Source organism: Papaver somniferum, chromosome 3 (assembly GCF_003573695.1).
Source record: "Papaver somniferum cultivar HN1 chromosome 3, ASM357369v1, whole genome shotgun sequence".
Taxonomy (NCBI): domain Eukaryota; kingdom Viridiplantae; phylum Streptophyta; class Magnoliopsida; order Ranunculales; family Papaveraceae; genus Papaver; species Papaver somniferum.
The window spans coordinates 97,639,040-97,711,128 of NC_039360.1; the positions used below are offsets into that span (position 1 = coordinate 97,639,040).

At 36.3% G+C, this 72,089-nt stretch overlaps 3 protein-coding genes and 1 long non-coding RNA gene across 5 annotated transcripts; 1 reads left to right on the plus strand and 3 right to left on the minus strand.

Moving 5' to 3' along the window:
- Nucleotides 1-8,005: 8,005 nt before the first annotated feature.
- LOC113356918 lies at nt 8,006-10,510 on the plus strand. Its single transcript, XR_003363301.1, has 2 exons — nt 8,006-8,049; nt 9,063-10,510. It is a non-coding gene; the product is annotated as an uncharacterized LOC113356918 (long non-coding RNA).
- A 1,018-nt stretch (nt 10,511-11,528) lies between these two features.
- Nucleotides 11,529-13,108, minus strand: LOC113361504. The gene is made up of 2 exons (XM_026604736.1): nt 12,981-13,108; nt 11,529-12,352 (listed from the first exon to the last, which is right to left on the minus strand). The coding sequence occupies exons 1-2, from the start codon at nt 13,058-13,060 to the stop codon at nt 11,863-11,865; spliced, it is 570 nt and encodes a 189-aa protein (XP_026460521.1). The 5' UTR covers nt 13,061-13,108; the 3' UTR covers nt 11,529-11,862.
- Nucleotides 13,109-28,381: 15,273 nt separating this feature from the next.
- On the minus strand, nt 28,382-34,995 carry LOC113356919 (probable cadmium/zinc-transporting ATPase HMA1, chloroplastic). Its single transcript, XM_026600156.1, has 13 exons — nt 34,249-34,995; nt 33,961-34,111; nt 33,673-33,857; nt 32,531-32,677; nt 32,176-32,371; nt 31,801-31,913; nt 31,224-31,459; nt 30,573-30,678; nt 30,124-30,288; nt 29,717-29,933; nt 29,142-29,329; nt 28,968-29,054; nt 28,382-28,803 (listed from the first exon to the last, which is right to left on the minus strand). The coding sequence occupies exons 1-13, from the start codon at nt 34,810-34,812 to the stop codon at nt 28,624-28,626; spliced, it is 2,535 nt and encodes an 844-aa protein (XP_026455941.1). The 5' UTR covers nt 34,813-34,995; the 3' UTR covers nt 28,382-28,623.
- Nucleotides 34,996-35,305: 310 nt separating this feature from the next.
- LOC113356920 (protein MRG1-like) lies at nt 35,306-41,083 on the minus strand. Of its 2 annotated transcripts, XM_026600157.1 has the most exons (11): nt 40,705-41,083; nt 39,977-40,042; nt 39,815-39,828; nt 39,236-39,384; nt 38,678-38,713; nt 38,277-38,317; nt 36,651-36,755; nt 36,411-36,490; nt 36,108-36,277; nt 35,893-35,977; nt 35,306-35,745 (listed from the first exon to the last, which is right to left on the minus strand). In XM_026600157.1, the coding sequence occupies exons 1-11, from the start codon at nt 40,879-40,881 to the stop codon at nt 35,637-35,639; spliced, it is 1,032 nt and encodes a 343-aa protein (XP_026455942.1). In that variant the 5' UTR covers nt 40,882-41,083; the 3' UTR covers nt 35,306-35,636. The 2 variants fall into 2 exon arrangements, with proteins under 2 accessions (XP_026455942.1, XP_026455943.1); XM_026600158.1 differs by lacking the exon at nt 38,678-38,713 and having other exon boundaries at nt 35,423-35,745; nt 40,705-41,082.
- Nucleotides 41,084-72,089: the final 31,006 nt, after the last annotated feature.

The window sequence follows — 72,089 nt, forward strand, 5'->3', positions numbered from 1 at the left end:
CAGGATCTCTACGCGGAGGGGATCTTGGCGGACTAGACGGCGGATTTTGGTAAGGAGCCCGCGGACGATCAGACATATCTACAAGGAAACACAAAAACAGTTTAGAGAAGAATACGAGGAGATCACTAAAGATCAAAAAACCCATAATTGATGGTTCATCGGATAAACATGAAAAACCCTAAGAAACTAAAAAACTCCATCCAGGGATAATACTCATACACAGACTCACAGACGCTTAAACAAAGAACAGGGGCAAGCATATATGCTTCGACATATATCTTCATCACAAAACCAAGAACAGCAGCAGGAGACAAACGATAAAATACAGATAAAACAATGGTGAACAACCGATAAGAAAATCCCATACCTGTATAAAAGAGGACGACAAGCACTAACTGCAGTAGAAGAAAGGAGGAGGAGATATCGATATCGACAGATACAGGGGCAGCAACAATCAAGAACAAAAAGCAGAAGAAAGAAACAGAAAATTGAATGTTATTCCTCACAAGGACGGTGATAGTAAATGACTAAAGAACAAGAACAAGAAAACAAGAAGAGAATGAACACTGACAAGAAGAGGATAAAAGTTTTTTTCACATTCTCTTTCCTATTTATGAAGCTAGAGAAGACAATAACTGCTCCTCGTACCAAGGAGCAGTTACGGGAGAAGTTAATGCAAAGTGGGAAACGTGTAGGACTACCATTCTTCTTCAAAATTGCAAATACGCCCAAGTTAGAAGAAGAGGGGCAAATTGTATGTACACTCTCATCATCCTCCACGTGTATAGAAAGAGACACGTGGAAGGCATGTGAAGCGAGACATCAAACATGATAAGCATTTCATCAGAAGATGCCATCGGTCAGCAGATCTGACGGTCAGGGACAGAGGACCACAGAGGTATGATGGCAGAGGAGCACCAGATAATACCCCTTGGGTATTAACGCACCCAATCCCGAGGAAGATCCCAGATCAACGGCCGAGAGGAAGTTTGGCTGACACAGATGTGACCAGACAAAGAGACACTTGTCTGACACGAGCAGACATCCATCTGCCCGCATTAAATACCAAAGAGATATACACGTGTCGATCAGATCGTGGAAGAAGCGAGGATAACCCTTCGTGTTCAAGCTCAGGCCGCGGCATATACCGAAGACCTTTGCGTAATAGGCACAAAGCACAAGAAGATAAGATTACAACGTCACTTCAGAGATGGGACCCACGTTCTCTCCCTATAAATACCCCCTCTCCAATAAGAGAGAAGGGGCAGACCATTTTGGAGGGAAATTAGAGGAGAATATAGGAGAGAGAAATAGGAAGAGTAAGTAATCCATTTACTTCCGCAGACCCATGTATATTCTAAAGTCATTCGACTATCTTTGTAACCATTCATTAAATAGTGAAACACCAAACTCCGTGGACGTAGGCCTTAGTGCCGAACCACGTAAATCTGTCTCATTTACATTTATGCATCTTACGTTCTGCATTAAACTTCATGTGCTTTATATTTATACTCATTTCATGATTTATTTCCTTACACGAGCATTATTTATGATAATATTCGACTAGACAATGACAAGCCCGAAGGCTTTGAGTCGATGAGTCGATATAATCATCCTATCACGTATACGATGTACGATTCTAGAATTAGGACGTATGTGAATATTGTTTGTGAACACTTGGATGGCCTCGTGATTTATGTGTTCACACTAATTCAGAATCATCACATATTTTACAATTTTACTCGGAGCCTTGCTAGACATGTCAAATCCCATTCAACATACTACTTGATTGATTGGTATGCTTCTCTAAGATTTTCACACTTCTGACATTATAATTTTGAGCACGTTTACTTATAAAAATAATCACATGAACAGTGGAAATTTAGTGATAATATGAGCAGTACCACCAGAAATAAAATAAAATAAAGAAAGAAACAAATAGACTCCATAAGAATATGGGAATCACTACATAGACCATGAAATAAATTGCTTTAAATAAAAATAAAAATCAACATTTAATGTTGTATTTCCATGTATATATGGATGTGGAAGCTGAAACTACCATGACTACTAATGTTGGGTACCAAAATCCAAATAAGAGAAAGCATCTGCGAGCATTAGACTTATATTTCCAAGGAAAAATAGTACCCCATTATCAGCCTTGAGATTCAAAGGTTTTCCTTCTTTTCAATAACTATCCACTCAAGTACCCCAGCTGCTAAAAGTTAGTATTATGCGATCTGAAACAACATACACCAACATATGACTTAAAGTCATTAATTTCTGGTAACATGCAAGATCCCTTTTTGTTAAAGTAGTGGCCTTTAAACTTTAGAAGTTAAAACTACAGGGATACTCTTCTATATACTTATCGTGCAACCGTACTTACTCCACCACCAAACTAGTAAACACCAAAAACTTTTAACCTAAGGCGCCATTTTCAAAAATGGAACAACTCACACAATAACTAAGAAACCTAATAAATTCAAGATTCAGAGAATAAACAGCTAACATTTCCCAAATGTTCAACCAACCTGTTTAACACCCATTCTTTGTATATTTACAAAATCCATGCCCAATTCTTCTTCTTCTAAATCCCACCCACAATCAGAGAGACAACAACAGTCAGAGGGGTCGGTATGAGAAAGAAAGGCGGTGGTGGTGGAACATAAAAGAAAAAAATAAAAAGTAATAGTTGTGGCTGGGAAGTGATCTTGAAATGAGTATCCCAAACAAAACCTTTTTACGCATAAGCTTTCTTGGTTTATCCTTTTGCACACGTGTTCCATTATCTCTCTATTCACTTTCTTTTTTTTTTTTTGTTGAAATTATCTTTTAATTAACGGTCCGCGAGTTATAACCCCAAAGTTGTCACTATCAATTCACAAAAAACCCATAAAAATAAAAGTAACACAAAAACCCCAAAAAAACAAAAAAAAAACACAAAAACCTCAAATTTATGATGAAACCAAAATAAAATTTGATGAAACCAATATTAAAATTTGGGGTTTTTGTACCAATTTTTAAAATTTTGGGGTTTTTGTATCAATTTTGTTTACGATGGAGTTTTAATGGATCACAACATTTAAGTGGGGTTTTTGTACCACAAGTTTGGTCACCTTGGGTTTTTATGACTAATTTTGTTTAATTAAAAAAACATTTTGAAAGGAAAAAGCCAAATGTTTTCGGAGAAGACACTGGTGGGTAGCTCCACAAGTTATTTCCATAAAAATAAAAAAAAAAGAGTGAGTTGCTCATCTTCAAAAGAACAATTAATTGGGGATAAAAAAAAGGAATTGGGGGATATTGATTACTTCCCCCAACCCATGATGTGTGCTAAAGGATGTTTTTTGGGTATGAAAATACTAAAATATTCTTTGATTAATTAAAAAACATTATGAAAAGACCATTATATCCTTTCTACTAAAACTTAAAATCAAAAACCAAATCAAATATCCACCATTTCACATCAGTTCCGGCACTGACATAGGGTTAGGTTTTGAAAAAAAAAAACTTCGTTCTTCATCCGTTCTTCGTCGATTAATCGTCGATTCAAAAATTTCTTCGTCGATTAACCTACCTGAATCATAAACAATGCCTCCACGAAAGAAAACGAATGTCCAATCGAACTCAAAATCGATTGCTCAACAAAAACAGGAACAAAGAATTGCTAAGATTGCTCAAGAGCAAGAAGAAGAACAAGCAGCGGATTCGGACAATCAACCTCTCGCAACCATGTCTTTTGTGAGAAGGTAAGTGATTTTAAACTACTTTATGAGTGTTTTAATCGATTTATAGAAATGGGTTTAGGTTAGAATCGCAAACCCTAACTGAAACAGTTGAGTTTCAGTGATTACCGGCACTGAAATATGTATGAATACGGTGTCGGTTTTACCTTCCGGCATTCAATCTAGAATGAATGCAATGCCGGTTTCACTCCGCAGATTCACCAGAAACTGAATTTTAGATACCGGCATAGAATTTGGGTCGAATTCCCTGCCGGTTCTTGGTACCGGCAGTCATTTATAACTATTTTTGTATGCCGGTAGTGGTCTAAAAACATACAGGAGAGTTTATGAATTTTTCACCAGTACCGGCATAGACATTTGGTTCCATTGTATGCCGGTTTATAATACCGGCATTTTTTTGTGAAAATTCGATCATGCCGGTAGTGGACTTAAACCATACAGGAGAGTTTATGAATTTATCACCAGTACTGGCATACATTTTTAGGTTGATTTGAATGTCGGCACCAGGTTACGGCATGGAATTGATTTATTTCGAGAATGCCGATAGTGGACTAAAAACATACAGGAGAATTACATATGATTACCGGCATTGTCGACAGTCATTGTTTAATGCCGGAACAGATAACCGGCATGCTTTGTTTCAGTAAGTCAATGCCGGTGGAAAAACTGAAAGTGAGTTGTCTCACATTCTTTTCGTGTGATTTTATGATATAGGTCAAAATCCAAGGAGGCTAACAAAAGAAAAACTAAAGATGTTGTCACTAAGAGAAGAAGGAAGGACGGTCTTGATACTCCTCAATCTCTCCCTCCTCGAGGGAAAGATGAAGGTCGTAAAAAGCGTTTGGGGGCTGAGAAAAGAGGGATAATTTGGGAGAGTGGTGGTGACCGTAGTCGAGCTGTAATCCGTGATCATGATGATCAAGATGAGCAATATGGAGAGGAAAGTGAGGATGAAGATAATGTGGTTCCTCCAAGTCAATTAGCAAGTCAAAGCGAAGTTGGTGGGCCAAGTCAACAACCAACACAAGGCAATGGCAAGAAGGGCAATGGCAAAGTGAAAGTTAAAGGTTCCCACCTTCCTCATATTAATGACATGATACCTGACCTTGAACGTGGTAGAATTTGGGGTGAAGCTCCGGAACCTAAAATACTATTTGGATACAATCACTCGTGGGCTCGTACTATCTATAAAACCTATGTAAGTATTTTTTATCTTGTGCATATGTATTGTTGTGTATTTATGTAAAATATCTTAATTGTATTGTCTCCTAATTGTAGGATCATACAAAGGTTGTGCGTGTTTGCCGAAACCAAGCCGCGGATTGTTGGAAATTGTCCGATGAATGTGAAGAGGTCCAACAAATAGTAATGGATCTGGTCTATATGCTTTGGTTGAAAATTATATGAAGCCTGATTCCGTGACTGTCAATTGCTACGTCGAAAGGTATCATGGTGAAACCGATACCATGCACTTCCCTTTGGGGAGATGACCTTCATCCCTGATGATGCTCAGAACATTCTAGGCTTGAATGTTACCGACAAATCAATTGCAGAAGGAGTTGAGTCTCTTGACCTAGAATGGTCGAAGTTGCACGCTCTGACTAAGAAGTTGTTGGGTTGGGACTACAAAACTTCTGTGGAGAGCTTTTATGAATCCAAATCTGGTAGGACAAAGACAATCAAGTTGACGCTGCTTAAGCAGAAGTTTGAAAACACAAAGCAAAGAAGTTTGGAGGATGGATGGGATCCTGAAGAAATTCGTTATAATGCCGATGCATACCTGTTATACATCTTGGGCACTAGGGTATTCCCTGACACTAATGGCAACAGGGTTAGTGCGAACTACCTTCAGTACTTGGATCAATTGGAAGATGTTTATGGTTATTCTTGGGGCACCGCGGTAATGGCACATTTGATGATGGAGATGAGAAGGGCCTCTAAGGCTAAAACCAACCAATTTATCGGGAATTTCATTCTACTGCAGGTAATTTTTTTTTTAAATTTATGTTATTATGTATATTGTTCACATGTACCCTTATCGTGAACTTAGAAACAAAACTTATTTCTTCATCTTGGAATAGGTGTGGGCTTATGTACACTTCCCCACCTTGTTCAAGGACTGGACCTCCTTGAAGATCAAAGACCTTCCCGAACCCGATACGCCTATAACTAGGAAATACGAGTTCAACAACACTCCGAAGCCCGATAACATAGGTCGAATGATCGATATGAGGTTGGCTTTGGACGCGATGAGTATCCAAGATGTTGTCTTCGACCCTTACAAGGAGGTTAGAGGAAACCGCCAAGTTTTGAGGTATGCTAACGTTGCATTCTACTATGGGCCGTTGTTCCACCCAAAAGGATACGTTATGGCCAATCCTACACGTGTGATGCGCCAACTTGGATTCAAGCAATTATCACATATCAAGACGGACTCTTTTCAATGTTTTGTTCTTGACCTTTCTCGGTTTGATAAGTGCTTTGGTCAATCTCTTTACATCCTCAAATTGATGAAGTTTCAGCTTCGCAACTAGGGAGTGACCAACAAAATCTTTCGGATCCCGGTGGTTATGACAGCCACACAAAACCTCACAATCCCAATTGTTCATGTCATTTAAACGGAAAACAAGCTTAAACGGGCAATCATTCTTCCTCGTACGAGTCTTGTATACCCTATTAGTCTTCTTTGGATATACATAATCCTTTCTCTTGTGGATATTCTTTTCCTTGTATTTCCCACTTCTCTCGCAAGTCATCTCAAAACGCCTCTTTGAACGTTCGGTATTCCTCACCAACACACACATGTTCTTAAGAGCCGTCTCTTTAGCCCAAGCGATTGTTTCATTTCGATCTATTATTCCCTACATAAGATCAATTTCACATTCATTAGAAGGTTCGTTACTAGCAATCTATTAGTAAAGTATTCTTTGGTCACATACCGGAGGTATTTTATAGTATTCCGACGTATCCCGATAAAGCGGCTTTGCATTTGTTGGATCAATATATGTCACCACCTAAAGATCGAATGAAAATTAGTTCCAAACGAAATTAAAACACTATGCCGGAAACAAGTACCGGCATGCTCGACCAATGTTCCGGCATTGTCGAACTTAGCCAAAACTGAAGACCAAATTTGAAACATATTCCGGCATACATTATTCATTAGACAGCAACGCCGGAAAACAAGGTGCCTACACTGTCGTAATTTATTGTCCCAAGCCGGTACACGCTAAACATTCCAATTAATTGATATGTAATGCCGGTATTTAGCTCTGGAAAACATTTATTCCTGTATATTTTTTTGTAGGTACCGGCATTGTGAATTTGAAACTCAACAACGTCGGTTCCACTGCCGGCATTCTCGAAATTGATGGTACCACGCCGGTAACTGGTTCCGGCGTTGATGGTTATTAATTATCCATGCCGTTTTTTGGGTTTACATGGAAATGTTTCCTGTATGTTTTTCATGCAGTTCCGGCATGGTAACCTATCAATGAACCCATGCTGGTTTAATATTCCGTAGTATATTCCTTGGTAGGTAAAAAAGTTAACTGCGTACCGACATAGTTTTTTGGTAGAATACTATGCCGGATCAATATTCAAATTGGGGGATATCGCTTTACCGGCATGGTCTTAGTATGAATACCATGTCGGTAACGCGTCTGCCGGCATGGTATTCATACTACGACCATGCCGGCACCGAGGTTTTACAGTTGAAAAAATGACGGGTTTAAAAAAAAATCGATTTTTCAACCTCCTAGCAGCTTTACCTGTGTATTGGGGATGCTTGCATGTTGTGCAAGTTTACTTTCTTGTGTAGCTTCTTCGAAAAACTCTCCATACTCGTCAAAATCATCATTCAAGAGTGCTGGCTTAACAAAGAGTTGCAATTGAGAGTTGTTGTCGTTAGCTCCTTGTTGTAGTAGAGCTAAAGATTCAGCAACTGCAATTCTCTCCTCACAATCATCTTCCATTTTCACAAAAAAAAATTCACTCAAAAATATTTTTCCCTCCTTCTACTCTCACCTCACTCACCCAAATTCAAGTAAAACACACTAATCATTTATCAAAAATCTTAAGATTTTACTAATTATTATTAATCACTAATCCTGATTAGTGAGGAGTAGATTAGATAATGAGGAGTAGATTAGATAATACATAAAATACTTAGATAAGGGGTGACCCCGAATTGATATCTGGAACCAATTTTTATCCTTTTCTTATATCCCAATTCCTTTTTTTATCCCCAATTAATGGTTCCTTCAAAACCAGGCTCAAAGTGGAAGGACTTCAAAATCAGGTAATGTTTCCTTCATTGAGTTTATTTTGTTTTAATTTTTCTTTTGGTAGCTAGCTTTGTTTTGTCAGTATTTAAGTTGAAGTATAAATTTTCTCTGTTCATGAATGTTTTGTGAAGTCAATGGATATCCAAAATAATTTTAATTACAAAACATTATGATTCAGTCTAGCGCCCCATGGTCAGAAACAATGATGTAGTATAGATCTGATTTTGGAATTTAAGTCTTGATTATGATGATTTTGATGGTTTTAAGGGTCTTTATTTGGATCGAAAAATATGCACTTATGAAGGAATTTTATTAAGTTTCTGAATATGTTGTTCAAATTGTTTTCTTATACAATAGAGAAGCGGAAAGAGGATTCCTTTGTATGATATTCGTATTCATTGGATTACAATCTGCTCGAGTTTGTTTCCTTCCGTACCTTGTGTCTAGATCATCTTATACTGTGGTGTTAGATAGAGACAAGTTTGTATTGGTATGTCGATGCTCGAGTGTGTTACCTTGTCACTCTAAGAGGTCTCACTCTCTATTCATACAGTGGTGGGTGTAGTTTTATTTGAATGTTGACTTGTTGAGCCATTTGGTATTGAAAGAAACGGTGCTGATTAAATTTTTAAGTATGTTATACTTTGGGCACTCTAATTAGAGGTCTCAGTTTCCATTTGGCAGCATTGGTGTTTGTAGGTAGTTTCATCTGCTTGTTTGGGCATCTAGTGTACAAAAGGAATGCTACTGATAAATCCTTATTTTAGTTGACATGATGTTTGTTTGGAGGATAACCGGTGATAAAGGTTCAAGAGATGTCCAGCCCAAATATATCTGCAATCTGTGTTTGTGTTTTGCAGTGTACTATGTTAGTTTATCTCATGTTATTTTGTGGTTCTACTTCTTATTCATAGCTATTTGCCTTACAGAAGATTTCATGCATGTTTGGCATTTTAGATGACTCAACTACTTTTTGTTTAGAGAAGTGTGGAAAATAATGTAATTACAATTGGTTGCACTTTTGTAGGTCATGTTGCTGAAGACATGTACCATTGGCAAGCAACAATCATGGGTCCTCCAGACAGGCTGTACGTAGAGGGAGTCTTTTTAGTGGCGACTTGCGATTCACTTTTCTCCAGATTATCCATTTAAACCCCCAAAGGTAACTGTTCAAACCCATGCATATCAAATAAGAAGGAAAAGGTAATATAGTACCGTGTGCTCTATGTAACCATTCTTCTTGTCTAAGGGACCGAATTATGAAATACAAGGTTTTGGCATAATCAAGTCAGGTAAGTTATTTATTTATCCTATGCACGATGTGCATCAATGTATCAGACATGTAGAATGCATATGCCATTTCCGAGGCAGGTTATGTTGTTATAACTATTCAGTTGGGAAAGATTAGGACTGTTCAGTTGGACTACACTGATGAGAAAGAGAACCTCCTGCAAGCTTCTTGCAAAGCTCTTGTTAGTTCGATTACTATTCAGGGAAATTCCAGACAGAACTGTCTTCATCCAGAAAGGCATTAAAACAGTTTTGAGGCCATACTTTGAGCTTGCAAATGTGACTCTTGAAACTTGCACTAAATGATTGCCTAGTTCTTTTGCTCACCACGTTGGTTAAACACCTGCAGACCTGCTTGCTTTTTTCTCTGTATCTTTTTTGTTTTGTAAATATGTTTGTTTTCTGTGACATACATTTCCACTTGTAAATTAAGTCACTTGACTCGGTTAGGTGGGTGCTGCCAGTATTGGTGATTTAGAGTTGTGTGGTAATGTTGCGGATAAATTTGCAAGTACTGCCAGCTCAAACAGGACTCCCAATCTAATTGTGGGGTTGCGAAATAATGTCATCAGGACAGGGCTTCACATTAAGCATCTCTTATTCTCACATTTCACTTGTTGATGCTGCTCATGAGCTGAGGTTGGACTCACCCGAACCCTATGGCGGATGCTGAGAACATTGTAGCCAAGGAAATCCGAGATGTTGCCATCGATGTAACTTTGGACCATGCAAATGGGTGGATGGTATCAAGGAGACTGGTAATGTTTACTCCAAACATGACGTCAATCTGCTTTCAACTCGAGGATTGCCTTCTGTCTCAATACATGCATACTGAGGCTGTGCGCACAGTGTTCCTCTTCAAATTCACACAAGGAGGAAAAGGAAAGTGCAGAAAAGAGGAGCGAGAGACAACAACAGGATACAGAGATTCTGAAGCGTATTGCCGAGGGTGACGATGAGTTTTAATTCTCACCTGCCAGTTTTTATTGCCGAGGAGTGTGACGATGAGTTCTAATTCTCACCTGCCAGCTTTTCTCAAGTTAATAGTTATCACGGACACGATACCATTCCCTGTATTTGTAAAAACTGTTCTTGGTAGATTTAAAAGGAAGATAATAAACAACATGGTTACCAAATAATTTTTCATATAAATCATTTTTTTTAGGTAATAGATTATTCTGTAAAGGTGTTTGTTAATATTTATTAAGCTATGCTCAGGGACCTATGGGTCGGCTGATTGGGGTTTAGGGTCGTCTACACTTGAGTAGAAATCAGTTTTTAGTTATTCAGATCGTAATTTTATCGGGGTCTATGCTTTTCTAAGATGCACTATCGACTAATAACCATGGAGTGTCCTCGGTCAGATGATACATATTTTCTTAGATGCACCATAACGTAACAATTACCACAATTTGGAAGTTATGATGGGCATCTTCTTCTGTTGGTCTTGTTTTCTCCTAGAAACCTTTAACTTTGGAAGACTCATAGTTGGTTCGTGCAATGGCTTGATTTGTCTCGACAGATAGAATTCGTGATCATATATATATATGTATATACCTCCGCGAGTATGCAACGGCCTTTGGGTATGGATTCCTTCATTCAACTGGCTAGTGAGTCAGTACAAGGTTGTGAGAATCCATTACCCAGAATACGACGATTAAGAAAAAGGGAGGTCCATTATACACAATCGGCGGTGGCAGCAGGTGAACTGGTGGAGGACCAAAGGTATAACCTCCTACCAGTTGTCTACGCCAAGTCCGCTGGTTCTAGATTAGAAATTGAGCGAGAGAAGCCTTGAAGACACCGTTTAATCAGTTTGATGGAGCAAGTCTTGCTCAATCGGCTGCCTTGGGCTTCCGATTAATCATGGGCATTTCTGACGAGTAACATTATTAAAGTTGGCCAATCATGGAGATTTCACAAAAGAGTATAGTCTCACCATTTATAATCTTTGAAGCATCACTTGTTATTTTATAACCCATCAGGATTTCCCAATCCCAAGCCTCCTGCTCAAGCTAAACCACACCTTGGTAATTTGAGGCTCAAGCTTGAAAATCACTTCTAGTGGCTGCTGGAAGTCTCGAAACTGTTACTATTGTTATGCAAGAAAGAGAGAGATACCGATCTGTTTGCTTTTATTCTGATAGGTAAACTAGAATGCATGTGATTTAGACTAACAGAAAGTTCATTAAGTATGCTAACTCTATTTTCCAAAAGCTTTGGTACAATTACTGCGGAGTATGGACTATGGAGTGGCATAACCGCATCAGTGGTTGGGAATGGTACTACAGTAGTACAGTGTGCTTACCTGGGGCTCTACTAGTTGAGTGAAGTTGATGAATTGAAAATCTTCATCATTATCGAACCATCATTTTTCCAATGACTCATCTTCACCATCTAACTCATCATCGAAGGCAGTAGTTCAATTTCAGGATTTTATAACTGGTGCTGTATTGTGATTAGAGTGTTTGCTTCCTTTGAGGTACTGAAAATCACAATAACACCTTCACCCATATCAGTTCTAAAGTCCCTGCTGCTCAGGAGAGTATTGATTTTGAATAACAATTAATCTGATTACAACAACAACATTCTGGATAATGTCTCAGAAAAGTAGAATCTTCATCGGCCGTGGTTTGGAAATGTGTTAATTTACAACACCTAACTCTCACAAATTCGGGAAGATTAGCTTTCCAACCAGAAACATCAAGTCTTTGAAGTTGACGAACAAATGATTCAAGTATAGGACTCATAGGTGCCTTTGTCCTGTAGTTTTCTAAGTAACAGGCTTTGTGATAACGTCTATCTAGAAATTCACCTAACTTGTGTAGAAGTGCCAAACATTTTTTGCCATACGAAAACCAGGGATGTTCCAAAATGTAGGCAGCTTCACCAACAAATGCAGGTTGAACAACAACCTGGCTATACGGATCCATAATTCTAGGTTGACCTGTAAAGTCCACCCGTAGGCTGTCTGAAAGCAGAAACCACTCATCGGCGGTATATGGTTGTTCTGGCAGTACCGGAACCCTAACCATCATCAAAAAAAACAAAAAATAAATAAACAACAAGAGATCATTCATCAAGAACCCCAAATAAACCCAAACAAAGTTTTCTTGAACCCCTAATTTTTAATTGGTCAATCAACATTCTGACAAGCAACATAAAACATATGAGTTACACATGAGATTAATCCTAGATACAGGTCAGCACACCACATAATTCCCTCTCTCTCTTCAAGTTCAGTTCCTCTATTAAAAACTATCATTTGTCATTCAAATTTTGACACAATCAATCGTTAGTTCAGTATTCCCATTTGATTTGCATACAGAAATAGATTTTTTATTTTTTTTTCAAGCTTAGATTCACACTAATACTTTGGATTTTTAACTTTTACTGCAAAAGAAAAATAGAGAGTTTTTTTAACAGAACTGCAATTGATGAACTAATCAATATAAGTAAGACAAGAATGTTTTGAAGATGAACTTACAGAGCATAAAAACCCTAAAATATAAAATGAAAAATCTCACCCTCTCGATTACAAGTAATATGAATTCTTTTCAATAGCTCCAACTTTTAAATTAATTACTAAGCATTCAGTGTGATCTAAATTTTTTTTAGAGAGATTGGAGAAGAAAACATAAGGGTGAAAACTTACTCCCTGTTGATTCTCAGATATAAGTCAGCAGCCTCAGCGCAGGTAATTTCATTCTGGTTGTTCCGGAAATAAGGTATCATTAAGTTACCAAAATCAATTAAGTCTTTCAAACAATTTGCTTGAGTTGCTGTCACACAAACAAGTATAAAATCATCAATATCAAAAATTACACTTTAATTATCTTACAGGGTGTTAGCCCTCAAGGGAGTTGGGTGAGTTGGGTGTAGTTGTGTTTCTTCCCGTTAGTCGTGAGGGAGTTCGAGGGAGTCTCTCAAAATCCCCGTTAGTCGTGGGAGAGTTTAGAAGAGTCTCCCAAACTCCCTAAAAAACCCCGTTAGTCGTGCGGGAGTTTGAAAGAAACTCTTAAACTCCCTGTTAGTGGTAAAAATTAGAATGATAGGGAGTTTGTTTTTCTTTTGGAGTTCTAGGGAGTTTATAGTGTATTTTTGCCTCACTCCAAATCTCTCAAAAAAGTAGAGATTTTGGGAGAATTTTTCAAACTCCCTACACTCAACACACCAAACTCTCTCAAACTCTCTATACTATCTTACACTCCCTCAAAATTTCCAAGATTCAAAATACATTAAACTCCCTCCAACTTAGAGTTTTTGGGATTCTAAAGACCCAAATTGATTTAATCTCGTCACTTTAAATCATTTGGAATGGTCTTTATCAAATTAATTTATTTTTTTGAAGTGGAATTTCATAAACATTACCTGGTGTGCGACCAAATCCTTTCAGTTTCACAACCATTTTGGGCCCCTCATAAGCCATTCCGTAAGAGAACTCATTGGAATGAACGATTTTTTTGGGACCATGGTTTTTTTTTTTGGGATCATGGTTTTATTTTGGGTAAAGACATTATAAGTAAATCTAGGTCACCCCTTATCCAGATATTTATATTAATACCTAAATTACCCTCCTGATTAATTTTGGGTGATGATTAGTTAGTGTTAATAATAGTTAGTGTAATGATTAAGTTAAAGATAATTAGTGAGATTAAAAATTCAGATGGTTTTTTTTTTAAAAGAAGTAGAATTATTGAGAGAGTAAGTTAGAGAAGATAAAGAAGGAAAACATGAAAAATGATGGATTTTACCAACCACAACCGGAGGAATGGTATTTGGGTACCCAGGTATGCTTCAAACTTAGATAATGTTGGTTGAATTGTTCCAAACTTTCAAAAAAAATGAAATTTTTTATGTAGATTTGGGCCAGTTCGGTTACCATATGTTAAGAACATGTAACCGAACACACCTGAAAGTGTAGTTCGGTTACGTTTTCCAAACACGCAGGTTACCGAACTCACTCGTTAATGGAGGTTTTGGTCGTACAGTGTAATGTTCGGTTACCTAGGATAAAATGGTAGGTAACCGAACTTTGAACTTAACAATTTATTTGGGTACATCTTGTGTGTTCGGTTAGTTCGCAAACTTCAACGCAACCAAGTTCCCAACCGAACTGCAGATTAAAAGTAACCTAGTGTTAGAAGTTCAGTTGGTTCGCAAACTTCAACATATTTTGCGAATCAACCGAACTGGGATTATATATGCATATATGCAATTAGGCAAACGTTCGGTTACTACGAAATTTATTTCTTTGCGAATTAGGTAGAGTTCGGTTACGAAGTTTCAAAGGTAGAGTTCGGTTACAAAGAAAACTTAACATTTTTGCGAACGAACCGAACTTGTGGACTTCTCATTATTTTCGTAAACTAAAGTTCGGTGATATCCTTATTTTGCGAAGGAACCGAGCTTATGGACTTGTGTTGTTCTAATACAAGGAGTTCGGTTAAAAGTATTTTTTTGCGAATCAACCGAACTCTGAGTTCGGTTAAGAAAAAATTAATTCGCGATAACCGGACTTTTCTCTGGAAAAAAAAAACCCTCCATTAAACCTCTCTGCAACTTCCATTTTCAACTCATTTTAATGATTACTTCTCATTTATTCAATCAAAAACGAATGACAAGTAATGAGTTTGTGAGAATATCTTTGTTAATGTTTTAAATTAAGCTTATATATATATATATATATATATATATAATATATATATAGTGGTGGTGTAATCGGTGGTTGGTGGTGGTGATAATCGGAGGAGATGGTGGTGGTAATCGGCGGTGGGCAGTGGTGGTGTGGTGATAATCAGAGGTGGTGGTGGTGGTAATCGGCGATGGTGGGAGGTGGTGGCGGTAATCGGTGGTTGGTGGTGGTGATAATCGGAGGTGGTGGTATCGGCGGTGGTGGTATCGGCGGTGGTGGGCGGTGGTGGTGGTGGTAATCGATGGTTGGTGGTGGTGATAATCGGAGGTGGTGGTGGTGGTAATCGGCGATGGTGGGAGGTGGTGGTGGGAGGAGGTGGTGGTTATATATATAGGTGATTATCGGGTTGGTTTTAAATTAAATTAAGTTAAGAGTAGGCTAGGCATTTCAATGCTTTAGGACACCTCTTATAACTATAGGAAAGGTGGCCTAATAAAATCATGGTCCCTCAAAAAAATCATGGTCCCTAAAAAGTCGTTCATTGGAATACCCAGTCCCCCTAAATGCACCATTGGCTTGACCCCTTGGCCCATCATGTCCATGAGGCAACAACACTATACCAACATTTTAGGGGGTCAAGTTGCCATGGGCAACTCCAACAGCTCTTCCGCCGTCTAATCCATAAAGAATTTGTCTGTAAAAGAATCAAAACTAGTAAATGTTCAAAGTAATAAATTTATGTAAACAAAACTAGTAAATTTTCTAAGCTAACAATACAAGTGAATATAAAGGATAGAATCTTACGCAAAGACATCAATTCAACACTGCTCCTCGTAGAAATCCTGTACCCCTTAGAAGATTCGCTGGGAGTTCATTCAAATTACAATTGATACACTCGAAGAGGAAGTGTCTTCTTATCTCATCGGGATCATTAGGATCAGAAATAGTGATACCCCAGCGTCTTAGAACAATAGGATGATATATGTCTACCATAATTATAACATCATTATCATTTGACAACTGTGTGATTGTACATCGATCTCCGAATGTTGAACGATAAACTTGATGTTCATGATTATTATGTAATGGAAGATTCCGATTTGGTATCACCAAACGTCGTTCTAAAGGCTGATTTGGGTAGGGATCCATTAGATTTACCTACAATAAAAACAAAAAAAAAGAACAAAACTTAATATATCTATTTGAAAGATGAATCTAGTGATTCGCAAATCAAACCAGAACAGATCAAGCTAAAATAGAAAGAGAAGAAAAATATCCGTAAAACACACAAGGATTCAAACCCTAAAACATCCAAGTTAACTAACTACTAAGAAAAAGAACTTCTTCGAACACAAAAGATATTCCGGTCTAACCCAAAACCCTTCCAAAACCATAATCACTGTTTCACTTCATTTCTCTAAAACCATGATATCAGTATTTACAGTTTATTATGGTTGTAGTACTGGTAAGATCCCCAACTGATATTTACGGAAAACCAACTTTGAAACTAATATTTGCAGAATTTCATATCTCTTCTGCTTTTGTACATGTTTAGGATTGATGTGGTTGTCTATCATGTTCAGCATTCAAAAAAAAAAAAAGTGAAGAAATAATCCCAAGAAACCCATTAAAAAAGAAAAGAGAATGTTGGAACAATTGTAAAATTATGACCGCACAACAAATAAAATCAAACATGAAACAAATAATGTTATGGCTGAGTCGCAGACTACGTCGCTTTCTTTAAGACGTTTCGCGGCTCTGCCCAAGATTGTGCAAGTAGTTTTTCAATGTCGCGTCATCCCCAAGATAAAACAGTCGAGATCAATCTCTTACACAATCACTCTTGCACGGTGAGAGGATGTGAAACTTTAACGTTTCATTCTTGCTCAGAAACTCTTTAGAAAAACCAAGGATGATCACACACATGTTTTTCTTTCTCACAATAATTCATTTTGCTTTTAAATTCAAGAAACATATAATAAAAACTCTCCATGAGAAAAAAACGCTTCAATAACTCCTCTGATTCTTTTCATTTTCATTTTTAAACTCAAGAGACATAATAAAAACTCACTCTTAAAAGATAAAACTCTCTTTTTTCTTCCAACCAAATTCTGATTTTGTACTCAAAACTTTTTTTTAATGCCATTCAAGGAGAAGTTATTATGGTGTATCAAATACTATTAATAAAGCAAAATATGAAACGGTCAAAATCAGTTATAACCAAAATTAGTTTTTTATTTAAGAAACTTAAATGCTATTAAAATCTTTCTTTATATTTATTGGGAAATAAATTTATGTTTTAAATATTTATTCCCAACAATCCCCCACTTATATTTTTAAATCATCGAGCAAGAACGTATAGAGTTGTGCATAAGCAAAGGTGTCTGCGACTTGAACCTTTACGTAGTGTTAATAGGCTCCCTTAAAATCCGACCATAGAGTGAACATAAGTCTTGAACTCTATGAGATAATAAGATTGCTTAACACACACGACTACACTAGTGTAAAGTCTAAAGCCAGCGCATTACGGCCCTGCGCTTGTATCCTAGTTTAATGAATGATCTAGAGAACTGCCCATATTCTCATAGAAAGCGGTCACACTTTCACATTCACATAGGTAAGTTTATCAAGAGTACTCCTGAAAGTACCCCACTCTAAATAGAGATACAGTAGAAACTCTTTTAATTAATACTCGAACTCTCTTATATAATATTTTGTGTCGGTCCCGAGTCGGGGAGAACTTGCCAAATTAATAATTCGCTAAAATTATAAGATAATACTTTTTTGATTACCTATGTAGGCCCCATATGAAATATAAATTAATAATGCATTATATATATATAGATAATACACTAATGATTACGAAGACTTTTTGAAAAATGATTTAATTGTCTTCTGTTTTTTGCTAAAATCAATATCGCGTTGAATTTCATTTCTAATTTTTCATATCATTATAAGAATTTTTGGTGTTGTTGGATTATCCTTGTTGTGCTTGCATAATGCTCTGGGAATTTCATCGGTCATTGTTGATTTTTTTGATACCTTTAAGATGAGAAGCCATATTGTGTTTATGATTTGTTTGTGTCAGTAGTATGATTTCATATTGTATTTATATAATATTTTTTTATTTGTTAGTAAAATGATTTCATATTGTATTTCTATATGAAATATATATTTTATTTTTGGATTATTCTTGTTTGTTTAGAAACTAATTTTTTTATATGAAATTTATCTATAAATTGATAATTATTAATTTATCGGTTAATTAATATCTCGCTTAATTAATAAATTCTGATGGTCCCGACAACATTAATTTATAGAGTTTCTACTGTATAAACATCATTAAGAGTTTAAAATTTAAAATTAAACTCAACCTCTACTCGCTTCAGGATATCATGTCGTAGGATGAATTCTTCAAAGCATGATTCTCGCATCTCTATATCATTTATGACTTCGTCTAGTCCCTTTGAACCTATTTCTAGGTTGGGTATCCATCATAGATGACTCAACATCAACGGGCATCAACCTCATCCCTAAGATGTATTCACATATTCTTATCAATCCTTTCGTCAAAGGACTAATGAAAGCTCTTTCCAGAAACTATATAATGCATTCTCATAACATCAACTCTTTTAGTTGTCATTACGTTCTCAATTCTTGCAATAGCCGCGGTACTATCACATTGGATTAATATGTGTTTTCCTCTATCCACTATAGAGGATCGAATCACTCCATCCCTTAAAGGATTCAACTGAAAGGATTTCCAATCAGCTTCGCAATATCCTTAAAGGATTGCGGTAACCATTCAGATATTGTATTTCTAGGTATAAGGTGTGTTTGAAACACCTCGTAGCCTTCTCAAAATTTTACCAATTTTCCATACTATGATTGACAAATCTGAATATAAAACCCCCACTACGGAGGTAATATAATAGATCCCCACTACAAAAAAAAACTTATATAGTCAATCACGTAGCAAAGAAACATACTGAGTTACCATACTCATGTCTAGTGCAATCACACACAATCTCAAAAGCATTAGCACTAAAACAAATGAGTGAAAACTAGTTTACGGTCACACTATATATATTTCTATTTCTTTTAAAATTCTATTTTCATTGAAATGAAATAGATCCAAAGAAAAAAATTATTTTTAACAACATACACGATCTTCATTCAAGTCTTTCATGTCAAATAGTAAACTAAGCATGTTCTCAATTTCATTTTCATTCTATAAGTTAGAATAAAAATTCAACAAATCACCTATGCATACAAAACAAAGAGTATTGTGCATTTCACTTTCATCAATTCTGAAATCATTCTAATGAATCAAGTAAACAATTTATTTTTTTAATTATTTTAAAGTTGTTTTCAGAATATAAATGATAACTTATATGCTTTCTTTTATTGTAGAAACTACACAGTTTTCTATTCTTGGTGTACATAGATTCTCATATTTAATTTACATATTTCAACTATGACTATAATCATACATCGTAGAAACAACATGATAAAACAAGCATGTAAGTTAATTTAGCGACATGCAAGTGTCAACAATTTTCTGTTTACTTGTCTAAAAACAATAGGCTCATGAATTTATTTTTCCAAAGATTAACTTTTTGAAGAACAAAGTTATTTTCTATGAGAAGTTATCTTTCATATTATAAGCAACAAAGTATTCATGAATAAAATTTAGTCTCACTATACTATATGCTTTTCTAGTTTCATTCTTAGTGAATTACTCGTCACCTTCATTTTTCTAGTTCCTCTAATTTAAATCAAAGTTTGTAAAACATAGGGTATGTGATGTAGTGCAAGATATGGCAGAATCCTACTTGGAAGGAAGGGATCAACGAAAGAATATCCGTTAGCCATGTATGAATATTTTCCTATTTGTTATTTTGTTAGGAAATAAGAGATATCTTGCAAGTATTGGCATGATATTATATTTAGTAGGATTTCCTCTTTATTAGCATTAATCATAAGAGATATTGACATATTCCATAAGGCCTATATATGGCCACGTCTGTAAGGAAGAAAGGGCAGATTTTGAACAAAAGAAAACTCTTCATTTGAGAAGTTTTATACATTGTGTGATTTCTAGTACTAACATTCTACACCATTTGGTATTCAGAAACTGGGTATCGATCCTTCCAACATGGTTCGTGGTAGAGGTCAAGGTGGTCCTCGCGAAGCTATGGTTGATGAGGTGATGGAGAGAACGAGATACGATGAACTATCACGCACGGTTGAGCAGCTCGCCGGTCAGGTAGCAACCCTGTTACAACGACATGAGCGCCGTCATCCTCCTACTGATGAGTCCAATTCATCTGATGAGATGACGATAATGATACTGATAACCCTTTTGCTGGGCGTGAGCGTGAATCTAGGAGTTGGGAATCATCATTCCGCATCGAAATTCCTGAGTTTCATGGTAGCGGGTTGACACCAGAGGATTGTATCGACTGGTTTTCTACTGTGGAGGAAGTTCTGGAATTTAAGAGGGTTCCTGATGATCGAGTGGTTCCGCTTGTGGCTACACGCTTTCGGGGTAGGGCTGCTGTTTGGTGGCGTCAACTGAAAGCTTCCCGGATTCAAAAAGGTAAAACTCCTATTTCTTCCTGGGCAAGGCTTGAAAAGTGTATGCGTTCAGCCTTTTTGCCATTTAACTATACCAGAGAACTGTATATTCGTTTACAAAACCTTCGTCAGGGTTTTCGATCCATTGATGAATATACGAAAGAGTTCTATGATTTGGTCACTCGGTCAGGTATTACAGACACCGATGATCAGCTTGTCTCCCGCTATATAGGTGGTCTGCGTGAGACTTTCCAGACACACTAAATATGTTTGATTATTTTTCTGTGTCTGAGGTTCACCAACGAGCTCTGCGTTTGGAAAAACAATTATCCCGTAAGTCAATTAGAGCAGCTGTTGGCCGTCCTACTATTACTCCTTCACAGATTGCTTCCGCTCAACAGAATGTTAGTACGTCTCAGAGGCCTGGTCCTAAATGCTACCGTGGTGATCCTGGTCACTTGGCAAACGATTGTCGTAAGGCTGGTCGACCTGGCAAAGCTTTACTTGTAGAGACTACTGCTGCTGATGATGTCTTTGCTGATGCGGAGGAGACATCAACTGAGTTCGATGAAGTATTTCTGCCAGGGGACCAAGGTGACTGCTTGATGATTTCTCGACCATCGTTCCTGACGCCGAAGGTTGACACTGACGAGTCATGGCTCAGAAAGAACATCTTCCAGACAACGTGCACCATAGAAGGCAAAGTCTGTCGAATGATCATTGACTCAGGCAGCTGTGAGAACGTGGTGTCTGAAGAGCTGTGAGAAAGCTCAAGTTATCAACAGAGAAACATCCTAGTCCGTACTCTCTTCACTGGCTGAGTAAAGGTTCGGAGGTAACTATTTCCAAACGTTGTCTTGTGAAGTTTTCCATTGGTTCTGTATACGAAGATGCTTTGTGGTGTGATGTCGTGGTTATGGATGCTTGTCATCTGCTATTGGGACGACCTTGGCAATACGACAGGGAGGTAATTCACGATGGTAAACTAAACACATATTCATTCTTGTTCAAATCGACTCGCATCACGTTAGTACCTGCCAAGGAGACTGTGCACAAACCACTCTCTAATCTGGCTTCCAATTTTCTGTCTTGGCGTACGTTTGAGACCGAGATGATAGATGAGGGTATTGTGTTCATCTTGTGTGGCCTTTCTCTGCATCTGCGACGGCTGTGGAGGTTCCGTCATGTATCCAGGGAGTATTATCGGACTTTGCAGACATTTTTCCTGTTGACCTTCCGGAGGGGTTGCCTCCATCTCGAGCTATTCAGCACCGGATAGACTTAGTACCAGGATCGGTTCTCCTAATCGAGCTCATTACCGTATGAGCCCAAGAGAACACGAGGAACTACAACGTCAGGTAGGGGAGTTTAGCCAAGGGTCTCATCAGGGAGAGTCTTAGTCCTTGTGCAGTTCCGGCGTTGCTCATTCCTAAGAAGGACGGTTCATGGCGCATGTGTGTGGACAGTCGTGCTATTAATAAGATTACGGTGAAGTATCGTTTTCCCATCCCTCGTCTGGATGATATCCTGGACCAGCTTCATGGTGCTACGATTTTTAGCAAATTGGATTTGCGTAGTGGCTACCATCAGATTCGTATACGGCCTGGAGATGAGTGGAAGACCGCTTTTAAAACTAGGGAAGGACTTTATGAATGGTTGGTGATGCCGTTTGGTCTCTCCAATGATCCAAGTACGTTTATGCGTGTCATGAATGAAGTATTAAAACCATTTTTGGGTAAGTTTGTGGTCGTTTATTTCGATGACATTTTGGTTTATAGTACTAACTTGGAGATGCACTTGCGTCATCTTCGTGAGGTCTTAGTAGTCTTACGCCAGCAAAATTTCTTTGTCGCTACAAAGAAGTGTGTCTTCGGTACAGATCGCATTTTGTTTCTTGGATACGTCATATCCAAGGATGGTATTTCCGTGGATGAATCGAAGGTTGATGTTGTGCGTACTTGGCCTTGTCCGCAAACAATCCATGAGGCCAGGAGTTTTCATGGGTTCGCGTCCTTTTATAGAAGGTTTATTCCCCACTTTAGCACTATTGCAGCAGCAATCACCGACTGCATGAAGAATGGCAAGTTTGCTTGGACAGACGCAGCTACAGCAAGCTTCATCTTGCTGAAGGAGAAGCTTTGTTCTGCCCCTATATTGTCTTTACCAAATTTTTCTTTACCATTTGAGGTTCATACAGACGCCTCTAAGGTTGGTATAGGTGCAGTCCTCAGCCAAACCAGTAAACCGATCGCATTTTTTAGTGAGAAATTAAATGGATCTAAGAGAAATTACAGCACGTATGAACTAGAGTTTTATGCCATCATCCAAACCCTAAAGCACTGGCGTCATTATTTGATTCATTCTGAATTTGTATTGTTTACTGACCATGATGCTCTCAAGCACATAGGCAATCAAGACAAGATGAATGCACGACAAGTTAAATGGGCTAATTATCTGCAGGATTTCACATTTGTCCTCAAACACAAGGCTGGCACTCAGAACCGTGTGGCTGATGGTCTTAGTCGTCGACGCAGTCTGCTAACGTCACTACGGACGGAGGTCTTAGGTTTGGAGTCGTTTGCTGATTTGTACAAGACTGACCCCTATTTTGGCTCAATTCTGGACGCTGTGCATGCTGGCAACAGTGCCCAGTTCACGCTGTTGGATGGTTTTCTCTTCAAGGGAACTCGACTTTGCATTCCTGACTGTAGCTGGCGTTTACGTATCGTTCAAGAACTGTATAACGAGGGTCACTTTGGTCGTGACAAGACCTTCCAGTTGGTTTCAGCATCATACTTTTGGTCGCGCTTGTTTAAAGAGGTACAACGTTTCGTTTCTCGTTGTCATATCTGTCAGGTATCTAAAGGTTCTTCGACAAATGCTGGTCTTTATATGCCATTACCAATTCCGTCTAAGCCTTGGACTGATATTAGTATGGACTTTGTTGTGGGTTTGCCTCGCACTCAACATGGAATGGATACTGTTTTTGTCGTAGTTGACAGATTTTCCAAAATGGCGCACTTTATAGCTTGCAAAAAAAACTACGGATGCGGTTCATGTGGCATTTTTGTTTTTCCAACACGTGTATCGTCTTCATGGTCTCCCAGAATCCATTGTATCGGACCGTGATTCTAAATTTCTTAGTCATTTCTGGAGGTGTCTTTGGAAATTATTGCGTACGGAGTTGAAATTCAGCAGTGCTTATCACCCTCAAACGGATGGGCAGACAGAGGTTGTTAACCGATCTCTCTTGAGAATATACTTCGCATCCTGGTGGGTTCTCACACTAAACAATGGGACAGGCATTTGTTTCAATCAGAATTTGCCTTCAACAGAGCCATTCATAAGAGCACCGGGTTTAGCCCTTTCCAAGTGGTCTGTGGATTTAATCCGCGTTCACCCCTTGATCTTGCGCCTGTGCCAGATTTACAACGAGTGCATGCCACTGCTGATGAGTTGGTGCATCACTTACAGCAGATACATGCCGATGCTGCTCAAAACTTGGTGGCGTCCTCTACGAAGTACAAAACGGCCGCCGATAAGCATCGTCGTCACGTTGAATTTGAGGTAGGTGATTTCGTTTGGGCTGTACTTATTAAGGAACGTTTCTCTACGGGTACATACAACAAATTGGGTCCTCGCAAGATTGGTCCTTTTGAAATTATTGAGAAGATCAATCCTAATGCTTACCATCTGCGACTTCCCGATCATATTCATACTGCTGATGTGTTCAATGTACGTCATCTCATTCCCTACCACGGCGACTTGTCTGATGATGATTTTTCTAACCTTCCTAATTCGAGGGCGAATTTCCTCTTTCCCGGGGAGAATGATGTAGTGCAAGATATGGCAGAATCCTACTTGGAAGGAAGGGATCGACGAAAGAATATCCGTTAGCCATGTATGAATATTTTCCTATTTGTTATTTTGTTAGGAAATAAGAGATATCTTGCAAGTATTGGCATGATATTATATTTAGTAGGATTTCCTCTTTATTAGCATTAATCATAAGAGATATTGACATATTCCATAAGGCCTATATATGGCCACGTCTGTAAGGAAGAAAGGGCAGATTTTGAACAAAAGAAAACTCTTTCTTTGAGAAGTTTTATACATTGTGTGATTTCTAGTACTAACATTCTACACCAGTATGGAACCCCCACTATTTTTTGACTCAAACAAGAATTTCAAAACAGTATCCAAAGACTCCAAAAATTGTGAAAAACTAATGAGCCAGTGATCAAAACCCAAAACGTTACACAATATAGAGAATAAAAATCCAAACAATTTTTGTAAAGTCAATATCGCCTAACTCACGACTCAAATGATCATATTTAATACAAGCTACGAGAAGCATCAAGCAAGTATTTATAAAATTCTCAAATATTTTATTTCATTAAAAAACATTGCAAGTTGCGTAAGATATCAAAGTGTACATGCTTTTATGAGTTAGGTAAGATTACATACATGTTACTCAAAAAATTCACCAAGTTTATAAGAAAATACAACATGCTTATATTCATCACTAACTCATCGATTTCTTAAAAAGCGTGACAAAATCTGATATTTCAAGTATTGAAAACTCAATTTATGTAATGATAAAATTGCAATATTATGCTCAAACATTTTATCCATAACATATCATTTGTGGTAGTGCAATGATCAAATTCAACAAATTTCTAATCTCAATCTTGTTAATAACAAGATAGGTGGAAACCAGAGTTATTTCTCATTTCGGAAGAATGGACATCTTTAACAAGATTGTTCTTCCCAAAGTAAACTTTGAGATCATACCAATATCGAAAATCCTAGTGATGTGAGTATATCTCAACACCACTTTCTTTCAAACGATTTGGTTCAACTTTTGAACCATAACCTATCAAAACAAACATGGTGTAAAACACCAATATATACCAACCTTTCACCGTATCCACAATTCGCATTAACTTAGCTTGAAAAGCGTTGTTAACAACATTTGATATCCTTGCAATGCCGTGCAAGAATAGCAAATAAATTCATAATCAATATTATGTTCATTTCTTGGTGAGAGTTGATATTCACGTTAGTTTTGACTAGGTCTCTACTTATTTCGGTTTTGGGTTCGTATAAAATTCCATATCACAAGTTCCAAACTTATATGAGTCACATGTTTATTGTCATACACAATAATTCTCAATATCTTGTTTCCCTAAAATTTATTCTAAGATTGAACAATCAATTTATTCAATTAAAATGCCATTATTTGATCACTACAATTACTACAAATAGTTCATCAAGCATACCTCAATTGCTTTTAAAGCTCAATTGGTTATAAACTATTTTCCATTCTTTGCGCACCAACAAAGAAATCAGCAACCTCATTGCTCCTCACATCGATTAATCTCCCGCAACTTTTATTTCATTGGAAAATAAAAACTTGCTCAAGTAAGTGAATTTTCACCTGTCACAATCATTTACAAGTGAGCATTTGAAGCCAAAAAAATAAGTAAGGTATGCATTCACATAATTACTTAAAAATCAAATAAAACATATCACTTCAAGTTTTTCTTAAATTTCAAACAAAGATTCAAATTTATATAGTCATAATATCATACAAGTAGTTATAACTTTCTACTAAGCATATTATCAAACATATGGGGTGCATTAGTTTGATTGCTATCAATGGTATTATTTTTCATTACCAAAACAAGAGTATGAAGTATAAAATCAAAACATGATTTTTAATAAAGTTTCTTACATTTTTAATCTCAAGTATCACGTCTACTATTTTGGACAAACATACACAACGATTTGAAATCACCACCTCTCTCAAAATAAAAACCCAAATTGAGAACTTGAAAATGGGTTTTAAGATAAGTTCCTAATCTACAAGTTTCGTGTAATACACGAATCCAAAATATCAACACAAAGATCATATAAACGAATTCAACAAGGATTAAATTTTTGCTCGTCAGAAATTTTCAGATACATTGTGTAGTTTTCTAAAATACTTTAAAAAAGCTTTTCGGATTCCAAAAATTCTGAAATTTTACAGGGATGATCCTCATGATATCTAATATACTCGGTTAAAATTTCAAGACCCAATTCGTTTTCGTATAGGAGATAAAAAATACATCTCTACAACATGTTAAAAACATTCATTTCACATCAACAATATTTTTCAATGTTAGATATTCATGATAAAAATATTATCCATGTTACAATAAAAATACTTAAATCTGTATAAGTTTCACATCATATATAAAATTTAACTCTAGGTATCAGGTTACCTAAAATTTCAAGAATCATTTTCAATTGTCAAAGAAAAATTATACAGATTATAATTCTATAAAACAAAATAAAACATGATACTTATCGCGTTTAAGCAATTGTTTTCTTTTGATATCCATGGCAGAATAAATCGTCTTAAAATTGTTGGAACAATTGTCAAATTATGCCTGCACAACAAATAAAATCAAACATGAAACAAATAATGTTATGGCTGAGTCGCAGACTAGGTCGCTTTCTTTAAGACGTTTCGCGGCTCTGCCCAAGATTGTGCAAGCAGTTTTTCAATGTCGCGTCGCCCCAGGATAAAACAGCCGAGATCAATCTGTTACACAATCAATCATGCACGGTGAGAGGATGTGAAACTTTTACACTTCATTCTTGCTCAGAAATTCTTTAGAAAAACCAAGGATGATCGCACACTTGTTTTTCTTTCTCACAATAATTCATTTTGCTTTTAAATTCAAGAAACATATAATAAAAACTCTCCATGAGAAAAAAGGCTTCAACAACTCATCTAATTCTTTTCATTTTCATTTTTAAACTCAAGAGACATAATAGAAACTCACTCTTAAAAGATAAAACTTTCTTTTTTCTTCAAACCAAATTCTGATTTTGTACTCAAAACTTTTTTTTTAATGCCATTCAAGAAGAAGTTATTATAGTGTATTAATACTATTAATAAAGTAAAATATGAAACGGTCAAAATAAATTATAATCAAAATCATTTAAGAAACTTAAATGTTATTAAAAACTTTCTTTATATTTATCGGAAAATAAATTTATGTTTTAAAAAAAGAAAATTGAAGAACAGAGGAAACAAAACAGAGAATTCTCACCTCTCCAAGAGATGGCTAATTTTGATCACTTCTGAAAATGCGGTAGTTCTTAGCAAAATTATTTGATTCTATGGTTCAGTTTCAGACTTTACATACTGGGTTGCTTGTAAAAACAGAGAACAAATTTTGATCACAAACAAACACAAAACTTTTAATATTCTCAGCTTGAATTAAAGTAAAAGTACTACTGAACTCTTTTAGAGAGAGAATAATGGGAATTTATTGGCTGTTGTGATTGTGATATATCTACCACAGAAATTAAAATAATGGTTTGTATGTGTTTTGAATTATTGCTTCACGGTTTTCAATGCTACTTAGGTTGAATTATTAGGGATCATTCTGTTTGTATCATCAAAAGTTTTTCCATGGTCAAAACCAGCTTAAAATCAAGTCTGAACTCTGAAGACTCTGAACTGAACTGAATTTAACTAAACTAAACTTGTATGAACTGAATTAAACTTGCATGGTTCTCTATTTGGCAAGCTTCTCAAGTCTCTGAACTAAATTAAAGTATTAAACTTGTATAATCAGATTACATAATGATAAAACTTAATGATGTTTAAGAAGTTCATTATGATGTCAATTCTTCCCATTCAACAGTACAATTAATTACTAACATCAAATTACAAAATTAACTTGTACACATGGTAAACTACATCTATACACCAAATTCCGAAACCGCCAAATACTAATAAGATAAAAATGAAAATGGATTCAAGTATGTAAATATTTTCATAAAGGATAACAGCTTGAGCTTCCATTGATAAATATCCATTGTGCTTGGCACAGTAAAATGGATCCTTTACACGGATTAGGAGGTAAATGACCGAAAAGATGATAAATCGATTGCTTAAATTATGTACAAGATAAAATGATACAAGGAAGAGTTATGCACAAATATCCAACATCTGTTATCTACTCACTTTGATTGAGATATGTGAGATATGCAACATAAAAGAGACTATCAAACTACACAGTTACACTGGTTTAGCCTGTACGGTATCTGAAATTGGCGGTCTTCTCAACAGCATAGCTAAAGATGACATGAATGATTTATGCATGAGCTGGAAATCCTGCTTCCAGGACCAAGTGGGGTTGTTTAAGGCACGAATAGAATTTAGGCAAACAAGAAGCGTACCACCTTCATGCAGAAGAACCTACATCATAATTAGATGAGAAGACAGGTCAGTAGCAGTAAATAATGCGAGGTGTTTCTTTTTCCAAGAATTTTAACACATCTGCATGTTGATAGAGATTAGAAGATTGACACTGATTACACAGCACTGAAAACTTAACAACCATGTTTACAGATGAGCATTACCGTTAACCAAAGTGGGAGAAAACCCAGAACAGACGGAAGAGCAGCAAGTATTATGCATGTAAGTGCGAGAGCCACACTTTGCTTGACCTGCAGGCAGATGTTAACTTCAGCTAATGGTGGACAACACACCAGGGACAGACATGTAGAGCAGAACAAAGCATAGCAAGAAAATACCAGTGAAGTAGTTTGACGGGCTTTAGCAATACAAAATGGTACTGTACAAATGTCGTCCCGCAACAAAAGAACATCTGCCACAGCTATAGCTGTTCCACTGGCACGTTGAGCGAGCACAATGCCTACAGTGGCAGCAGCAAGCGCTGGTGCATCATTGATCCCATCACCAACCATAATCAAACCCCCTCCTGCGAAGTATTGGAACTTGCTCAGCAGAAATTAATTGTGCATCAAGTGCTTCAGACACAAACTTTCCAGCTGTTCAGTTTTTTTTTCTTTCTAATGGAAATCTAACCAAATATATCAAGGATGGTTTTGAGTTGCTTGTCAAAAAAATTAAGCATCAGAATTTAAAAATGATTTAGTTTGGTATGTCTGATGTTTAAATTTTAGGGCAAATCATTTAGTTTGCCATGTCTGGTGTTTCTAGTGAGTAGTGAACCATTAATCATTTGTGCAAACATGCCAAACTAAATGATTGGCAATACATGAGTAGATTAGTGTGACAATCACCTATCGATGAGTCTAAAATCTATAACTCAGCATGTGTGGAATTTAAAAATTGGAAATCTCACCCATATCTCTTGAAATAGTTTTCACTTGATTAAGCTTATCCTCAGGTTTCAGGCTGCTGTACACTTCACTGATCCCCACAGTACTTGCAACCCTGGAAGCACTTGATTCATGGTCACCAGTTAACATCATCACACGAAGCTTCCCATGATCTTTCAACTCAGATATTACGCTTGCAACACCCGGTCTAGGCTTATCCTCAAAGTGAAATAGTGTTACCTGCATTAAAGTTGTTAGAATTCTAAAATTGGGTGTCATCTGAATCAGTTTTTCCTTCATGGTGTCATAGGTGCAATAGAAATGATAGGACCCAGAGAGGCCATATATCAAACTATGTGATAGATAATAGATCAACTGGAGAACATATTTCCGAAATATTTTTAATTTATGGCTTAGAGAGACAACTGACCTTACTATTAACAGATAGAGCCGCATGTACAAGGTCACTTCCAAAGGAAGATGTGCTCACAGCCTCTTTTATCTTCTTCGAATCATCCTCTGAGTTAAACAGTGAGGCAATATACTCTACTGAACCAAGTGATGCCTTCAGCAGCTCCCCATTTCTTGTTCCTGACTATCGAACATTAAAAATAATTGCAGCACATGTTACTGCCAAATGCCGATATAAACAAAATAAAAGCAGCCTGTATAAACATATGTTCTAACAACCAGAAGGTGTAACAGAGCATATTTTCCATTATTCTGTTCCTAGCAGCAAAGTATCCTACATTTCCTAGTTGAAGATTCCCGAAGAAAACTAAGCACAGGACACCCACAAAGTATCACATATATTGTGTTACACTCGGCGGCAAAATAATCTACAACAACAAGTAGAAAAGTACACTGAATTGGTTATACCTCAACACCTGTCAATGTTGCATAGAGACCTCTACCAGGCAATGATTCAAAGTTTTCGACGGACAGGGAGGGAAGATCTTTTCCTATGCTGTGGTCCACAACAGCTCTGAAAAACAAAAATATCCCTATATAAGTTTGCGAAGGAAAGAAAATTTTAACATCATGAACATAATAGAAATGCTAGATAAATAAAGAAACTTAAACATGCATAAGTTGTTCATTTAACATGACTCCTTAGCTGAGGTTTAAACGAGATCGGCAGACTTGTAAACTCAAAACATACAGGTATATGCTTGTCAGTAAGATAAGATGATTTTAATTTTTGTTCACAATGGTTGGTCAGAATGTGTTCGAGTTAACTCTAGAATAACAGTCATTAAAGACTGTTGTTGTTCCATGAACCAAATTGAACTAAAACAAGCCATCATAAAATTATTTCAGAAAGCATTTAGTTGACTCTTTGTGACACAAATAAGACATCAGCGAAAAAGCTTCTACGCCTAAATATGTACAAGTAAAATGTAAGTTACAAAAAAGAAAATGGAGGTCCAAAATGAATAGGTATAGGTGGAAGAAGTAGAAGAAGAAGTTTTGAAATCTGAAAGATAGAAGTTTACGAGTCCCCTATTCAGCTCCAACCGAATACAATACCTTCCAATGGGATGAGTAGTCCCTTTTTCCATTGCAGCAGCTACAGCAAGAGCTTCTTTCTCACAATTAGGCGTACAGCAAGCACCTTTCGATCTAAACACTTCCCGATGTCCATGAATAGGCTCAATCGCTTTGCACATAAGCTCCCCAGTAGTCAGTGTTCCAGTTTTATCAAAAGCGATCGTGTTGCACGATGCCAAAGCATCAAATACATGTCCACCCTTCAGTAATATTCCCTAAAAACACAACATACCAGTTACAAAATTTCTAAACCACATTTGTATTCCCTTGAGAAAATCTTGAAACTATCAAAGCACTTGGTTGACATCTATAGTTTATTTATTCTTTTCATTTTGGGATCTTCAGAATCACTTATGGCTTTCTACGTTATAAAGGATGAGATAAGGCGTGTTCTGATAATATATACACCATTGTTTTGCTACAGCAGACATCTGTACTTGTCCGGCGGCCCGAATAAGCAATATGAGTATATAACAAACATACACTTTAGTTCTCGCATGTACAAGATATATCCTCTCAGACATATCAAAGTTATAGCTACATAGAAGATCAATACCTTACTTGCACAAGCACTGATTGCAGTGGCATAAGCCAGAGGAGCTACTGCTAACGCACACGGTGATGCGGCGACCATAAGCCCTAATGCTCGGTAAACTGATCCTCTGCAAACTACAAGCCATCCAAATGGAGGAGACGCAGGCAAAACAATAAAAGCCGAAGGAAGATAGACTTGATGCTAAGGAAATAAAACCTATTAAGATATGATAGAATAGACTGGCCAGAGAGCATAAATTGTTCTCAAGCCATAAGGTCATATTTATTATTTAAAGACATATCAACAGAAGAGTAGTATGAATCACAAAAGTGTTTCCGAAAACCAACTATAAGCATTGACAGGTTTAGCTGAAACCAAAGCATTTAGATCATTTACCTGACGTGCCAATGAAGGGCCACTTAAATAGAAATGGTCCAAGGATAGCAACTCCAAGAGACAGAGCTACTACAACCTTACTGTACCGGTCTCCAAATTCGTCTAGCCACCTTTGTAGCTTTGGTTTATTCAACTGTGCTTCTTCAGTCAACTGCACAATCCTGTTCAATGTTGACTCATTCCATGTTTTCGTCGCCTAAACCAAAATTTAAAGGAAGGATCAAAATGACGTTTATATTAAGTGCCTAGATTAACAACCTAGGATTTTATCGTAATGCTTGCACAAGATGGATATGGAATACAAAAAAGGGACATGAAACTGATGGACCTTGGGAACAGATGTACAGGAATGTACCTTGACTATCATCATACCATCCAAGTTTCTTGCACCACCAGGGATCCTATCCCCAACTTTCATCTCTACTGGTTTGGCTTCACCAGTCAAATGCTCAATTGTGATTGTTGATCTCCCTTGCGAAACTTCACCATCAACTGGAACAGACTGCAATGCAAGCTAATGTTAATGATCATCAACAAACGAAATTAGAACTGCAGACAAACTTGGCTTGGAATTCATGTAGACAGACAAAGAAAAAAAACTGCAGACATACTTGGCTTGGGTTTGACATGGAGAGACAAATAACTGCAGACATACATGGCTTGGGTTTAGATCTACCCAACAAGTGCAAATGTAATAACAGAAGCAAGTTGAGTAAAAAATGCTGATATGCCCTTAGACAGTGGGGAGTATTAGACAGCAAGCACATTGAGCAGAAGCAGAGACCAGTTTTCAACCCAAACTCCCTGCTACCCTAGTAAAGTGATAATGGTAATAGACCTCCCCATGGAACCAGATTTTCAGAGATCTAGTGCACATAAAAAAAGAACAGTATCATTTGACAACCTATTTTGCAAGTAACAAATCCCAAAGCATAACCAGGTTACCAACAAGTTCAATTGTCAGTTAAATGAAATTCTGATATGCTGATAGCAAATATATAGTCGCCACTATAACTGAAATGAAACATGTAGAAAAAAATCTAGAATTTTGAGCCATGCAATCATCTTCCAGACTAGAGCATTCTAAGAGAGAAGCAGGTATGAGTAGGCTATTTCCAAATATTTCTGCAGTTCAACCTTAGAGTTTGATAAAGTTAACTAATAGCTTTCCTTGCCTTCCTTAAATATAAACTCAGAACAGCCACTTGTGTGACCTTGAAATCCCGTGATGGGAGACAGTCTGAAACCAAAACAGAATGGTGGGGAAATCCATAATAAACATACAACCGTAGACAGTATGGATGGACAACGACTAAGTTGAACCTATATGATTTAAGAATCACTAAACTTTTTCCAGAATGAAACCTGGTATACTACAATGTGTTAGTATTGGCTTATCCAGTTATGTAAGTGAGGGATTATCAGATGAACAACAACAGAATGAAATGCAAGTAACGAAGAGATGGTATACAGAAGAAGAAACACATATGCACCCACCTCACCAGCTCTGACCAAGATGTATGAACCAACTTCAACGTCAGGCAGAGGGACTTGTTTGTACGCCAAGTCAGAGAGATGAGGTAGTTTGTCACCCTTCATCTCCACAACGAGCGCAAAATCTGGATGCCCATCCTTTAATTCTTTAACATCAACCATTGAGCGGCTAGTGAAATATTCTTCAGCTGTAAGCTCCAAACAATCAGAAAACACAAAATATGAACATTAATAAATTTGTTGTATTAATTCAGAACCGGTGATCATACTGAGGTAGTTTGAGAAAGTCACCAATATGAGCCAAGTTGAACATTGCAAGAAGTAAGGCTCCTTCTAAAGCATTCCCCATGAATACCGATGCAAAGGCTGCAAGAGCCATAAGGACATGAATGTTTACTTTTCCAGCCGCAATATCAATCGCAGCATCAAGTCCAGCTGAAACCTAAAAATGGTATCCACATTTAATTGACTAACACAAACTTACATTAATCTAGCAACACAAATAATCAAGCATTACAAAGTGTTCAAACCAAAGTATTTGAGATAACAAAATGTGTGAGGAGAAAGTAATTCGATTACCCCAACGAGAGGAAACGCGATAGAGATGAAGGCATTCTGAAGAAGCTTAGCAACTGATTTAGGAACTAAATATGGGGAAACAGCAGCACAAAGAAGCAAAGCTGCAGAACAACAACAAAGTTGTAAATTCTCACGGAGAAATCCAGCTAAGTCAGCCCATCCAATCGCTTTAGCAAATTTAAGAACTGCTTTCTGAGAATTAGTCAGTTCCAAACATTCTCCACCACCACCATGATGATGATGGTGATGGTGATGATGCTCATGATCATGATCATGTTTTTTACTGTGTTTGTGTTCCTCTTCATGATGATGATCGTGAACGTGATGACCATGAGATGAGGATGCACATTGAATCACCCATCGTTGTTGTTGAAATTGAGTTGAATTACAAAGAGATTGAGATAAATAGGGTTTGACAATTGAATTTGACGAGTAAGAATTTTTCCTCTTCTTAGAGAAAACTGAATAATCAACTCTTCCAGCTCGAATACTTCTTCTCGAACGATTTAATGTAGTACAAAAACTAACTCTACTTCCAATCGGCAAACAAGTTGAAGCATCCATTCCGACACCAAAACAAAAACAAAAATCTTGAAACAAGAGAAAATATCTTCCTACACCATTAAATTAGAAAAATTAGGAGAGAATTCAATCTGGAACCAGCCAGTCAGTGATGTTCGGAGAGAAGGAAGAAGAAGACTAGAAGAGTCAGATGCAGACATTTGACCTTTACTGCATTATACGGTCCACATCTCCACACGCCCCTGATGTGCTCACTCTGTGCTTAAGATTACTTTAACTAACAGCCGTGAACCTTTTCGCCTATTTTTCAAAGTGGGTGATACTTACTAATGGGTTATGTTTACTTACGTTTATTATAAAGAGATAGTAGGTCAAAGCTACCACTTCATTGACCAATAACATTCTCCAGAGCCACGTGCCCGATATCCTCCATGTCACATTCAGAAGTTCTAAATGAGACACGTGGCAATATCCAAAAGTAGGAGTAGAAAACAACGTCCCCTTTTCCGTGTACGTATAAAATTGAAACTGAAAGCGGAAACTTGAAACCCACATACACAAAAGTGATCAAGTTGAGTTGGTACTAGTGATTAAGCGGAAACTTCTGCAAATATCACACTCAGTAAAACAAACTTTACATCACACTTTCAGTATTTGACCACTATTACTAGTCAATACTACTTCCATTAAAGAGGAAGAAGTTAATACTACTAATGTTACATCTGTTGACATAAATGTGACAATGATGGTGCAATACAAAGCATACGATTCGATCTTGTGACTCCCGCTGTCCATTGTGAGATGAAGTTAGTGGACATGTATGTATACATGGGATTGAGCATGTTTTGTGATGGCAATGTGCAGGTTCAGTTGTCGTCACCTTCTAAACTGTCCTCACCGCTTCCTTCTGCTACTCCACCTTTAGGATTATCATATGCAGAAAGAAAGAAGGTGCTCTGATTTTTCTGCAAGAATCTGTTGAAACAAACAACAGCAAGTGTGTATTTTGATAAGCAAGTGTGTATTTTGATAAGCAAGTCTGAAAGTGCGGGTCAAAAGTGTGTATCTGTAAGAATACAACTAAACATTATTTGATTGCGAAGGAAACAACAAATAACATACTTGAGTAAGTCGATTAGTTTAGTATGTAACCGCGTTGACGCTTCCTCTTCAATGTTTGCATAAGACAGTAGCTCAGGCAACTTCACTGCAGAAAAACAAGAAACTTTCTAAGATATCATGAAATCATATTCCAACATTTGGAAGCAATATGAGATGAGAAAGGTGCCACATCCGTGCTTAATATGAATTTAAAACAGTAGCTGTTTATGACATACCAAATAGGCGTAGTAAATGCTCAGCGCCATATACACTAGATGGAGAAACATCGTCTTTAATTGCTTCTTGATACTGTTGGCGTTCCATTTTGTACAAGAGCATGACTGGCAATGCTTTGTCAAAGTAACAGCGCAAACCCTTCAAGATTTCCCCAACCGATTCGCCTATCCTATTTACAACAACAGGTGCCAGATCAGCCTCATGCCGGATATGGCCTTACAAACTAAGATTCCAGATGACACCAGAATGAGTAATATTCAGAACTTATGCATCAATAAGTAGTTTCAACACATGAGACTTACATGCCTTCCTTCTTTAATTTGTAATCAAGGTACCTCTTCATTATATCATCCACACAAGGAGAGCGCGGAAGCTTAACAAGCTGAAACATGATGGAGATATCCAGTTATTCAAATTGCAAGAACATACATCAACTGTATTTCACATGGCATACCGTGAAGAATCAAGCCAAGAATTAAACATGTATTCATAAAGACAACACGTCATTTTTTTTTAAAACAACAGGGCAGCAGATATTATACCTTGCCGAGCTGAACTACAAACTCCCAATCATCAACCAGTTGTTTTTTAAGTGTTGATGGAATTTGGATCTTCACAAGCTTCTCATTGGAAATGGTGTCCTTCTCCTAAATCACCATACTAGAAAGTTAGCCCAGAAAGTCCAGCACGGTTAGTGAGAACCAGGTCAAGAAACTTCAATAAAGTGGAAGAACAGCTCATAGAATCAATATACTACATTCTTACATAATAATATAGCAAGCGATCTAGGAATCCATATATACCACCATCTTTAATGCAATCTAAACACTATTGGTCCAATTTAAGTCCCACCCAGATCCAAAATAGAACTCCCAGAGAGTACAGAACATATTTATTTACATAGTGATCTAGAAAACTCCACCAGTCATGGAGAAATGTCTCTGTAGGGACTCGTATAGCATCTAACAACCAACTAACAATATATCACTAGGCAGGAACCAGTTGAGATAAATGTTCTCAGGGGCCAGTCCCAGAATATCAATCTAAAGGAGGCAAATTAGAAAGCTATAACACTGAAAATTTTACTTCTAATGTGGTAGAATTTTGTGTCCATATTCGCGGAATTTCCAATTACTTGCTATAATATTTTATAACTATTCAAATCATTCTTAATCTTTTATTGCTTGTGAAAAGTGGAACTAATACCATTTTAATCATACACATACTAGTTCGCAGCTAATTCAGAAACATACTGGTCGTGCATCAGCATGACAATGTTCTTAAAAGACTCAAAATATCAACTAAGTTCTTACAGTTTAATCATAGAAAAGTCTTTGAATAGGAAGATCACTTCTTAAAAATCCAATCTCGGATCATTTTAACGGCTAAGTAAACAGTAAGTATTCATAACTAACTTTAGCAAGACTAGGGAGGGTTGCTTATATACTGAGATCCAGCAAAAGCCTTGCACATATTTAATTATTTTGAGATTTTGGGACCTAATCAGACAAAAACCATGAAGCAAAATAGCAAACATAATCTATTAAACTATTAAGGAAAAAAATTGGTGGAAGTTGGCTAGATTGTCTTGACTTAATGAGTTAACATCATGCTATGGATGGAAGTTGTTATCAGTATTGTCATGCAAATACAATTTTGATATTGACAAACAGGTTATATAATGACCTGCAGTAACATTAGGATATAAGAAATCAAATCACAGACCATTTTCTAGTACTCTACTTAACTAATAATTCTTGTTGCAGTGTCAATCAGATATATCAACCTACTGTTAAACAGTGAAACTATATGTAAGTAAGAAAAACACATATATAATTAAGCTAGTGAGGTTAGTGGGGTGAACTGACCCACTTGCCTCACTGTACGTCTGGCAGTGCCGGGTGTTCTTCATTTCAAATACATCTATACATACTTGTGAGCTGAAGACAAGCTATTCTGCCAAAGGTATGACTAAAATCCGCTGTATCTATCAGTAAGATTTGTTATTCATATTTTGGAAGGTGTTAGACGTGATTTTTCCTGTAAGTCGCCGATGAGCACCCCGAAAGGGAAAATCATACAGAAACTTCAAGCAGTATTGAAAGGGAAAAAAGAAGAAGAAATTAGCCACAGATATGTTTCTTTTAACGTTAGCAGTAATTACATACCTCAATACTGAAGTCACTTTTCCGCTTCTTTCCCTTCCCAACTGCAACATCATTAAGCATTCTTTAAAAAAATATTTGCTTTAAATCCATGTGCTTCTTAAATTAAAACTAACCGACACCAGATACGTAGAAAAGAAATGATACGCAACATTAATCATCTCGAGTATATGAAGCTTTACATTTAAAAATAAATGATAAGCAACATTAATCATCTCAAGTATATGAAGCTTTACATTTAAAAATAATCAGGCAAATTAACAGAAAAACAACTGTTCTATTAAAACTGCCAGCATTACTTTCCTTTGCTAAAAGTTAAAAAGACAATAACACGAAGATACATTTTTAACACGTATGAACGACGACAACAACAAGTACAGCAATACACCGCATGTCTGCATTACCATAGTTTCTAGTATCCTCTTTATCCATTTTTGCATCTACAAAACCCATCAAAAAATACTTCCAATTACGCAACAAATGCAAATTAACAATCAACAAGGAGAATAAAGAAAAAGGTTGAAACATATGTACAAGCTGGCTGTGTTAGGTACCAGTGATGCATTGGTATTTTAAAGAAATTGGCAGGTGAATATCAACATCTTCATCCTCTTAATAGATCAGTCCTTATCCGAACTTGTTATTCATAAACTGTGGAATTTTGTTATTACTTAATAATGGCAATCTCCAAGGGTAAGATCCAGAAGTTCATTAGCATGACATCTTACTAATTCCCCTCTAAGAAAATTTCAAGCATGAAGCCTTTGACACTGAACTACATGAGACACATTATCAACAACACACCTGCTTACTATCAACAGTTTAATATGTTTGAACATAAGTCCTAACGACTTCGTACGAACATTTTCTTTTAAACAAAGTGAAAAGGTGAAAGGAAATGCTAAAATAACACAAGCTAATATGATACACAGTCATTAGTTGCGCAAGCAAGTTGACCTCACCAGCAGAGCTTTTTGGCTTCATGTGTGATGAACGCCCTGATTTGGGATTCTTGTCTGTACCCTGCTGTTTTAGTTTAAGGTCCTCCTGCAGTTTCTTGTTCTCCTCAGTGAATTTCAACAAACGTTCCGGGCCAACCCATTCATCCCAGCTGTTGATGATGACGGTTTTAACATTAATAGAAGTCAAAAATGCATTGCTAAGCCAGACTCCAAAATTGAAAGACAGTAATATCACGTAAATTTGGATTCCATTTACTTTTTACTCAATATACAATCTATTATATTCCATTGCTTGATCTGAAGGCAAAAAAAAACTATTAGTACCACTATCTTAACTAGACACTAAATCCATGTTTCTTTTTGTCATGGTTCCAACAAACTGAATTTAATACAGTTTTTCTTATACCAATTAATTTAAAAGGCATGGAACTCCTACATAGAAAACTGCAAAAATAAGAGCATGTCTGATGATAGATGATAAGTGCAAGAGTAAAAGAACCATTGAGTATGAGTTAACTCGCATATCCCATACAAGTCAATAAATTCCTACAAGATGAGGTGAAAAGAGCATAAACTAACTTTTTGTTCCAGCCCTGCAAAAAAGAAAGATAATGCGTTATTAATAGAAAAAGTAACCAATCATTCAATTTCTCAACTTTGATCACTTAGCAGTAAAGCAGTTCACTAGGAAATATAACAAGAAGCAGCTCAAAAGAAAAACAAATAAGAAACTATACTCACAAGGTAATGAACAAAGTATCTCTTTTCCTCCGTAGTATCAACTTTCCGCATCTCAACTTTTTGAACCTTCATCAACAAAACAAAGTATATGTAAGCCGTGATAGAACCCAAATAATGACTCAACCAAAGGTAACAAAACTTATAAACTGACACACCGAATAAGACATGCTTACTTCATTTTTTCTGAAGAATAAGTAATGTAATGTACATTCTATTAGGTGTGAATTGCAAATACACTACAAAAATAATTTCTTTGTTGACAAGTAGGAGCCCTCTTAAGGTGACTAAAAGTGATTCATGTCAGTCACAAAATAGTGTCCCCTAAGCAAGAATTAACTCCAATACCCCTACAATTTCTTCCATTTCACTGAACTGTGACTTGGAATAAGGCCAACGCGTAATTCGGCACCCACAGGGCTAGCAGTTACTGGTTAAGAATGAAACTACTTAAGAGATATATAGCAGAAACCTAAACCAGTCCACCACCAAATTTAGAACTATTAATAGTATCAGTTCACTCAATGTGAGAAAACCTAAAATTAGATATAAGTATACGTTTAAAACCCTAAATGCAATGAAATTTACACCACACAGAAATTTAGGGTAGAATATTTCACTTCAAACAAATGTATTTTTCCCCTGCGGATAAAATTTCAATCTTTAAACATTTACAGTAACAAATTCTGGCCTCAGATTTAAAAATTAGGGTTTCTTTCTTTGTTACGAACCTTAGACTCGTAAATACGGGGACCGTGATAAGCAAAAACTCTTTCACCTTCAGTATATGCAGAAATACCTAAAGAAGAAGAAGAAGGATCTGCTTCACCACTAGAATTTGAAGGAGAATCACCAACAATATCGACGTCTGTGTCTTCTTTAGCACCTCCTGATTTAGGGCTACCCATTTTGGCGGGAAGATTAATGAGAGTTGTGTAGGGTAAGTTAATCTACGCTACTTCGGTGTTGGTTAATATCTGTGTTTTTGTTGGAAAACAATGAGATTTGTTTCTGAGAGATTTAGAAGTAAGTGCGATGAGATGAAGATATCTGAACCTTAAACTATTCTACAACTGAGGGTTTTTTCGTTGCCGCCTAAAATACTCCCAAATTCCAAAGTAAAGTTTACAAACGATCCTTTACCTGTCGAGTACCCAAAATGCCCATTCTGCCAAACTTGACCCATCAAGATGCAAGTCTCCACCGCTAGATGGTTAGATGAGTTCCCGCTCGACCGACTCTCCACCGGCGGTAAAAATTTAGAATGCACAGGGGTCTACCGGCAGTGGTGGAAACAGTTCGATTATTATTTTATTTTTTGTATGTTCAACTCACATCTCTTGTATATTTCTTTTAATGGCAAATAAGATTTTCTTAATTTTTTTTTGTATACGGAGTATTTCTTTTAATCCAAACAAGATTTTTATAATTTTCTGTAATAATATTTGAGGTTTTTTTTTTTAGATAAGTAATCATCCAAAATACTAACTTAGGGAGTTAGCAACCCTTACAAAAGGATGGCTTGTTTAAAATATAAAGGTCTAAGTTATATGGATAATTAGAACCTGATGAGAAAAATAGAGTTATCTTTATTTTGGTCTTATCGAATGAAGCGATTGTATTTGTACAATCGGTTTAGCAAAGGAACTAATATGCTTAGTTGATTTTTGGTTTGCTAAACTATTTGGGAAAATTGCTCCGGGCAATTATTTCCATGATAACATATCAAAACATAATTACTTTGTAGTTTCAGTTTTGATATTGGTTATCAAAAATGATGCGTGGAACCCTCGTGCTTGACTCAACAGGTTGCAAGTCTATTTTAAGATTTGTAAGATCCTTTTCGTGTTGTCCTTTATTTTTTCGTTTCTTTGTCATTTTGTGACAAAAAGGGGGAGAAATATATGGAGTAAACAAGTGATGCTGGTGTCAATTTATATTGATTGGTGTCACTAGGGAAGAAGGACATTGGTGCTTGAACGTTTATCTAACGAATGAGGAAAAGCATAGACTGAGGGGGAGTAACATATCATATGAATTGGTATAACAAAGACGTGAGGATTGAAAATCTACCTATCTCCTTTAGGGGGAGTATGAGCTTTGTTATTATAATGTCCATAGTTGTTGCATTTTTAAGGATTAAATGTATGCAGGTTATGTGTTGTTGAATTCGGGATCAAGCGTATGTGTAATGAATTCTTGTAATTTGTTTATCCATATGATTGTAAGAGTTTTGTCACTAAAATTGATAAAGGGGGAGATTGTTAGAGCACAGCTCGGTTGAACCCACCAAGCGTTGGTATGTCAAGTTTGGTTGTCATATTTTAGTGAATCAAAACTCATTTAAGAGTCGCTTGATTAAATGTACTAGAGTCAACTTCGTATAGGTTAGCTTGAAAGTATTAGGATTTGAGACATTACAAGTATTGCGAAGACTTGAAGAAGTGAAGAAGTAAGGAGCTACAACCACAACATCATCCTTCCACTTGAGGTTAGTGATATTTGACTTGAACTGTTTCATTCCCTAACGTATCTGTCAAGTCGTGCATATTGAAAACAAAACTGCGAAGCATGAACACTCTAGATAGACATAGTATTAAGGAATACAATATGAGGTTTATTGCTTAACCATTAAACTTTGTAGATAAGACATCGACATAATCGTTTGAATGCTATTGTGATTATGTATGGGTATGAGGTGAGGATTTCATCCTAGGAAACATTTTTTTACATGTGTTTTAAGGAAGTAAGTTCATGAACTTTGTTTGTGAATCGAAAAGGAAATCATCAGGCGTTATTGGGATTGTTCTTCATTGCATATCTTATGAACGACCAATATGTGTGATTAGTATAACCGCTCATGACTTGCTTGTGTTCTTGGTAAAACTATTCACATGAGGCCTGACTTTTGTATTGGTATGGCTTTTATTAGTGAAACCGATCTTAAGTAATCACCTGATGGTATGATCGAGTTTGTGTAGTTTGTAATACCTAACACTGGGTAAAGGGAAACCGATCCTAGTAAGAGGTGCAACACATCCCAAAGGGGAATCGATCCTTGTATGGGGTGCAGCAAGGTTTATAGCAGAAAGGGGAACCGATCCTATGGACATGTGAAACACGTTTTTAGGCAAAGGGGAACCGATCCTATGGTCATGTGAAACACATATGAGTTAGATACCATATATATGTGGGGAACCGATCCTAGTACCTAGTCAACCGAATTTTGGGAAGCTAGTGTGACTATGCACGGTACTCACATGGAGGTAGAACCGAAACTTGTTTTGGTAGAACCGTTAAACCCATGATTTGTGATTGAGAGTTCTTAATCAATCGCATAGCTCTTGAAAGTCAGATGAACCAATTCTAAACTTGTTTGGAAGCGTGGTAAATCGGTTTCAAGTGTGTAAGTATGAAAGAGGACTTACAAAGTAAGGATGTCGACACATTTTGAACACCTGCATTTATGCGTATCTTTTATTGTTCAAAGATATTCCTTAACGTCTAAGAAGGAAGTAAATCCCAGGATCGAAATTAAATAAGTTAAAAATCTTTTAATTAAGGTTTTTAATTATATATGGAAAATAAGAATTAGTAACGTTTGCTAGTTAAATATTTTCCAAGGAGATTTCCGATCAATATTTTTGGACAGAGCATTCTCAGAAATTATGAAAACCGAATATGGAAATTATTATTGAATATCTTGAGAATATTTTCGGTTTTGGAAATTCCTTGGTGGCCAAATTTCTTTGTCTATAAATACTCGAAGTTTTAATTTCTAGTAAACTAATCCTTTGTGCCAGTAAACTTCCTATGTTGCATTGTTACTGGTGAAGACGCCTATTCGGAGAGGAGAGTAACCTAATTAGGCGAAATCTCTTACGACCGCTCAATTTAAAGACTTCTTTGGGATTGAGAATCTCTACGAGTACTGTTGGTGGGAAACTAGATAATTGCGGTTTATCTTTTATTTTCGATTGATTTGATTGACTAAAGGTTGTTGAACTTTGATTGCACCTAGTTTGTTTATGCTTGAGAATCTTCTCTTCTGATATAAGATTCACTCAAACTAGTTCGAAGTTTCGACAGGGATCTTTAGACTGTTGTTAGTACTAAAGACGATCTTGTGATAATCCTGTTAGCGCATTGCTCGGTCGAACTCGCATGCGTTGCTATCTCAAGCATGTTTGTCAATGTTAGTGATCAAAACTATAAGTCTTGATTTCTAGCCTATATAGCTAAAGGTCTCGGATTAGGATAGAAAGTGTAGTTGAGCTCAAGACTCCATGGCAATCATCATACAAGATGAAGGACTACTCAAGGAACTGGTGGATCTTCATCGACTAAAAGGTATGTGGAGACTTGAACTTATCTGTCACTCAAAAGTCTATCTACTCTATCTCCTACTCTTGAGACAAAATTCGTTTTGATATATTGACTTTCATTATACACAATTGTTATTTCGAGCCGAGTGTAACTCGCCTATCTATTCTCGAAATATGTGTTGGTAAGCTTTCACTTTAGCCAAATTCATCTTTACCTAGTGACGAATGTCATGTTATGTTTCAATCACTTTGGAAATTGCTCTGACGAAAAATGGTATGTGAATAACGGCTATATAACGTCCTTTGAGAATGTTTCAATGATTGAAATGAGAGTTTAGATTACATAACCATTGGTAGGATATAAGCATTATTGTGGAAACACATATATGTATAAGTCCTTATTCCTTGAACCAAAGTTTGCGAACTTTGTTGATCAAGAGAAACAGAATGTGGCGTGAGCCAAGTCCGCGAACTCAGTCCGCAAACTGACGGAAGTTCTCGACCCAAGAAATTCTGCTGGAGTTTGTGAACTCCTTCCGTGAGCTTAAGTCCGTGAACCCAGTCCGCGAACATGAGCAGGTTATATCTAAAATTGGTTGTTCTTGAACTCATGTTTATATAAACTAAGGAATGCTTTTGAAAACCGTGGCTATAAAGTTCATGAACCGATTCGAGTGAATCAACCCGTTTTTGCTTCGATTATGTCTTGTGTAGTTACATAAGATCTAAGCAATTGAACAACTCTCTAACTAGTTCATTTGAGTCATTTGAACTAGTTATGGTGAAGAAGAATATGGTGGATATGAAAGTGATCATATGGCTAACCATTTGGTTAACTATTGTTGAACCAAAAAATGTTAATGTTTGGGAACGACTACATAAACCCAAAATTGGACATTTCATTTGTGTGTAACAAGCTAAGTTTTCGATCCAACGGTTGAGAAATATTAACTTGAATCTAATCAGGTTTTCATCTAACGGTGAATATTGAATGCTTTGTTACCAAGCAAACATTGATTGCAAACCCTGATTTGAAAGACTAATCCCCACACCTTACGTGTGATACTAGTTGCATAGCTAGAGTCGATTCTCCTTTAACCTTTGGTTTCTTCTTATAAAACCAGGTTAACGACTTAAAGACTTCATTGGGATTGTGAAGCCACACCGATACTACTTTTCTTGTAGTTGTGTGATCTGATCTTGCATCTTCTATCGTTACGAGTACAATTGTAATAATTGGCTCGAGATTTATATCTCTGATAGGCAAGATAGAAAAGTAATCACAAATACTTCATCTCATCGTTTGTGATTACACAATATCTTTTTTTTCACTGCGTCGATTAAGATTATTGTGAGGTGATTGATAATACTAGGATTTTCTTCGGGAATATAAGTTTGGTTTATCAATTGGTTCTTGTTCACCTTGATTTATCAAAAGACGGAACAAAACTCGTAGGTATGTTCGTGGGAGACGGATTTATCTATTACCGTAGACTTTTCTGTGTGATACAGATTTTTTATTAAATTCATCGACTTTGGGTCGTAACAACTCTTAGTTGTGGGTGAGATCATCTAAGGGAATCAAGTACGTTGCATCCTACTGGGATCAGAGACGTAGGAGCATAACTGTATCTTGGATCAGTGTGAGATTGATTGGGGTTCAACTACAGTCCAGACTGAAGTTAGTTTGGAGTAGGCTAGTGTCTGCAGCGGCTTAATACAGTGTGTGTTCAATCTGGGCTAGGTTCCGGGGTTTTTATGCATTTGCGGTTTCCTCGTTAACAAAATTCTGGTGTCTGTGTTATTTCTTTTCCACATTATATTTTGTTATATAATTGAAATATCACAGGTTGTAATCAATTAGAATATCCTACCTTTTGATTGTTGATTTAAATTGATTGACACTTGGATATTGGTCTTTGGTACCATCCAACTTATCTCTCTAGTATTTGATAAAGACTCGCAGATTTCTATTTGCTTGAGTACATATCAAATCGAGAGATTGAGATATAAACTCTTTGATATACTTTTTATCTAGATTGAGTCTGACTGTCTAGTTGATTCTCTAGAAAGTATATTGGAGTTTGTCCATACATATTGCTAAGCGAAATATTGGGTGTGGTTGTTGTACCCCCACTTTTTCAATTAGTATCAGAGCAGGCAAACACGTTCAAGACCTTACAAGTCCGTGTTTGTAGCGACCTGACTTTATGGACAGTAGTGCTATCTCAATAAATGCACCACCAGATCCAGGGATTTCAAAATTCTCTTCCATGACTGATTCAATAAAATCTGTAGAAGAAATTCTATCTAAAACTCCACCAGGTTTAAAATCCCTTGAAGTGTTTTCAGGGCTTGAAAAGAAGCTTGAGAGATTATCTCTTGATGTTGAGTTATACCTCCAGAAAGAGCAAGAATCTCTTGACAGGCTAAATCAAGTTATGATGAATAATATTCATGTTGAGGTTGATATTGATTTACTAATCAGTGAGAGCAATGCTCCTCCACTGCGTAATCCAATTAGTTGTGATAAACTAAACGAATTACAAGAGGAGTTTAAATCTCAGTTATCTGAGTGTATCACCTCAAAGCATGAATTGATTTGTTGCTCAATTTATGATACTTCCTATCAAGATAGTGGTATTGTCTTCTTTTATGAAGAATCTAGGACGTCTCTTTTTATCAAAAGAGTTTCCCTTCGCAGTACTAAAAACTATCTGCAGAAACTGTTTTTTATAAGTTGGAAAATAAGAAATCAGAAACACAAATCATTTTGGGTTCTCTTGAAGTTCTTTGATAGACTTATAAAAACAGTTCCTTGGGTGTTTCTCAACACTACAAGATTTAAGAGTTGTTGGAAAGAAACTCTTTCTTGGTGCCATGGTGAGCAAGACATTGTTCACCTCAACTACAACTTGTTTGTGTTGAAAGTGCATCCTCACCAAGAAATGCGTTGCTATGTATACAGTGAGGGAAGCACAACAACTGGGGCGCACAGATTATTTCGGTAAGGCTGTAGAATTCAATCGGAGTTTTCTAAAAAGGTATGTATATAAACTTGAGCAAGTTTTATGTTTTTATTACTTGTTTGAGTACTTATAATGATCCATGTACCTTGCTTATCGTTCATTTCCACCTAACTTGATCTGTGTTTAAGATTCTTAAATGTTTAGGTTTGAAAACATTAGTTCGGGATGTTTGGACTTCATGGTACACATACCAAGTATGCATAAAATCATTTAGACCCAAAACCCAGGGGTTTAAGTTGGCAAACCCCGTCTTCATACTGCTCTAGGATACGAAAATTCGTTTGCAAACCCGTATGCATACTTGACGTCGATATTCGGTAAACTTGTTTTGGCCGTAACTTCTTCGTCCGAACTCGGATTGACCTCATTCTTTTTTCACTCTCTTACTATTTGTATTCTCTTCAAAATGGAGATGAGAAACCTTGAATTTGGATGAGTTAAAATTGGTATTTGTCCTGTCTCTTGTTTTTGATTATTTTGCTCTGTTTCGTTGCACTTGTTCCACTTCTCTTGAACTTGGGCACTTGGATTCTTGGAGTAATACTCTTCTAAGCTAATTTGTATCTTTTATAAGAATGTTTTTGGTGAATCACAAAGAAGGAATTTCAAGAATGGAAAGTAGTACGCAGTGCTATGGAATTCTTGAATGTTTACAATCATCCTTTGTGAACTATGGTGCATAGTCGTTATTGACTTTGTATGTTCTTCTTTGTTAAGAAAATATTTTTATACGCCTTTGGTAGCTATTATTGGTGTAAATACATGCGAAAAAGATTGATTCTACCCTATAAAGACAAATCATTTTGTATGTGCATTACGAGTTTGTCTTGTTGCCTAGGAAACTTCTTATGAGAATTTATTCTTATTTTTGAGAAGGATTACTAGAGTTTGGAATAGCCATTATTGTGATTACACATAACTATGTCCAACGTTTTCATCTTCATGTTTTTAGATTTATTGGTTTAAATTCTAAATTTTCTTGGAAGATGATATTTGCAGTATTAATCTTTATGGTTTTATATATTGCAAATTTGTTATGGGATATGTGTGTTTGCGTCCGTGAACTATGACTATCCCATACCTTGTCAAAAGTAAAGTCTTTCGTATGTCGACATGCATGTATTGATAAAAGAATGAATAGACTTTTGACAAATACAAAAGTTAAGCCTATTATGTCAATTATTGATGGAAGATAGATTAATATTTTTTGTTTGCAAAGATTATGTCTATTAAATATCGTTATGCGAATAGTGATGGAAAATAGAATGTATCCTTGTGTATTCCGCATTAATTGATCTTCCCCGATCCATATTTTATGTATTACTGTGAGACTCCGTAAAGTGTCTTATGTTGAGAATTGAACGACCAAGTTGATTATTTTCATGATTAGCTATGTTGTTGTTCCGTAAGGTACTTTATGTCGAGCATGTTCAACTAAATTAATCATCTTGTTTGGTTATTTAGTTGTTGCTCCGTAAGTTTTCTTATGTCGAGCACGACCAATTAAATTGATTACTTTTGTGATTAGTTGGATTGTGTATTTCGATTAGATTAATTATGGGTTCTCTTGTGATTAATCTAATTGTATATTTTGAGTCTCCATAAGTTCACTTATGTTGAGCATTTGTCGATTAAATTAATCATGGGTTCTCTTGTGGTTAGTTTAATTGAATATTTTGGATTCAAATTCATACTTGTATGTGATTTTTTATGTCCAAATAAATCCTTTTTTTCCTTCTAATTTAAGGCCGCTCTTGTTGTTCTTTTGGGAATGATATTTTATGGGGGAGAGTTCTTTTGAACTTGTGCTTAATTGCCAAATCTTTGTGGGGAGTGCGGCTGTGGAATATTATAGGGGTTATCTTGTATCTTTACAAACTCCTTGATGAAAGCATTTAGCTTCGGCTTTATGATTGCATCTAAATTAGATGATATACTTTTGCTTTCTTTTGGTCAAGAAATGTCTCTTTCGGAAATTTCATTAGGATCCCGTTATTGTACCTTTGCCAATTTTATTGACAAAAAGGGGGAGAATTAATATGTAGTTCACACTACAAATACATATGGTTTTCGGATCATTATGTAAGGGGGAGTGGTTTCCATGTGAGATGGAGTATTGACTAAGGGGGAGTGATACATATCACCATAGTATTGTTGTTGAAGTTGTGATACAATTGGACTTTGATGCTGTGTAATGATACTATGACACTATATAACAATGATTGAGGACTATTGTTTTCTTGTTGTTATAGCTACGGATTTTCAACAACGATGATACTAAACTTACAACCTTTGGGATCATTGGAGTACTTGGAAGTGACGAAGATTTCAAGTAATGTTGAAGATTAGGCATGTGGAATAGGAGCTACAAAAGTTAATTTATTTATTTTTTGTATTCCATATGTATTAATAGTTTTGTCACTAAAATTGACAAAGGGGGAGATTGTTAGAGCATTGCTCGGTCGAACTCGCATGCGTTGCTATCTCAAGCATGTTTGTCAATGTTAGTGATCAAAACTATAGGTCTTGATTTCTAGGATAGAAAGTGTAGTTGAGCTCAAGACTCCATGTCAATCATCATAAAATATGAAGGACTACTCAAGGAACTAGTGGATCTTCATCGACTAAAAGGTATGTGGAGACTTGAACTCATCTGTCACTCAAAAGTCTATCTACTTTATCTCCTACTCTTGAGACAAAAGTCGTTTTGATATATAGACTTTCATTATACACAATTGCTATTTCGAGCCGAGTGTAACTCGCCTATCTATTTCTCGAAATATGTGTTGGTAAGCTTTCGCTTTAGCCAAGTTCATCTTTACCTAGTGACGAATGTCATGTTATGTTTCAATCACTTTGGAAATTTCTCTGATAAAAAATGGTATGTGAATAACGGCTATATAACGTCCTTTGAGAATGTTTCAATGATTGAAATGAGAGTTTAGATTACATAACCATTGGTAGGATATAAGCATTGTTGTGGAAACACATATATGTATAAGTCCTTTTTCCTTGAACCAAAGTTTTCGAACTTTGTTGATCAAGAGAAACGGAATGTGGCGTGAGCCAAGTCCGCGAACTCGGTCCGCGAACTGGCGAAACTTCTCGACCCGAGAATTATTGATGGAGTTTGTGAACTCCTTCTGTGAACTTAAGTCCGAGAACCCAGTCCGCAACCTTGAGACGGTTCTATCTAAAATCGGTTGTTCTTGAACTCATGTTTATATAAACTAAGGAATGTTTTTGCACACCGTGGCTATAAAGTTCATGAACCGATTCGAGTGAATCAAACCGGTTTTGCTTCGATTGTGTCTTGTGTAGTTACATAAGATCTAAGCAATTGAACAACCCTCTAACTAGTTCATTTGAGTCATTTGAACTAGTTATGGTGAAGAAGAATATGGTGGATATGAAAGTGACCATATGGCTAACCATTTGGTTAACTATTGTTGAACCAACAAATGTTAATTTTTGGGAATGGCTACATAAACCCAAAATTGGACATTTCATTTGTGTGTAACAAGCTAAGTTTTCGATCCAACGGTTGAGAAATATTAGCTTGAATCTAATCAGGTTTTCATCTAATGGTAAATATTGAATGCTTTGTTACCAAGCGAACATTGATTGCAAACCCTAATTTGAAAGACTATATAAAGGAGAACTCTAGCAACTGGGAAACCTAATCCCCACACCTTACGTGTGATACTAGTTGCATAACTAGAGTTGATTCTCCTTTAACCTTTGGTTTCTTCTTCTAAAACCAGGTTAACGACTTGAAGACTTCATGGGATTGTGAAGCCAGACCGATACTACTTTTCTTGTAGTTGTGTGATCTGATCTTGCATCTTCTATCGTTACGAGTACAATTCTAATAATTGGATCGAGATTTATATCTCCGATAGGCAAGATAGAAAAGTAATCACAAACACTTCGTCTCATCGTTTGTGATTCCACAATATCTTTTTTTCGCTGCGTCGATTAGGATTATTGTGAGGTGATTGATAATACTAGGATGTTCTTCGGGAATATAAGTCTGTTTTATCAATTTGTTCATGTTCACCTTGATTTATCAAAAGACGGAACAAAACTCGTGGGTATATTCGTGGGAGACGGATTTATCTATTACCGTAGACTTTTCTGTGTGATACAGATTTGTTTATTAAAGTCTTCGACTTTGGGTCGTAGCAACTCTTAGTTGTGGGTGAGATCATCTAAGGGAATCAAGTACGTAGCATCCTGTTGGGATCAGAGACGTAGGAGCCTAACTGTACCTTGGATCAGTGTGAGATTGATTGGGGTTCAACTACAGTCCAGACCGAAGTTAGTTTGGAGTAGGCTAGTGTCTGTAGCGGCTTAAGACAGTGTGTGTTCAATCTGGACTAGGTCCCGGGGTTTTTCTACATTTGCGATTTCCTCGTTAACAAAATTCTGGTGTCTGTGTTATTTCTTTTCCGCATTATATTTTGTTATATAATTGAAATATCAAAAGTTGTGTGTTGTTCAATCAATTAGAATATCCGACCTTTTGGTTGTTGATTTAAATTGATTGACACTTGGATATTGGTCTTTGGTACCATCCAAGTTATCTCTCTAGTATTTGATAAAGACTCGCAGATTTTTATTTGCTTGAGTATATATCAAATCGAGAGATTGAGATATAAACTCTTTGATATACTTTTTATCTAGATTGAGTTTGACTGTCTAGTTGATTCTCTAGAAAGTATATTGGAGTTTGTCCATACAGATTGCTAAGCGAAATATTGGGTGTGGTTTTTGTACCCCCACTTTTTCAAATCCATTGTTAACAGACTCCGTTCTGTGTGTGATTGATCACAAGAGATTCAAGTAGTTGCGTGCAGGTGTTTATTGAAGATCTAAGAAGATTTGCAGACAAAGAAGATTTGCAGACAAAGAAGAGATAAAAGATTTCTGACTTGGTTATATAAATCTTTGGTGTGCATAATACTTGTTTTGGTAAAAAGAGGATCTCATTATAATCGGTTTATCCTTGTGGTAGATTGTATAGAATAGTTGAGTAGATCAGCATCAATACGGTTCCTTAGGATTAAAGGTATTGATTGCAAAATCTTATGATTACTTTGGGAAATTGAACATAAGATAGATCTAAGTTCCTGACGAAAAGGTTTATGTTAAGATAAACAGAAAAGCCTTTGTCCGACTCATATCACTTGGTTGAAGAGAGTTGATACCAAACAAATTTGTTGTTCCTTTACTGTTTGGAATACGAACCAAAGGAATTGTTCCAAGTACGTGACTTATTTATAAGTTGGAGGCATGGGAATACAGACGGAACTAGGTGAACTATAGGTTTAGTTGCTTGGTCTCAACTATACGAAGTTGGTTTATTTTGTATAACGGCTTAATCCTGAGAGTATTCAATTCTGGACAAGGTCCCGGGGTTTTTCTGCATTTGCGGTTTTCCTCGTTAACAAAATCTTGTTGTGTTATTTAATTTTAATTTCCGCATTATAATTGTTTTATTATAATTAAAGTAAATTACACAAACGTTAATTCCTATTTACTTGATAAGCAATCCTATTGTGTTTGGTTAAGTTCGAACCTTTGTATCAAGTAAACATACTTCATTGATGTATTGTCTCGATCTCGTACCCATAGACGATCATACGAAGTGTGAACCGATTAGTTGCATTGTCTCGACTCAGTCCATAGACAATCACTTTCGGAGAAAGGATTTATAGGAAGGAAAAATGTTAGCTTGAGGTATATTTGGGTACCCTCTCCTTTTCACCACAAATGAACCTTAATGATTAATTTAATCGAAAATGCTCAACATAAGAACACTTACGGAGTCGTGCATGACTTTCACCTAGAAGTGGATCAGGGAAAGATCAATACTACGGAATATTCAAAGATTCATTCTATATTCCATCAATATTTGCATAATGATACCATAGACTTAATCTTTGACATATAATTCAAAAGTTCATTCAATTTTCCATCAATATTTGCATAATGACACAATAGACTTAACTTTTGAAATATATGGGACATTCATAGTTCACGGACGTAAACACACATATCCCATAACATTTTTGCAATATATAAAACCAATAAAGATTAATATTGCAAAATCAATCTTTGCTCTTAGAAGGTAGAATCAATCTTTTTCGCACGAATTTACACCAAGAATGGCTACCAAAGGCGTCTAAAAAAATTTCTTAACAAAGAAGAAAATACAAAGTCATTAACGACCATGCATCGAAGTCCACTAAAGAGGATTGTAAACATTCAAGAATCCCAGAGTAACGCGTACTACTGCCCATTCTTGAACTTTCTTCTTTGTGATTCACCAACAACATTCTTAACAAATCTACAAATGAGCTTAGAAGAGAAGTACTCCAAGAATCCAAGTGCCCAAGTCCATGAGAAGTGGAACAAGTGCAACGAAACGGATAAAAACACTCAAAAACAAGACACGAGACAAAGACCAATCTTAACTCATCCAAATTCGGGAATTCTCATCCCCATTTTGAAGAGAAATCAAAGAGGAAGATAATGCAAAAAAAATGAGGTCATTCTGAGTTCGAACGAAGAAGTTACGACCAAAACAAGTTTACCGAATATCGACGTCTACAGGCCGGTTCGCATACGAGTATGCAAACGGTAGTAACTGAATTTTCAGTTTTCAAACTGGTATGCAAACGAATTTCCCTAAATTTTATTACAAAATTTCAGTTTGTAAACTGGTATGCATTCCTGAAGTGTACCAAGAAGGCCAAGTGATAGACGCATTTATGTGTCTAATATGTCCTCAATGTTTCGTATTGTTAGTACTCGTTTTCGTCCTTATTATGGTTTTTTGTGTGTTTGTAGGTATTTTTGGGCAATAAACATCTTTGGAAGATTCGGTTCGAAAAGTTGCTAAAGGCACCCGGAGGACACATGTTATCCGGACTCGCAGTTTTGGATGTGGGGCGACCTATTACTATGGGGCATCCAATTACTAAGGGGCACACCAGCTGCTATTTACACACCACAAGGCAAGTGCTAAAGGGACGCCCGTACAGGATTAGGGGGATGTCATCTTCTCCATTTGAATTATATTTTTGGCGGGAAAATGTAACAGCATCTATCCAGATTAGGGTTTGTGATTTGGGCGGGATTTAATGAGATTCAATCGCTAATTCTCATGGTTTAGACCTATTTTGGGTATACAATGCTGGTATGGGTGTTCGGTTGAGTTAAGTTGGGCTGGATAATCGTTGGGAAGCAAAACAGGAAGCAAGCTCGGGTTTCTCCTGCATTTATTCCGTGAGAATTTGTGGAGTTATTTGGCGAGATTCTTGCAGTGTTTGGATTGCTTTGACCCTGTTTTATCTAAACAGGGGAGGTACGTGTCTTGAATTTGAATATAAAGAAGATTTACACGAGATTAAGCAAAACAGAGGAAGATACGTATCTTGAAAATATCTCGGGCTTTTGGTTGATTGTTTTGGAAAGAAATCTTGCGGAAGAAGCATGTTCAGTATATTCTGAGTCGTGCTGCATTGAGTTGGTGCGTGCTAGACACCTACATGCGCATGTAGAAGAGAAACAAATGGAAATATTCCCGAGCGTTAATGAGAAGATTTGGAAAATTATTTGCATTTACAGCGAGATATATGGGTCCTATGAGTATAAATAGAGTTGTCTGAATTCGGACAAGGCGGATGGAGAGTTAGGGGAGGAAACAGAGCATAGAACAGGAAGTTGCATAGCTTGTCTCTGCTGCTGCCATTGAAGGAGAGAACGAAGAACATAAGACGCCAAAGAACAGTCGTTCATCAACAGTGACAACGACACAGACTGAATCGTTGTATTTTCTACAGTGACAGTGGCATTTCCCATCTATCGTTCTTTGTAACAGTTCATTTTGCAACGCCTTTATACCATTGCAAATCTCTGTTTTCTACTAGTTTTCCAATAAAAACTCCATTTGAGCTATGAGTTATCTTTTTGAGTGTGTTTTCACCATGTGGAGCTAGAACCCATCACTGGGACGACGAAGGAAGTTGTATTTCATCCTTGGGGTAATTTAATAAAACTTATTTACTTTTTGCACAAATTTTAAATGATTTATGATTTCTATTAATCATTGTTATCTTGTTAGATAGTGTATACTTAGTCTTAGATGCGTTAGATACACTATGCTTGTAGTTTACAATTGATGTTTTACGAAATCTACTTTGACAAAGAATAGAGTTATTGTTTCTTTTGTTTTGAGCTATAAATGTCTAGGATTAATTTATGAACCCCATGAACATGAAAAGCAGTGGAATCTCGAGTCCCGGTCTCTCTTCATCCTGTGACAAACTTTGTATATATATTTTCTTATTTGTAGTATTTTTATTTTATTAAACTTAAAATCAATCCAACAAAGTCCGAGTGAACGATAACCTTATTTACCACTATCAAAATTCCATCACCAAACATCCCGAATAACTATTTTCAAACCGGAACATTTAAGAAACTTAAACACAAATCAAGTTAGGTAGACATGAACGAAAACACAAGGTACATGAATCATTATAAGTACTTTAAGCAAATAAAAAAAAAACATACATATTGCTCAAGATTAGAGACATACCTTTTTAGAAGAATTTGAATCCTACAGTGTTACCAAAAATTCAAAATCATACCCAACATAATGTGTGCGCCCCAATTCATGTGCTTCCCTCACTGTATACATAACATGACATTTCTTGGTGAGGATTCACTTTCAACACAATCAATTTTTTTTGTGGTGAACAATGTCTTGCTCACTACAGGTGTCAGAAACCGACTTTTCCGCAACCACGGATTTCTCATAATCTATAGTCTTTGGTTTATTTCGTTTCTTCTTCCACCGTTTCTTGTGTTCCACTTTTGAATTATCATGAAAGAGATCACTTTTAGAACCTTTCATATCCAAATTCATTTTCCCCAAGAAATTTGTAACTTCCAACATCATGGATTTTTCCTTCTCCATAGTCATGGAATTTTCTGGGAGATCATTCCTTTTGACACTCAGTGAATCATTGGCTTTCTTTGGTGCCCACTGCTGAGTGCATTTAGGAACAACCGAAACCTTCTTCCCATTACTATCTTCTAGATTTCTTTGAAGATAATTGGATTAATTATTCTTTTGAAAGTTAGTCTTTATCCAATTGGGAGGATCGAATCTTATCTTCGTCTTTACGAAGTTATCCTTTTGATAATCATTACGATTGTGGAAAGGCTTTGTATGATGTTTATAGGAAAATCCAGATTTATTACAACACTGATTCCTTTGCCAAAAGGTTGGATAGTAACAACCTGGAATGTTAAGGGGATTAACCTTAACATATGATCTTGGTTTCATAACTTCTTGTGATGCCCAAACAAGAACATCATGAAGTTTCCCATTCCTTATACGAGAAAGACATCTCCTTTCCAGGTGACCTTTATTTCCACAAATGACAAATACAAGGAATGTTCTTACCCGGATTCGTATGTGCTGGATTTGGAGGTTGATAAATGTTGCTCTTTCGAACCTTAACTGCCGGTGAAGATATTTCACTTTTGCCATCAGTGGAAGCCTTTTGTTGAGAAGAATCACTAGCCTTGACAAATTTTACCTCTTTGCTAATACTTGGAGCATTTATTCCCTTATAGCCCAATCCTCGTGTATCACGATGATTTTTACTTGCTCATAGCATAGTGGTTTATTTGTTCGAACTAGTATTGAAATTTTTCAAGTCCTCCTCCAACATCTTGATTTATCAAGAGTAGCAGCTAAATCAGCCTTAAGGCGTTTTTCTCGAGAGAGAAAGACACTTTCTCTGTCATTCAAACAATTCTGTTGAGAGTCACGCCTTGCTTCATATTCTGCAAGTTTTTTTTTCAACATAAAGAGATTTCGAAGAAGATTTTCACATTCAGAATTTTTTGAACGCACATCTTCTTCACGATCTTTAACAAGGGATTGTAACAGACTATATCCACAATCATATCCTTTAAAGAGTTTTCTGAATTTTTTGTTTTATAGACAGAGAGGAGTCAGAAACTCAGCCAAGCAAGATGTTGACTTTTTTCTTTATGAGATGGTCAAAAATCTTGACGTATTGCGAGAATTTCTCATCAACATTGTATGCATAATCTGAATCACTTTCACGCGAAAGATCATCCAACTGTTCATCTAGGCGTGTTTCCCAGTTATATACAGTTTCAGACAATGGAAAAGATGCGAGAGATTTCTCCGGAGAAACAAAGCTTTATACCAAGTCAAAACGTTTCTGAACTGGTGATGCGTTGTTTGAGATAGTACATATTTCCATAGAGTCAGATTGCTACAAACACAAACTTATGATGTCTTAAACATGTTTGCCTGCTCTGATACCAATTGAAAAAGCAGGGGTCTAATAACCACACCGAATATTTCGTTTAGGCAATTTGTATGGAATAACTCCAATATAATTCCAAGAGAATCAACTAGACAGTCAGACTCAATCAAGGAAAATATATCCAGGAGTTATATCTCAATTTCTCAAATCAATCTGCAATCGAACAAACAGAAATCTGTGAGCCAGATCAATAAAAGAAATAACTTGGATGGTACAAAGACCAATATCCAAGCGTTAATCAATTTCAATCAACAGCCAAAGGTTGGATTTAGCAATTGATTGAACTATGAACAACCTATGATATTTCAATCATATAGAAAATATAATGCGGAAAAGAAATAACACAAACACCAGAAATTTTGTTAACGAGGAAACCGCAAATGCGGAAAAACCCCGGGACCTAGTCCAGATTTGAACACCACACTGTATTAAGCCGCTATAGACTCTAGCCTACTAAAAGTTAACTTCGAAATGGAATGTAGTTGAGCCCTAACCAATCTCACACTGATTAAGGTACAGTCGCGGTCCTTACGCCTCTGAATCCCAGCAGGACTCTATGCACTTGATTCCCTTAGCTGATCTCACCCACAACTAAGAGTTGCTACGACCCAAAGTCAAAAACTTGATAAACAAATCTGTCTCCCACAAAAAAGTATATTCTGATAGATAAATCTGTCTCCCATAGAAATACCTACGAAGTTTTTGTTTCGTCTTTTGATAAATCAAGGTGAACATGAACCAATTGATAATACGGTCTTATATTCCTAAAGAACAGCCTAGAAATATCAATCACCTCACAATAACTGAACTATATGATAGTAGAACAATTTATTGTGGAATCACAAAGAAATGGACGAAGAGCTTTTTGATTACTTTTTATATCTTACCTATCAGAGATAAATCTCGAGCAAATCTCAAAGAAGATAGTACTCAATATGATGGAATAAGTAAGATCAGAACGCACAACTACAGAGAAAATAATTGGTTTGGCTTCAGAATCCCACTGAAGTCTTTAAGTCGTTAACCTATAATGGTTTTAGGAAAAACCTAGGTCAAAGGAGAATCGAATCTATCCGCAACTAGTATCACACATGTGGTGTGGGGATTAGGTTTCCCAGTTGCTAGAGTTCTCCCATATATAGTCTTCAAATCAGGGTTTGATAACTTTGGAACAAAGCAATCAATATTCACCATTAGATGAAACCTGATTCAATATTCATGTTAATATCTTTCCACCGTTAGATGGTCTTTAGCTTGTTACACACAAATGAAATGTACCTTCATTTAGATATGGGTAACCATACCTAAACGTGTAAATTGAGTTGGCTCAATAACAGTTTACCGAAATCAGCCATATGAACACTTTTCTATTAACCTTGTACATCTTAACACTTCTAAATCAAATGAATCTAATTGTGTTACTCATAAAGTTGTTCAATTGTTTATATTCTCATAGAAGTATACAAGACACAATTGAAGCAAAATCGTCAAAAGAATCAGTTTATGAACATTTTAACCACGGTTTGCAAAGATTGCATTCCTTAATTTATGAATGTATTTGTTCATGAGTATGAAATCATACTTAACCGATTTAATAACTTGAACCACTTAAGTTTACAAACGGGTACGCAAACTTAAGTTCCGGACATTGGTCACAAGCCGACAGTTTGCAAACGGGTACACAAACTTTAGCTCCGAACAGAATTCAGTTGAAACCATTTGTGAACGGGTACGCAAACTTGATTCCCGGGCTTCAACAGTTAAATCAGTTTGCGAACGGGTATGCAAACTTTCGGTCCTGAATTTTGTCAAAACAGTTCGTACACAAAGTACACAAACCGTAATGTATCCAGACATAGGTTTTAGCTCTTAACCCCCATTTCAATCACTGAAACATTCTTAGAAGACGAAAATAGCTGTCTCACACAAACTATTAGCTTATAAGCACTTTTTAAGTGATCGAATGATCAATACGAAATATTCCGAGCCTACATCAAATGACTGTCTCGCACAAATCATGTAAGATGTTACTAGGTGATTTTCACATGATCATCTTTTGACTTTCGTCAAGAATAATGATGAACGTGGTTAAAGCAAAAATCTTTCCAACACATATTCCGAGAAAGATATAAGTGAGTTAAACTCATCTCAAAATATCAAATGTGTATAATGTAAAGTTTATGTAGCTATACAACTTTTGTCTCAATAAGATATAGAATTGAATAGACTTCTTAGTGATAGATGAGTTCAAGTCTCCACATACCTTTTGTTGATGAAGTTTCACAAGCTCCCCTTAGTAGTTCTTCGTCTTCAATCGATGAACGTTGTGAAGTCTAAAGCTCAACTACACATAATATCCTAATCCGAGACATAGCTATAAGTAGACTAGAAATCAAGACTTATAGTTTTGACAACTAAACTTGAGATAGCAACGCTTGCGAGTTCGACCGAGCAGTGCTCTAACACCATCCAAGTTATTTCTCATATCAATCATGCTCGCATATTTTTATCTGTTTGATTTGCTGATTGTATTGAGAAAGAGATAAAAACTCTTTGATATAATTCTTGATTGAGTCTCATTTTTAAGTTGGTGCTCTCGGAATTAGATTCGAGTTTAGTCCATATAGATTGCCGAACAAATTATTGGGTGTGGTTGTTATACCCTCGCATTTTCAATTGGTATCAGAGCAGGCAAACACGCTAAGATCTCATAAGTCTGTGTTTGTAGCAATCTGACTCTATGGACAGAAGTGATATCTCTATAAACGTACCGCCAGTCTTCGATGACTTGAATTACTTATGGTGGAAATTTTCTATGCATGCCTTTCTTCAAGCACGTGATTTTCAATCATGGGTTCGTGTTATAATTGGTCATAACCCCCCATTAGTTACATTAGACGGTGTAACTATTGCAAAGGACATTGGTGAGTATGATCCTGTCGAGATTCTCACCGCAAAACAAAATTCTGATGGATTAAATGCTATCATCCATGACATTACCCTAGATCTTAAGCACCATGTGACTACGTGCACTCGGTCTAAAGATGCTTGGGATATCTTAGAAACCGTATTTGAAGGGAATACCTCTGATAAAGAATCTAGGCTTCAAAACCTAAATTCTGATGGGGAAAAACCTTTGTATGGTTGATGAAGAGTCATTTTATAAGTTTAATCACAAAGTGTTTGAGATTGTTGATACATCTTTTGCATTAGGTAAGACTATTCCTGAAAAGGACATTGTGATGAAAATTCTCAGATCGCTACCAGCTAGATACGATTCTAAGAAACATGCCATCATTGAGGGAAATAACCTTAATACACTTTCTAGAAATACATTTGTTGGAAAGTTAAAGATCTTTGAGCACAAGCATTCATCCAAAGCTGGAAAGGATATTGCTTTCAAAGCATAGAAGAACACTAAACTATTTGATAAAAAAGTGAAAGTGTAGGCAAATCTCTGAATGATCTTATTGAAACTGAATCATCATATGAAGATCTTGACAAGTCAGTTTCTTTTATCACAAGACAGTTTAGAGATCTTCTTTTGAAGAGAAGTAAACGATTCACCAGAGATAAACCTAGATCATCAGTTAAGCCTCATGATCGTGTTCCTCCTAAAAACAGGGATACGCCATAGTGCTTCAAGTGTAAAGTTTTTGGTCATTTGCCAATGAATGTCCAAATCGGAGAAAATACACTGGAAAAAAAGGTCTTGCTGCAACTCTTGATGAAACGTATGATCACTATGATTCGACTGAAAAAAAATCAAGTGTAGCACTCCTTGGCGAAAATATTAATTTTGATAACTGTAGCAATACTCACATCAACCTTGATATTTTTCATGGAGAAATCTCATCGGCCACATTGGAGGATGAAATGGATTTCTCAATGACAAATGAAAACTCTATCTCACATGTTCCGGGTACTTCACTTTGTTTAGAAGCATGTTCTGCTATGGTACCTGAACCATCCTCTACATTGACAACATTGACATGTTCGTATTGCACTATTAAGGGCCATGAACTCTCTAATTGTTTCAAGTACGAACATAAAGTAAGATATGTCAACAAACTGCAATAGAGAGCTAATCGATTAGCAAAAAAGCTCAAAATATTGTTCTAAAGTTAAATCCACCCAAGGTATATCCTTTTAACTCATCTCCTAAGAAGTTGATTTCAAAGGATAAAGTTAGATCTCTACAGAAAAGAACTAGGTTTAAACGACCTATAAAAAGAGATGTTGAAAATTCCGTGCAGGAAACATATGGTGGACAAATTATTTTTCACCACAACACATTCTAATTGTGTTTAAAGTGCATCTTGTCTCATGTGCCCGAATTTCAAAAAGAGACAAGAGTTGTGTACATTCGGGCTATAAGATCAAAAACTATTCTAGTCTGTTTTTTTGAGTTTTGTTTTCTGAATTTCTGTTTATTCTTTTCCAATAGTGGTATTGATAAGATTTCTCAGTATTTGGATTAAAAAAAGGAGGTCAAAATCGACATTTCTACCTTCTTTAGGGCTACTTGTGTTGATCGTACGTGAACCATATTGCTTTGTATATAGATTATGTAACCCTACATTATTTTCCTTCTCTGAAACTCTTTTCATCAAAAGGTTGCTTGTGGAGCTATTGTTTTGTGTTCCTTTTCACAAATTCCATATTTTAATTGTATGGAGACTCCAAGCAACATCTCTTCTGATGGAAAATATGTTAACATAATTGTTAAGCCATCATTCATGAAGGAAAAAGACAAATCCCACTCATCTACAACTTTGAAGAGAAAATGGAAGAATATGAAGAAACCAAAGGCTAACACCTCAAATCTTCAGAAGCTCTCTGTTGTTCTTGAAGAGTTAAAAGAAACAAGGATGGAGATTCAGCAAATAAAGGCTATTATTCTTAGATCTCTTGCTCAGAAGGCCCTGCTTCGGCAACAATCAATAAGGTTTGTTGGAATTAACTCCTTTCTTCATGAACCTTATGTTCCAATGTTTGTTGACGACAAGGAGTTCTGGGACGATAAAGAATTTTTCAAGAATCTTAATGTCTAGGAAACTTCTTGTTAAGAATTTATTCTTATGTTTAAGAAGGAGAACTAGGGATTGGAATAGCAACTATTGTAATTTCACATAGTTATTTCAACGATTTTCATTTTGCAATGTTTTTAGATTTATTTATTTAAATTCTAACGTTATTTGGAAGATGATTTTTGCAGTATTTTATCTTTTTGATTTCATATATTCCAAATTGCTTATGAGATACATATGTGTTTTCGTTCGTGAACTGTGCTTGAAAAAGCGGGTGTCTAACAACACCACCTAATATTTCGCTTAGCAATCTGTATGGACAAACTCGAATATACTTTTAAGAGAATCAACAAAACTCAATCAATTAAAAGTATATCAAAGAGTTTGTATCTCTCTCTTGATTTGATTTCCTCAAACAGAAACCGCGAGTACTAATCAAATACAAGGAATAACTTGGATGGTACCAAAGACCCATATCCAAGTGTCAATCAATATCAATCAACAACCGTTAGGTCGGATTCTCCAATTGATTGACCTAACGCACAACCTGTATTATTTCAATTATAAAGATAAAACAATATAATGTGAAAATTGAAATAACACAGACACAAGAAATTTTGTTAACGAGGAAACCGCAAATGCAGAAAAACCCCGGGACCTAGTGCAGATTGAACACACACTGTATTAAGCCGCTACAGACACTAGCCTACTCCTAGCTAACTTCGAACTGGACTGTAGTTGAACCCCAATCAGTCTCCCACTGATCCAAGGTAAAGTTGTACTCCCTACGCCTCTGATCCCAGCAGGATACTGCGCACTTGATTCCCTTAGCTGATCTCACCCACAACTAAGAGTTGTTACGACCCAAAATCGCTGGCTTTGACAATAAACAAATCTGTATCACACAGACAAGTCTATCAAAAGATCAATCTGTCTCCCAAAGAAAAATCCTAAAGTTTTTGTTCCGTCTTTTGATAATAATCAAGGTGAACAGGAACCAATTGATAATCCGGTCTTATATTCCCGAAGAACAGCCTAGATTAATCAATCACCTCACAACAATCTTAATCGTATGGTAGCGAAACAAGATGTTGTGGAATCACAAACAATGAGACGAAGATGTTTGTGATTACTTTTTATATCTTGCCTATCGGAGATATCAAATCTCAAGACAATCATTCTGATTGTACTCGTACGATAGAAGATGCAAGATCAGATCACACAACTACGATAAAAGTAGTATCGGTCTGGCTTCACAATCCCAATGAAGTCTTTAAGTCGTTAACCTGGTTTTAGAAGAATAAAACCAAAGGTTAAAGGAGAACCGACTCTAGTACGCAAACTAGTATCACATGTAAGGTGTGGGGATTAGTTTTGTACAATACTAGATGTCTCCTTTATATAGTCTTTCAAATCAGGGTTTTTCCTTGGTAACAAAGCAATCAATATTCACCGTTAGATGAAAACCTGATTTAGATTCAAGCTAATATTTCTCAAACGTTAGATCGAAAACTTAGCTTGTTATACACAAATGAACTGCACGCTTCTAGGTTTATTAACCGTACCCAAACGTGTACATTGTTTGTTCAACAATAGTTAACCAAAAGGTTAGCCATATGAGCATTTCATATCAACCATGTTCTTCTTCACCATAACTAGTTCAAATAACTCAAATGAACTAGTTAAAGAGTTGTTCAATTGCAAGGAAATCTTATGTAACTACACAAGACACAATTGAAGAAAAGATGATTTGATTCACTTGAATCGGTTGATGAACTTTTATAGCCACGGTTTGCAAACTGCATTCCTTAGTCTTTTTAAAGTTTAAGTTCAGAAATCATCTTCAGATATATAACCTTATTAAGTTCGCACACTAGGTTCGCGGACTTAAGCAACCGGCAGAGTTTACAAACTCCAGCAGAAAATCTCGGCAAGAGACCTTCCGCCGGTTCGCGGACTGGGTTCGCGGACTGGTACTCACGCAACTAGTTTGTCAACTCCCGCTGAATTTCTCAGGATGAGAAGTTCGGCAGTTCGCGGACTTGGCAACAAGCCATTCTTCCGGTTTCTCTTGATCAACAAAGTTCGCATACTTTGGTTCAAGGAATAGGACTTATACATAAATGTGTTTCTACAACAATGCTTATGTCCATCATTGGTTATGTAATCTAAACTCTCATTTCAATCATTGAAACATTCTTAGAGGACGTTATATAGTTGTTACACCATTTCTCGTAAAAGCAATTTTAAAGATGATTGAAACATATCATGACTTTCGTCACTAGGTAAAGATAAACTTGGTCGAAGCGAAAAGCTTACCAACACATATTTCGAGATATAGATAGGCGAGGTATACTCAGCTCGGAATACCAAATGTGTATAATCTAAGTCTATATATAGCATACGACTTTTTGTCTCAAGAAGTAGGAGATAGAGTAAATATACTTTTGAGTGACAGATAAGTTCAAGTCTTCACATACCTTTTTGTCGAGAAGTTCCATCGGTTCCTTGAGTAGTTCTTCTACTTGTATGATGAATCGCCATGAAGTCCTTGATCTCAACTACACTTTCTATCCTAGTCCGAGACTTTGCTATAATAGACTAGAAATCAAGACTTATAGTTTTGATCACTAACATTGACAAACATGCTTGAGATAGCAATGCATGCGAGTTCGACCGAGAAATGCTCTAACAATCTCCCCCTTTGTCAATTTTAGTGACAAAACTATCAATACATATGGAATACAAAAAAAGATAAAGAAACTTAAGTAGCTCTTATTCCACATGTCTAATCTTCAACATTCCTCGAAATCTTCCATACTTCCAAGTACTCCAATGATCCCAAAGGTTGTAAGTTTAGCATCACCGCTGTTGAAGATCCGTAGCTATAACAATGAGAAAGCATCGGTCTCGATCATTGTTATACAGTGTCATAGTATTATTACACAGCGTCAAAGTTCAATTGTATCACAACTTCAACAATAATACTATGGTGATATGTATCACTCCCCCTTAGTCAATACTCCATCTCACATGGAAACCACTCCCCCTTACATAATGACCCGAAAACCATATGTATTTGTAGTGTGAATTACATATTAATTCTCCCCCCTTTTGTCAATAAAATTGGCAAAGCTACAAGAACGGGATCATAATGAAATTTCCGTAAGAGACATTTCATAACTAAAAAGAAAGAACACACATCATCTTATTTAGATGCAATCATATAGTCGAAGCTAATAGCATTCATCAAGGAGTTTAAAGATACAAGATAACCCCTCAAAAATTCCACATCCGTACACCCCTCAAGATATGACCATTAAGCACAAGTTCAAAAGAACTCTCCCCCATTTGATGTCATTCCCGAAAGAACAACAAGAGCGACCTTAACTGCAAAAGAAAAGAAGGATTTTATTGGACACCAAAAACCATAATAATGATTTTTTATATCCAAAAACTCAATCAAATTAATCATAAGTAAAACCCGTGACTAATTTAATCGGTATACGCAATCAAATAAAACACAAAAAGTGATCAATTCAATTGTTTGTGCTCAACATAAGAAAACTCATGGAGACACAAAAATACTCAACTAGATTAATTACAAGAGAACCCATAATTAATCTAATTGGAATACACAACCAAACTAATTACGAAAGTAATCAATTTAATTGTCAATTTTTTTGCTCGACATAATAAAACTTACGGAGCAATAACTAAATAACCAAACAAGATGATTAATTTAGTTCAAAATGCTCAACATAAAGTACCTTACGGAACAACCAACAAAGCCAATAAAAAATAATCAACTTGGTTGTATCGTGCTCAACATAAGACACATTACAGAGCCTCACAGTAATACATACGAATATGGATCAGGGATGATCAATACTGCGGAATACACAAGGATTCATTCTATCTTCAATCATTGTTTGCATAAAAACATTAATAGAGATAATCCTTGAAAACAAAAGATTTTAACCTATCTTCCATCAACATAATTGACAATATAGGCTTAACTTTTGTATTTGTCAAAAGTCCATTCATCCTTTTACCAGTACGTGAATACCGAACACGAACGACTTTACTTTTGACAAAGTGTGGGACCTTCAAGTTCACAGACGCAAACATACGTATCCCATAACAAGTTGCAATATAAAAAATCATAAAGATTAATACTGCAAAAACATCATCCTCCAAATATTTTTAGAATCTTATACCAATCAAAACTAAAAAAGAACAAGAAGATGAAAAATAATAGCTATGTGTAGTCACAATCATTGCTATTCAAGCACTAGTTATTCTTCCAACTAAACCAAAAAGAAGACATACTAGGCAACAATTAAAACAATCTAAAGGAAAACAGACTCCAGTGTTATTCTGAACACGAACTACGATTATATGGACGGTTCAGAATCCCCACGAGACAACGGGTCTTTGAGCTTGTGATCAACATCATTCATTGCAACATCGGAGAGGTGATTCTCTTTGCGAAGATCATTGATGTGATACTTTATGAGACCAAGGTCAACAGTAACCTTTTCCAACTCAGTTTTCAATGCATCAAGATTTTCCAGAGTCACAATGAGCTCTTGTTTTGCTTCCCCAAAGTACTTAAGAAAGTCATGAACAACTTCAGCAGAAATCATACCATCCTTTTCAACATCCTCATGAACATGGGAAAAATAACATGAAGCATTAGGATGATCTTCATCTACAAGGGTTCTTTTCTTCTTGGACTCAGCAACACGACTTTTGTCAAGGAATCCTCTTGCAAAACCACCATAGCAAGATGAAGAAGAAGACATTCTTGACAACCCATAAGTCAACCTAAAGTATGCGTACGTGACTTTCGTAACTCAATAGATTGATATTTAAGGGTCTCTTAGGGACGGGATTCTATGGTTTTCTTAAACCGTTGACTCATCCTAGAACATGGATATCCGTTCGAGTACAACAAGACCTAGAAAAGAAAGACCCACAAACAAAATTTTTGCTACAAACAAAACAAGTTTTGAAAAACTTCATAGCACAGAAGAGCACTTTTGAACAAAGTTGTAGAAAAAACAAGAATCAGAAGAAAACTTCCTAAAGAAAAATGACATTATAGACACAGAAAATACTTTAAGCATAGTGAGTTTGCAATCAAAAAGTTTAGCTATGGACAATAAGAAGATAGCTCAACCTAACAGACACAAATGCCAAAAGTATACCTGAACACATCTTACTCAACAGGGTTTTTATGAGTAAGTTCTTCAACCCTTGTGATTAATTAGCACAATTGTGAGCCACAAACTCATCAAGAGATTTGTGTTTATGGTTAAGTCTCTTTTTCCTCCTGAATCTAGAGAGGGACTCCTTTTTATGTGAGAAATTATCATAAAACTTACTGTCATCAAAATACGAGACATGGTTTGAGTTCTTACCAGAAGAGTTTTGGTTTGAGGAGGAGGACAACATGTTAACAACTTCTTTATATCCTTCAATTAACTCTTTTAGATTATTTCTCAACTCATCAATTTTCCTTCTTTCTTCTGAACTTTCTTTCTCAACAGGAGCAGCGTTATTTCCAGGGACCACGACATGATCTTCCTTTAGACGGTGTTTATTAAGACGTCTGTTTTGTTCTTGAGTGTTTGAGGAACTCATTGAACTGACTTTCCTGGTGGCATACATAGGGTAGGTACGAAAACAAATTGGTTTCGTCATACGAATGTCAGTTACACCTTTAAGAATTAAATCTAAGGTGTGTTGAAGTTGAACCAAGGAGTTTTTCTTCAACCTAGAGGTTCCCTTTTGTTTAACAGACCTCTTTGTCTCACAGACAAACATACTTTCTGATCACCAGAATGATTAGATAGTACCATCTTAATATCATCATTAGAAGATTTATTCCCTTCATTTGATGTGCAACATCCTTGAGTGATGGTAACTTCAGGCACATCTTTTTTACTCGAAGGGACTTTCGTTTTTACTTCTAAGCATGAACCTTCTTTAGTTGTGTCAGAAGTACTTGGCATATTGGATTGCTTTGAGCATCCTTGAATAGAGAGTTTACTCAAGTGATGTTCAATTTCCAAGGCATCTCTTCTAAGGCTAGCTTCAAGAGACGTACACGAAGAACGAACTTCATTATTGCCTTTGGATTTGCAATCTCTTATTACACCAAGTAGAACATTGACATGATGCTTCAACCGATTGAATCTATCAGCTTGGATTCTAACAAGATTTAGAATCAATTCACTCCCTTCAGCTGAATCCCGTTCATTAATGGAGAGACTCTCCTTTGAAGGATAACCTGAAATACACATGTCAGTGTTAGTCTGTCTCGTCAGTACAGAGGGTTCATCTATATTCGAGATTGTAGAACCTTTCTCTTTAATAGAGTTAGACGAGATAGAACTTTTATTCCTGGTGACACGTTTATCAGAGATAGTACTCTTGTCCATAGAGTCAGATCGCTACAAACACAGACTTGTAAGGTCTTGAACGTGTTTTCCTGCTCTGATACCAATTGAAAAAGTGGGGGTCTAGCAACACCACCCAATATTTCGCTTAGCAATCTGTATGGACAAACTCGAATATACTTTTAAGAGAATCAACAAGACTCAATCAATTAAAAGTATATCAACGAGTTTGTATCTCTCTCTTGATTTGATTTCCTCAAACAGAAACCGCAAGTACTAATCAAATACAAGGAATAACTTGGATGGTACCAAAGACCAATATCCAAGTATCAATCAATATCAATCAACAATCGTTAGGTCGGATTCTCCAATTGATTAATCTAACGCACAACCTGTATTATTTCAATTATAAAGATAAAACAATATAATGCGGAAATTGAAATAACACAGACACCAGAAATTTTGTTAACGAGGAAACCGCAAATGCAGAAAAACCCCGGGACCTAGTCCAGATTGAACACACACTGTATTAAGCCGCTACAGACACTAGCCTACTCCAAGCTAACTTAGGACTGGATTGTAGTTGAACCCCAATCAGTCTCCAACTGATCCAAGTTACAGTTGTACTCCCTACACCTCTGATCCCAGCAGGATACTACGCACTTGATTCTCTTAGCTGATCTCACCTACAACTAAGAGTTGCTACGACCCAAAGTCGAAGACTTGATGATAAACAAATCTGTCTCACACAGACAAGTCTATCAAAAGATCAATCTATCTCCCAAAGAAAAACCCTAAAGTTTTTGTTCCGTCTTTTGATAATAATCAAGGTGAACAGGAACCAATTTATAATCCGGTCTTATATTCCCGAAGAACAACCTAGATTAATCAATCACCTCACAACAATCTTAATCGTATGGTAGCGAAACAAGATGTTTTGGAATCACAAACAATGAGACAAAGATGTTTGTGATTACTTTTTATATCTTGCCTATCGGAGATATCAAATCTCAAGCCAATCAATCTGATTGTACTCGTACGATAGAAGATGCAAGATCAGATCGCACAATTACGATAAAAGTAGTATCGGTCTGGCTTCACAATCTCAATGAAGTTTTTAAGTCGTTAACCTGGTTTTAGAAGAAGAAAACCAAAGGTTAAAGGAGAACCGACTCTAGTACGCAAACTAGTATCACACCTAAGGTATGGGGATTAGTTTTGCACAATACTAGATGTCTCCTTTATATAGTCTTTCAAATCAGGGTTTTGCGTTGGTAACAAAGCAATCAATATTCACCGTTAGATGAAAAGATGATTTAGATTCAAGCTAATATTTCTCAACCGTTAGATCGAAAACTTAGCTTTTTATACACAAATGAACTGCACGCTTCTAGGTTTATCAACCGTACCCAAACGTGTACATTGTTGGTTCAATAATAGTTAACCAAAAGGTTAGCCATATGATCATTCCATATCAACCATGTTCTTCTTCACCATAAATAGTTCAAATGAACTAGTTAGAGAGTTGTTCAATTGCAAGGAAATCTTATGTAACTACACAAGACATAATTGAAGCAAAGATGATTTAATTCACTTGAATCGGTTCATGAACTTTTATAGCCACGGTTTGCAAACTGCATTCCTTAGTCTTTTTAAAGTTTAAGTTCAGAAATCATCTTCAGATATATAACCTTCTTAAGTTCGCACACTAGGTTCGCGGACTTAAGCAACCGACAGAGTTTACAAACTCCAACAGAAAATCTCGGCAAGAGACCTTCCGCCGGTTCACGGACTGGGTTCGCGGACTGGTACTCAAACAACTAATTTGTCAACTCCAGCAGAATTTCTCGGGATGAGAAGTTCGGCAGTTCGCGGACTTGGCAACAAGCCATTCTTCCGGTTTCTCTTGATCAACAAAGTTCACAAACTTTGGTTCAAGAAATAAGACTTATATATAAATGTGTTTCCACAACAATGCTTATATCCATCATTGGTTATGTAATCTAAACTCTCATTTCAATCATTGAAACATTCTTAGAGGATGTTATATAGTTGTTACACCATTTCTCGTCAAAGCAATTTTCAAGATGATTGAAACATATCATGACTTTCGTCACTAGGTAAAGATAAACTTGGTCGAAGAAAAAAGCTTACCAACACATATTTCGAGATATAGATAGGCGAGGTATACTCGGCTCGAAATACCAATGTGTATAATCTAAGTATATATATAGCATACGACTTTTTGTCTCAAGAAGTAGGAGATAGAGTAGATAGACTTTTGAGTGACAGATAAGTTCAAGTTTTCACATATCTTTTTATCGATAAGTTACACCGGTTCCTTGAGTAGTTCTTCTTTTTATATGATGAATCGCCATGAAGTCCTTGAGCTCAAATACACTTGTTATCCTAGTCCGAGACTTAGCTATAATAGACTAGAAATCAAGACTTATAGTTTTGATCACTAACATGGACAAACATGCTTGAGATAGCAACCATGCGAGTTCGACCGAGCAATGCTCTAACAGTGCTTATCTAATATATGCTCAAAAGTTAAGTTTATTATGTCCTTATGCAAATATTGATGGAAGGTAGAATGAACTTTTGAAAAATTCCGTAGTATTGATCTTTCTCTGATCCACTTTTATGTGAAAGTAGTGTATGGCTCTATAAGTTTTCTTATGTTGAGTGTTTCCCATTAAGTTAATCAATAAGGTCGTCTTGTGGTTAATTTATTCGAGTTTACTGGATATAAATCCATGTGGTTTGTTAATGTCCAAAGAAATCCTTCTTTTCTTGTAAAAGTAAAGTCGCTCATGTTGTTAATTGAACTTGTGCTTAATTGACTTAAGCAATTTGCAAAGTCAATAAGATAAAATACTGTAAAAAATACTGGGAACGACATCAAATGAGTGAGAGTTCTTTTTGAAGTATCTTTTTGAA

Excerpts from the sequence above, each read along its gene's own strand:
- LOC113356920 (XM_026600157.1), bottom strand. The coding sequence starts at position 40,881 with ATGGGTAGCCCTAAATCAGGAGGTGCTAAAGAAGACACAGACGTCGAT. Across the intron at positions 38,318-38,677 it reads AGAGGATACTAGAAACTATG|TTGGGAAGGGAAAGAAGCGG; the intron begins GTAATGCAGACA and ends ATGATGTTGCAG. Across the intron at positions 36,278-36,410 it reads AAATTAAAGAAGGAAGGCAT|GATAGGCGAATCGGTTGGGG; the intron begins GTAAGTCTCATG and ends TGTTGTAAATAG.
- LOC113356919 (XM_026600156.1), bottom strand. The coding sequence starts at position 34,812 with ATGGATGCTTCAACTTGTTTGCCGATTGGAAGTAGAGTTAGTTTTTGT. Across the intron at positions 33,858-33,960 it reads GTTCAACTTGGCTCATATTG|CTGAAGAATATTTCACTAGC; the intron begins GTGACTTTCTCA and ends TGGAGCTTACAG. Across the intron at positions 29,934-30,123 it reads CTCTATCTGTTAATAGTAAG|GTAACACTATTTCACTTTGA; the intron begins GTCAGTTGTCTC and ends ACTTTAATGCAG.
- LOC113361504 (XM_026604736.1), bottom strand. The coding sequence starts at position 13,060 with ATGATACCTTATTTCCGGAACAACCAGAATGAAATTACCTGCGCTGAG. Across the intron at positions 12,353-12,980 it reads TATCTGAGAATCAACAGGGA|GGTTCCGGTACTGCCAGAAC; the intron begins GTAAGTTTTCAC and ends GATGATGGTTAG.